The 72,089-nt window shown below is 38.7% G+C and overlaps 1 protein-coding gene and 1 long non-coding RNA gene across 4 annotated transcripts; one reads left to right on the top strand and one right to left on the bottom strand.

The window, feature by feature from the left end:
• Nucleotides 1-26,940: 26,940 nt before the first annotated feature.
• On the bottom strand, nucleotides 26,941-42,690 carry LOC111764988 (uncharacterized). 3 transcript variants are annotated; one of them, XR_009185411.2, is made up of 4 exons: nucleotides 42,434-42,690; nucleotides 42,107-42,324; nucleotides 41,552-41,606; nucleotides 39,267-40,043 (listed from the first exon to the last, which is right to left on the bottom strand). It is a non-coding gene; the product is annotated as an uncharacterized lncRNA (long non-coding RNA). The 3 variants fall into 3 exon arrangements; XR_002797459.3 differs by lacking the exons at nucleotides 39,267-40,043; nucleotides 42,107-42,324 and adding an exon at nucleotides 26,941-27,332; XR_002797460.3 differs by lacking the exon at nucleotides 42,107-42,324.
• LOC101421982 (all-trans-retinol dehydrogenase [NAD(+)] ADH1B) lies at nucleotides 41,019-55,012 on the top strand. The gene is made up of 10 exons (XM_004461972.5): nucleotides 41,019-41,153; nucleotides 41,573-41,646; nucleotides 43,660-43,761; nucleotides 44,368-44,506; nucleotides 46,256-46,343; nucleotides 46,444-46,663; nucleotides 47,027-47,287; nucleotides 52,341-52,476; nucleotides 53,096-53,234; nucleotides 54,847-55,012. The coding sequence occupies exons 2-10, from the start codon at nucleotides 41,629-41,631 to the stop codon at nucleotides 54,869-54,871; spliced, it is 1,128 nt and encodes a 375-aa protein (XP_004462029.1). The 5' UTR covers nucleotides 41,019-41,153; nucleotides 41,573-41,628; the 3' UTR covers nucleotides 54,872-55,012.
• The last annotated feature ends 17,077 nt before the right edge of the window (nucleotides 55,013-72,089 follow it).

Here is a 72,089-nt window from a genome sequence, read left to right as displayed (position 1 = left end):
ATCTACTTTGGCTGTATCTGGGATCCTGCTGAGACATGCATAAGCGTGACCCCTTTGATGACCTCCTGATTCATTTTGAAGTGTCTTATCCATATAAACTCATTTGTCTTTACCATTTCCCCCTTTTATTCAAGATCTTTTTCTAGTTGCATCACCGGCTGGTGATTGGTAGTAATCCCTTGGTGCCAGGAAGGCTCATCCCCAGGAGTCATGTACCACACTGAGGGGAAGGCATTGCATTTTCATGCTGAGTTTGGCATAGAGTGGCCACATTTGAGCAACATGGAGGCTCTTAGAAGGTAACTCTGAGGCATCCTGCAGCTCTAGGCCAGGTTGAGATTTCAAGCATACAGGCTCATAAGCATAGTCATCAATGTCAAGGGCTCATTTTTGAACCATTCTTCTTCACTGGTCTTTGCCCTTGCACTTGGGGAATTTTTGCTGTTTTATTATGGAATGTGAAAGAACTCCCCTGGGTAAGACCTCAACACTCCCTCAGTTGTCATACCTACTATGACAATACCCTTCAAATACTGAAACATTTTTATAACCCTATATACATGCCCTGGAGAACTCCCTCCCAATCATGTGTCCCCTATGTGCCCCTCTCCTGCCATAGTTGAGCCCTCTATGATGCAAAACTTCTTAAAAAATGAAGCCGAATATATTACCAAATTCAATTAGTAGGAAGATGAAACAGTAATGATAGATTTAAAGATTAGGAATAGAATACATACTGATTTGGAAAAACTAAAATAAAGTAAAAAATAAATTGGGGTATTAAAAAATGAAAAATATCATAAAACTTTGTTTTTGATGTTTTGCCTTTCAGCACTGTGATAGGTATTACCCTGTATGTACAGTGGCAATGCAACCTCTTTCGTTCCTTCTTCAGTGTCTACATCCTTTTTTTAAATTTTTAATTTTGTCTTCAAAAAGTTTTAGATCACAGTAAACTCACATATACAATATAGGAGACTTCCATATATCCAACATCAAACCCTTTCCCCCCGTCCCCAGCAATGATCATTTTACATGTTCATGTTATATTTGCTACAGCTGATATACTAATATTGAAACATAGCTACTAACCATGGTTCCATTTTTGGTTTACATTATGGTTTATATTTTAGACTCTACACATTTCTAAATTTTGGTTACAATTATGGTTTACACTGTGGTTTACATTTTGAACTATACATTTTTATAAATTTTTGGTGAAATTTAACATATCCTATATCAATTGCTGCATGATCTGATGGAACACTTCCATTGTCCCCCAGTTACCCTTCTTCCATCTATTCTATTCCTCTATCCTCCTCCCTTCAGGGTCTACAGTGACACCCAAGCTTCACTGCTTAAAGGACCAGATTCATAGATACTTGCAACAATGCTGAGGGCTTGACACCCTAGACTGTCTTTCCCCATTGGGAGCCAACAATGTTCCTGAGAGACACACATCTCTCTGTATGAGGGAATCAGACCTCCCCAGGATGGGGGTACACCTTCCCACTTATTGTATGTGTCTCCACCCAATGATACAACACAATATGGCAAGATGAATACTCACACACTCCCTAGAAATCTGCCCCAGGTGCACCCTGTGCCAGTAACCCATCCTTATTACATATTCTAAAGAGTCGTCTTAACATTATAGTTTCAACGATATACCTGAAAATCTCCCATTTGCACCTGCTACCCCTAACCTTCCCCCTAATTCCATGGACCATCTGACCCATCCTCCCAACCCTAGTCCCCCTCAAGCCTGCAAAGCCCCACCCAATAGTATTCCTATGCCCCCATCTTATCCCTTCACTGCATAACTACTTACTTCCACTTTATCATAGATTTTGCACATGTAGGTATCAGCTCACACCTTCCTCTCCCACCCAATTTCCTGTAAGACTGTGATCCAGTCTTTAGCTCTCTAACACAGCTAGATTTGCATATTTCATATCAGAGAGGTCATGAAGTATTTGTCCTTCAATGCCTGGCTTGCTTTGCTCAACGTAAGGCCCTCAAGATTCATTGATGTTATCCCATGTGTTAGTACTGTATTCCGTTGTACAGCTGAGTAGTATTTCATTGTATGTATATACAACATTTTGTTTATCCATTCATCTGTTGATAGGCTTTTGTGTTGATTCCAACTTTTGACAACAGTGAATAATGCCGCTTTGAGCATTGGTGGGCATATATTGGTTTGTATCCTTGTTTTCAGTTCTTCAGGGTACATACTCAGTAGTGGAATTGCTGGGTCATATGGTAAATCCATGGTTAGTTTTTTGAGAAACCACCAAATTGTCCTCCCGAATGGCTGGAACCTTTTGCATTCTGACCAGCAGTGGATGAGGGTTCCCATTCCTCCACATCTTCTCCAACAGTTGTAGTTTTCTGTTTTTTTAATAGCAGGCAGTATAATGGGAGTAAGATGGTATCTCATTGTAGTTTTGATTTGCATTTCCCTAATAGCTCGTGATTGTGAGTCTCTTGTCACATGCTTTTTTGGCGATTTGTATTTCTTCTTTAGAGAAGTGTCTGTTCAAATCTCTTGCCCATTTTTTAATGGGTTGTTTTTTTTATTTTCGAGATAGGTTTTCTTTATATATGCAGGATATTAGTCTCCTCTCAGATATATGGTTACCAAATATTTTCTCCTATTGTGTAGGCTCTCTTTTCACTTTCTTGACAAACTCTTTTGATGCGCTAAAGGCTTTAATTTTGAGGCAGTCCCATTGATTTGCTTTTTTGCTGCTTGAGTTTCAGTGTGAAGTTCCTGAAGCCATTTTCTATTACAAGGTCCTGTAGATGCTTTCCTACATTGTTTTCCAAGGTCTTTATGATCTTGGCTCTTGAGTTGATTTTTGTATAAGGAGTGATAAGGTAATCCTCTTTCATTCTTTTGCATATGGATATCCAGTTCTCCAAACACCATTTGTTGAAGAGGTCTTTCTCTCCCAGTTGAGTGGGCTTGATGGCCTTGTTGAATATCAGATGACTGTACATGTGAGGATCTATATCAGAACTCTTAGTTCAGTTCCATTGGCCAGTATGTCTATCCTGTATCAATACCATGCTGTTTTGACCACTGTAGCTTTGTAGTATGATTTAAAGTCAGGTAGTGTTATTCCTCTAATTTCATTTTTCTTTTTCAGTATGTCTTTGGCTATTCAGTGACTCTTCCCTTTCCAAATAAATTCATAGTTTTCATAGTTAATTAAAAAAATGCTGTGTTGATTTTTATTGGGATTTCATTAAATCTGTAGATCAGTTTGTGTAGGATAGACATCTTAATGGTATTTAGTCTTCTTATCCATGAACAGGGAATATTCTTCCATTTATTTATGTCTTCTTTGATTTTTTTTAACAGTGTTGTGTAGTTTTCTGTGTATAAGACTTTTATGTTTTTAGTTAAATTTATTCCTAGGTATTTAATTTTTTAAATTTACTATTGTAAATGGTATTTGTTCCTTGATTTCCTCCTCTGGTTGCTTATTATTGGTGTACAGAAATGTTACTGATTTTTTTCACATTGATCTTATAACCTGTGACTTTACTGGACTCATTTATAAGTTCTAGAAGCTTTGTTGTAGATTTCTCAGGGCTTTCTATGTATAGGATCATGACATCTGCAAAGAGTGAAATTTTGACTTCTTACTTTTCAATTTGGATGCCTTTTATATCTGTTTTTTGCTTCAGTGCTGAGCAAGTACTTCTAATACAATGTTAAATAGGAGGGGTGATAGTGGGCATCATATACTTGTTCCTAATTTTAGAGGGACAGATTTTAGGTTTTCACCATTTTAAATGATGTTAGCTGTGGTTTTTTCGTATATACCCTTAATCATGTTCAGAAAATTTCCTTCAATTCCTATCTTTTGCAATGTTTTTATCAAGAAAGGGTGCTGTATTTTGTCAAATGTTTTTCCTGTATCTATAGATATGATAATGTGATTTTTTTCCTTTGATCTGTTTATGTTTTGTATTACATTGATTGATTTTCTTAAGTTGAACCACCCTTGCATACCAGGGGTGAAACCCACTTGGGCATGGTGTATAATTCATTTGATGTGTTTTGAATATGGTTAGCAAGCATTTTCTTTAGGATTTTAGCATCTAGGTTCATTAGAGAGATTGGTGATTTTCTTTATGTGGTGTCTTTGTTTGGCTTTGGTATTAGGGCAATGTTGGCATCATGGAATGAGTTAGGCAATGTTCCTTCTATTTCAGTTTTTTGAAGGAATTTAATCAAGATTGGTGTTAGTTCTTTCTGGAATGTTTGGTAGAATTGACCTGTGAAGCCATCTGGCCCAGGGCTCTTCTTAGTTGGGAGGTTTTTAATGACTGATTCTATCTCTTTACTTGTGTTTGGTTTATTGGGATCATCAATTTCTTCTTTCATCAACGCAGGCTGCTTATGTGTTTCTAGGAATTTGTCCTTTTCCTTTAAATTGTCCTTTTTGTTGGCATATGTTTTTCAAAGTATCCTCTTATGATATAGTCTTTATTTCTTTGGGGTCAGTGGTGATATTCCCTTTCTTGTTTCTTATTTTGTGTATTTGCAAATTCTCTTTTTTTTTCTTTGTTAGTCTAGCTAAGGCTTTGTCAATTTTTTTGATCTTCTCAAAGAACCAGCTCTTTGTTTTGTTTATTTTTTCTAGGGCTTTCTTCTTTTCTATTTCATTTAGTTCTGCTCTGGTCTTTGTTATTTCTTTCTTTCTTCTTCTTTTGAAGTTAGTTAGTTTGTTTTTTTACTAATTCCTCCAAGTGTGCAGTTAGGTCTTAGATTTTAGCTCTTTCTTCTTTTCTGTTGTATGAATTTATGTCTATGAATTTTCCTCTCAGTACAGCTTTTGCTGCATCCCATAAGTTTTCTTGTTGTTCATTAGTCGGCCAAAGGGGTGCTGATGCAAAGTCCCAGAAATTGATTGGTTTTTATAAAGAATATTTATTTGGGATAGGAGCTTTTGATACCAGGCCATAAAGCATAAGTTACTTCCCTCACCCAAGGCTATTTTCATGTGTTGGGGCAAGATGGCTGCTGGTGTCCACAAGGCTCACTCTGGGCTCAGCTCCTCTGTTTTCTCTGCAAGGTCAGCTGTAGACTGTGAAGCTCTCTAGATTTTGCCTCTCTCCACAGGGTTGGCTGTAGACTATCAGATGAATGGCACTGTCTCCCTCCCTTAGGTTTCTGTCATGTCTAAGGAGTCATCTCTATTCCTCTGTGTTCTTTTCCTGGCTCAGGTCCTCTCTTCCTGGGACTTGTTTCTCTTACCTCTGTGTACTGACTTCCTGGGGCTCCAGCTCATGCATTATGGCTTTGGTTTTCCTTCAGGTGGCACCTAAACTACACCTGGACCCAAATTTAAAATCAATTTAATTAATTCAGAACTGATGGATTGATATGGAGAAAGGGAGTCATTTATGTTGCAGTGTCTGGTTAGAGAGCAGAATAATTCTGATGGGCAAAGACAGTAGTTGACAGTCAAGTCAAGACTGGCCAAATTTCCTAATGACCTTTACAGCCTGGATGCTGAAAAAGGCATAGAGAAGAGAAATAAAATACTTCCATACTTAGCCTTGACCTCATTATGTCCCAAGTCTAAACTATGTATTATGAATGAAAGAATGTGTTGCTAATATAGAAGGAAAATCTATTCTGACTGTGTCCTTCTGAATTTTCTGTAGATATCAAATTTTGTAGTAATTGTTGGTTTTTGTTGGGTCAAAATGTGGCAGGTATGGCTAGCCACCTATCAATTTAACCCAGTATTTGGAAACAAAGATGCAATAAATTAAAGAACTAAGAAACCTGTGATCAGATTTCTATATTAGTGATATATACTGGAAAATGCAGAGTTTTCATTCCAGACCTTTCACTAACTGTGTGTTCCCTGAGAATATTTCTATAATATTAGAGCATCTTTCATTTTGGCATAGAATGAAGAATTTGGATTAAACTATCACATCCAATTGTACAATGTTTGTAACAAACCTCTGAGCACCATAGGATCATTTATATTTATCCTACTGAATTTTAGAGTCAGAAAGGACTTATAGAACAGAGATTCTGAAATTCCAAAAGGCAGAGTGCTTAGAATTCATATTTCACAAGCTATGTTGGCATCAAATTCAGAATAAATAGTTATGTAATTCTGATATTGCAGAATAAACATATGGAAACAGGTAACTAAAGTTTAAATAAATTTATGGTAGAAAGAAAATATTACATGTTTTTGATTAATTATTTTCCTAATATTACCTTCATGTTCTATACAACAAGCCTACACACATATTCTTTTCAATTATCTATTTGTTTTGGAAGAATTTTACAAAATGACCTTATTAGTAAATTTTAATGAACATATTTAATACTTTTGAAGAAATTGTTTTATAGGAATTTGACAACATACTCTCATTTAAAATTTTTCTGATTATTCTAACAGTATAAAAACTTGAGTATTAAAAAAACCCACAATAAATAAATTCTATTTAAATGAATAAGGTGTCTATGTGGTCCTATGCTGCATGGTTTTCCATTGTTATCTATTTATTTATTTTTAAGTTTTTAATCTGGTAGGAAACTCCTTCCTTCCTTCCTTCCTTCCTTCCTTCCTTCCTTCCTTCCTTCCTTCCTTCCTTCCTTCCTTCTTTCCTTCCTTCCTTCCTTCCTTCCTTCCTTCCTTCCTTCCTTCCTTCCTTCCTTCCTTCCTTCCTTTCTTCCTTCTTTCCCTCCCTTCTTTCTTTCCTTTCTTCTTCCCTCCCTTCCTCCTTCTTCCCTTCCTCTCTTCCTTCCTTTCTTTCTCTTTTCCTTTCATCCCTTCTTTCTTACTTTCTGCCAGAGACTTTGAAAAAATGTTGAAATGTGCAGTGTAATTCTACTTTGAACATGAGCACGTGGAATGAGAATCTTTCTTCTTTTCTTTGGGCTGCAGTGGAGATATGGTGAACATACAGGGGAAGTCAAAGGTTGTGTGATTTAATTCATGTGTGTTCATGTCTGTGAGGCCTAGTTTCCTAAGGGCCAGGAGATTTCATTTATTTTCCACATAGAAATCCTGGAAATATGTGATCACTGAAAATCCTTCACTGAGGACATGATGGAGTTCAGATAGCATGAGGTCTTCCAAAAGTGACAATGCAGTCCAGGAGGAGGATAATCCAATATTTCCATTCAACAACCATTCCCTTCAGCTTTGCCAAAAAAAGGAGTTTAGAAAAACATAGGTATTTTCCAACCCTATAGAAAAGTTCCAATGCAGGTCTTCTGGATTGGAATTCTTACTGCTTAAGGGCACTGTGTCCTCCAAGACCCTCTCAATTGACCTGAAACTTACATATGACTGGTCCAGAGAAATATGAATTAAGAGTGTTTTTATTCAATTCCTGATATTTAAAAATGGGATTTTGAAGTAAGACAATAAGCTTAAATGTCATGCTTTGTAGGGGAAAGAATTTTCTAAACTTATTTATCTTCCATTGTTTAAGCCTGGATAGGACTTAAACTTCTCACACAATGATCAGTCCATTACTCCTTCAGTTCATGACAGCAGGGCTTTTACAACATGACAACAGGAAGGGGATGTGATGCAGAGGAAAGCAGCCCCTATGGTACTACAGAATTGTGAGGAGGAAAAAGAAGAGGGAGAATTAGAAGGAAAATCAGTTGAACTTAGTGTCCTTAGTGTTAGGAAAGAGAGGAGATACTGTGAGAAGAAGGGTGACGTAGGGTCTTCTATGATTCTCTGCAAAAAACCCAACCGGAGGTTGCCTTTCCCAACCTGGATCACAGCAAAACAGAGTTTAATTTAGCAACAAAGAGTGACACAGATCAGCCTTAAAGTTTACTTTTCAGGATGGTCTTCAGTTCCATGGCAAGTGAAATACCAAAACCTAGGCCATTGCTTTAGTATTAAGTTTACAGTTTCTCTCAAATTCATAGTTCTAGTAAGGATAAACCTGAGAAAAAGTTGTGAAGTAGATAAAATCAGTTTTCATTTTTCCCAGGACTCAATATTCTACTAAGTTACCTGTTTAATTCTGTTTTATAACCATAAAAATTACCTTACTCTCAGGAAAAAGTCATATTAATTATGATTCTCAAGGTGAATTTTTTAATGCTTTATATATCTCTGACTGTGTAATGAAAAGTTTGGTTCATTTAAAGATGTTTTGGATACAACTAAATATAGTTGCCATGTTAACCTTCTATTTTTCTTGCAGAAAAGATGTAGGAATTAAAGTTAAAGATCTACCACATGCATACTGTAAGAACTTGAGCAGGTCACTTAACTTCACTGACACTTGTTTCTTCAATTTTGAAATAATGAAGAATTATTGTTCAGCCAACCCCACTAGTCCCTTGAAGACTAAATGAGAGTCTCTTTATGAGTATAGATATAATTATTATGTCAAAGATAACAAAAGAGATATTTAAGGATTAAGTATTCCCCTGAGATAGCATTGTAGGCAGAGCTCTTTGATGCTCTGATTTTAATGCTACTATGTGCAATCTTGAGAAAGTGAGAGGTGTAGTAAGTGTCATGTAGATATCCTGGAGTGGTAAAAGGCTCAGTGACTCCCTCCATCTTCAAATCCCCTCCAGAAATGAAGATATGGAGAGATCTGGACACAGGTGGAATAGTCATGGTTCATAGAGCAATATACAGTCCTCTGTTGTGTTGAGAGATACCTTCAAGCCCAGCACTGGCACTTAAATTTTATTGACAGTGATGGGGCAGGAGGTGGGTTAAATTCAAAGACTGCAGATAGGTCTACAAAAGTGCACAAGGTCAGGTTGCCCTACTGCAGCCAGAATTAAACATTTGATTCAAATCAGGATCTTCCATTTTTACTACTCTTGCCCAAATTGTCATCCTGTGAATTTACACACCATATATTCATGGTAGTATGGGTCCTGAATTTTTTCTTAGCATGTCAGTTATTCCTCCAACAAATAATGAATAATATTTATGTGATGTTAAGTTCATGGGCCACATAACTCCTGTGCTACAGTTTGAATGGTTACAGTTGGGTGACATCTTGCTTTGCTGAGGACAATTATTGCTGTCCCAGAGTAATTATTAATAGCTCACCTGTCACTCTCTATAGGGATCCAGTCCAGATGATTAATTACATAGTCTCACTAGTTATAGCTACATGTGAATAAGAACTGGGATACATTCTTGGAATGAAGTATGTATCCTTCGTTTTCAAGAGTTTTTGACAGTTGGAACTTTATGTTAAATGTTTAACCAACAACTCTGAATATGTTGACCACTTTTAGCAATGTTGTATCAATCAAAAGAGTAATTTTTAATGACCTAACCTTTGTTACTTTATTAATTACACAAGATAGTCTAGAAAAAGAGCTAATATCAGAGAAATGGAAAAGATTTCATAGATCATAAGAAAATTAGTCTCAAGCTGAATTAAAGTGAACACACCCTGTTGTAGAATTTGAGAGAGGTTCAATTATTTTCATAGAGAAAGTCCAGGACTCAGGAATGATTTTGAGAAGGAAAAATGGTTTATTGACCACTAAGCAGACTCAGGAGCTTTCTGTTTCAAACCCAAGCCCTGAACAAGATTTTCAAGTTCCTTTCATATGGGGTGGGGAGTCGAATGGTGCTTATATCAAAGAAAACTACTTTCTTTGTTAGTTAAGTCTTTTCCTGAGTACCAGGTAGGTTCTGAATTAACATATCCACCCATACCTCAGGTGAGCTTGAATTAGCATCTTGTCCACATTCTGTCTGGATGCAACCTTGAATACACATTCAGTCTTATACCCTTTCTGAACATTCAAAGCCCATATCACTTAACTGGATTTCTAAAGACTAGGCACACTTGGATACAGAATGAGATGATTTTGAATTTATGCACAGGCTATATTATATTTTCCATTCGAGGCCAAGTCCAAGTTCCCTTAAGTTTCAGCATCACCACCATCAGAGTTTCCCTGGGCTGACTGGTATGCATATAGAGTTGCATGGTTAAATTGCCTCCTGGGACTGGAGTCATTGCCATGGTCACCAAGCTCTGCAGCCTCTTACCTTTCCACACCCACCAGTCAGGACAGACAGCTTAAGTTAAGTTTATCTCTGAAGAGACAAAGAGCCTCCCACCCATTGCCCACATCAACCCATATTTAATAATTGAATAAATATTTAATTTTACTAGGAAATGATTAATGCAAATCCTGTTTTAATTGTATCCTGAATGTTTTTAAAGTGTGATTGTATTGAAGTACTTCAAGCTTTATTTGTACATAATTTCCCCTTAAATAATCTGTATGTGGGCCATTGAATAAGAAAAGATAAAATCATTGATATGAAAATCAGTAAAAAATATAATTGAATGCTATAGCTTTAATCAAACTAGTGTTTGATGAGATTAATGGTCATATATGTGGGCTTGGACTTACTGCTTTTGATCTCAGGATCCAGAAGACAGTCTGCTGCTAATACAAACCTCAAATTAAAACCAGAATTTGTTTATCATCCCAAAAGGCTTGCTAAGTAGAAATAAAAAATCCTGGTTTCCAGAACTGCATAGAGTCCAGGCAATCTTTTTGAGGTAATTACTAAGTCACCAAAATCTAAGAAGTTTTCTTATTAATAAAAAAAAATATGAGAAAATGCACAGTAATACTTATGTTGTTGTAGAATTTGAGAGAGGTTTAATTATTTGAGTATAGAGAGGCCAGGACTCAAGAATGATTTTGAGAAGGAAAAATGGTTTATTGACGACTGGACTCGGGAGCTTTCTGTTTCAATCCTGAGCCCTGAACAAGATTTTTGAGTCCCTTTTATACAGAGAGGAAAGGCCAAATGGTCCTTTTGTTTCAGTTCTCAATAGGCTTGAATTAGCATATATATCTTCCACATCTTAGGTAAGCTTTTAGCATGGACCTCAGGCATTCTAGATAAACTTTTAGAATATTTGGTTTGCATTTCCCCTGAATACTTAAAGTTTATAGGCCTTGCATTGTTAAACTGTTTCCTGGGACTGGAGTCCTTGCCATGGTCACCAAGGGCAGGACTGCATCCTTTTATCATCCCACACCCATAAGTCACAGATAGTTTAGGTTATCTCTGAAGAGACAAAGAGCCTCCCACCCATAGCCCACATCAATGTAAGCATTGCGCTTATTGTCTACAACTCACCTAGAAATCCAAGAATTGAAATAACCTCAATAATGTCCAAGGATCTCTACAGTCTCAAAAAAACTTTTTATATTAGTTTACTCTAATGTCAAAACTAAATATCATCCTGTGATGCCTTGTCTAGGATCTGAGTTGCAAGAAGAGGAAATGCAGGATTTTAGAAAATGTATTATTCAGGGTTCTCCAAAGAGAACTGACAGCATATAAATAAATATGTGTATGTATAAGAGTATGTGCATATTTGTGTATACACACACATACATAAATATGGACATATATGTAAATATTATGAGATTTATTATAGGAATTGGGACATACAATCATGGGGATTGGTGAGTCTAAATTTTGTACAGCAGGCTACAAGTTGGAAACTTGATGAAGGTGATGTTGAATTCCCCAGGAAAAGTCACAAGTTGGAAACTCTGGTGAGGGTGACAAATTTCCAGGGAAGCCGGCTGGCTGAAGCAGATGCAGAAATTCTTGCTGACTGCCAAAATCCTCAGTTCTTGTTTTAAAGCTTCCAGATCATTGGATGATGAGTATTCTCTTACTGCTGAAGCCAATCTTCTTTGTTGATTGTAGATGTAATTAGACATAGATATATCAACTGACTAATGATTTAAATCCATACAATATCTGCATAGTAACAACCAGGCCAGCCTTAGTTTCATCAAATAGGTGGGCACCAGGTTGCATAATGGACATTTTCTATGTTATTTTGATATGGGCTATGGGTGGGAGGCTTTTTGTCTCCTCAGAGATAAACTTAACTTAAGCTGTCTGTCCTGACTGGTGGGTGTGGAAAGGTAAGAGGCTGCAGTCCTGCTCTTGGTGACCATGGCAATGACTCCAGTCCCAGGAGGCAATTTAGCCATGCAGCTCTATATACATACCAGTCAGCCCAGGGAAACTCTGATGGTGGTGATGCTGAAACTTAAGGGAACTTGGACTTGACCTCGAATGGGAAATATAATATAGCCTGTGCATAAATTCAAAATCATCTCATTCTGTATCCAAGTGTGCCTAGTCTTTAGAAATCCAGTTAAGTGATATGGGCTTTGAATGTTCAGAAAGGGTATAAGACTGAATGTGTATTCAAGGTTGCATCCAGACAGAATGTGGGCAAGATGCTAATTCAAGCTCACCTGAGGTATGGGTGGATATGTTAATTCAGAACCTACCTGGTTCTCAGGCAAAGACCTAACTAACAAAGTAGTTTTCTTTGATAAAATCACCATTTGACTCTCCACCCTGTATAAAAGGAAATTGAAAGTCTTGTTCTGGGCTCGGAATTGAAACAGAAAGCTCTCAAGTCCAGCTGGCTGTCAATAAACCATTTTTCCTACTCAAAATCATTCCTGAGTCCTGGCCTTTCTCTATGCAAATAATTGAACCCCTCTCAAATTCTACAACATGGCCTTTCTATATGCAAATAATTGAACCTCTCTTAACTTCTATAACAATGCAACCATGCTATGCACAAGTCCAAATTCCACAAGGCAGGCTGTAAGCCAGGCACTCCGAGGTAGAAATGGAATTCTCTCCCTGAAAGTTGTAATCACTTCTCCTTTTAAGACCTTCAACTAAATGGATGAGGCGTCACTCATAGTTAGCAGCAATCTCCTCATTTGATCATAGATGTAACCAGCCATCTATGCAATCAACTCACTGATCATTAAACTCCATGAAATGCCCTTGTATTACAATTAGCCTAGTGCTTGCCTGACCAAACAACCAGCAAACATTGCCTGCCTGAGTTGACACATTAACCTAACCATCATGTATAATACATGAATCCAAAGTGAAAGGGGATAGAGAAGGCATAAATCTGTTTCATCTGTTCCCATGATTTATTTTCATTAAAGAGGAGAGAAATACATTTAAGTTTAGCCCAATATCTTACAATATTTTACACCTTTGAAGTATGAAATTGTTGTAGAAGTTGAGAGAGATTCTATTATTTGCAAATAGAAAGGCCAGGACTCAGGAATGATTTTGAGAAGGAAAAATGATTTATTGATGGTCGGCCGGACTGAGGAGCTTTCTGTTTCAATCCCAAGCCAGGAACAAGACTTTCAAGTTCCTTTTATACAGGGTGGGGAGTCAGATGGTGCTTTTATCAAGGAAACTACTTTCTTTGTTAGTTTTGTGTTTGCCTGAGTACCAGGTAGGTTTTGAGTTAACATATCACCCACACCTCAGGTGAGCTTGAATTAGCATCTTGCCCACATTCTGTCTGCATGCAACTTTGAATACACATTCAGTCTTACATCCTTTCTGAACATTCAAACCCCTATCACTTGGATTTCTAGAGACTAGGCACACTTGGATACAGAATTAGATGATTTTGAATTTATGCACAGGCTATATTACATTTCTTATTTGAGGCCAAGTCCATGTTTCTTAAGCTTCGGCATCACCACCATCAGAATTTCCCTGGACTGACTGGTATGTATATAAAGTTTGCATTGCTAAATAGCCTCCCAGGACTTTGGGAATGCTTGCCATGGTCACCAGGAGCAGGCCTGCAGCCTTTCACTGTCCCACACCCACAAGTCAGGACACAAAAGGATGAACAGCCTCCCACCCACAACCCACATCAGCATGAGACAATTTTATAAAATCTCATGTTATTTACAGTTATCTCCTGTCGTTTCTTTTTCCCTAGAGAACTCTGGTTAATACATTATATAATTCAATAATGAAGCTATATTTATGGGGTGACTATTACTTTCTAGGACCTGTGATGGATGCTTGAGATACACAGTGAAAAGACTTGGTCTCTGAGCCATGAATGTCCACAACTTAATAGGAATAGAGACATGCAAATAAGAAATGGAAACGCAGTATGGACAGTGCAGGAGTACTTAAACCTGCCTATGAGAGTCAGAGGAAGCTTCCTGATGAGGTAGACATTTAAACTGAGATTTGAAGGAAGATGAATGATTTTCCAGAAGCAAAATCTAATGAGGGCATTGCAGTCATTAGAAACATTAGTAAAAAGGATATTGTTTAGCGGAATTTACAAATAGTATAGTGTTACTTGCATATGCACTTCATGAGGGTGATGGCTGGGGTCCCCAAACAATAAACATTGAATCAACTTGCAAATATTACCTCATTGGAAATGAAAGAAATATTAAAGAATTTTGAAAATAATGTGATGTTGCCAGATTTTCCCATGAGAAAAATTAATCTGGCCACATTGCAGAGGATGGATTAGAAATGGGAGTGAAGAGGATCTTTCCATGGTACAGGCAAGAAAGGTTAGAACTTAAAGCAATTGAGGAATGGAGATGAATGGACAGGTGAGACATCCTTAAGAGAAATAAGGAACTTGGTGACACAGTTGAAAGGATGTGGGGGTGATGTGGGCTATGGGTGGGAAGTTCTTTGTCTCTTCAGAGATAACCTAAGCTGTTTGACTTGTGGGTGTGGAACGGTAAGAGGCTGCAGTCCTTCCTTTAGTGACAATGGCAAGGACTCCAGTCCCAGGAAACAGTTTAACAATGCAAAGTCTATAAACTTTAAGTATTTAGGGGAAATGCAAACTAAATATGCTAAAAGCTTACCTAGAATGTCTGGAGTCCATGCTAAAAGCTTACCTAAGATGTGGAAGGTACATATGCTAATTCAAGCCTATTGAGAACTGAAACAAAGGGACCATTTGGCCTTTCCTCTCTGTATAAAAGAAATTTGAAAATCTTGTTCGGGTGCTCGGGATTCAAACAGAAAGCTCCCGAGTCTGGCCAGCCATCAATAAACCATTTTTCCTTCTCAAAATCATTCCTGAGTCCTGGCCTCTCTATACGCAAATAATTGAACCTCTCTCAAATTCTACAACAGGGGCAAGGCAAAGGGAGGACTCCAGACAGAGACTCCAGTTTCTAGCAGGAGCAATGGTCTGAATCTTGGAATTATTTACATATACATGATGTGACTATAGCATCAGATTTGTGCTGAAGAAGTGAAGTCTGGTATTGGGCTTGAGAAGACTGAAATGTCTTTGAAATACTCAGAAGTACTCTATTAAGAAATCTGTAACTAAGAGAGTTCTGAATACATTTTGATATATCAGCATAAAGGCCATTCATATTTTCATCCCCATTCTTTGGGTACTGTTAAATCCATTTTATAGTTCAGAACAAGTTAAATCCTACATTCCCAATGTAGAGCCCAAATAAACTACATTACCCAGCCCCCTTTGCACAGAGTGCAGACTTGTAGTTTAGGTTCTATTTGTCTGATGCATCCTCATGAGACTGATTCTTACTGACATTTACTGGGGAAAAGCAGAGTATGGCTCATTCATTTCCTAATGCAGATCTCAGCAAAAGCAGTCTTGCTTTGGAATCAATAGCTGTGGTGTTTTGGCAGTCTCCTGATCATGACATGGATAACTGTTCTCTTGGCAGACAAGATTCTAAAAGTTGTTCCTGTAAGCTCGGTCTATAATCTGTTTACCACTCATCTCAATGACTCTGTGAACTCTCTGGATCCCTCAACAAATGCCTTACCAACTAAACCATCTAGAGTGGAATCTGTTTTCTATGAACCTTGACCAAAACAAGGTGGTATCTGAATTCAAGGACAAAGACAAGATTGATCTGAGGAGTCATCCTATCAGTGGAGTTCTGAGGATGGGTTCTAGAGGAAAGAAGGTTGAAGTGTCATATTCTCTTAGTGGACTGCATTTTTTCACTAAATATTGTGGCATATGATGCTTAAATATCAACCATTCTAGCAAAGTGTTGAACCCATAACAGGTCTGAACTATGAAAGTGTGAAAAAATACCATTTTTTCCCCAAAGCTTCAGAACTTCTTGCTTTCAAGGAGTTGTAGAGGTAACCGATGTATTTACATACTTATGGCAGTGTTGGTATAATTTAATTTACATGCTATCATGAGCACACACGCAGACCCAGAGAGAGATAGAAAGAGAGAAATCTAAGCTGCTGTATGTCAAATGTTTAGCCAGTGATAACTATATCAAAATTAGAGGTAATCAGAGGTAGTTAACTTAAAAATTTCTACATTGAGCCAGGGAGGTTTGAAGAAAGGGTGACATATAGATAAAAGAGAAAGAAAGGAGAGATGAAGAGAGGCGATAAGAAAGGCAAAAGGTAGGGCAAAAGGCAAAGCAAAGGCAAAGCAAAGTCAAGGGAAGTTCCTCAGCCTGCAGCGCCCTCTTCCTCATTGGAAGAGAATCTTTACAAAACAGTCCTTTGTATATTGGGCTCTTCTTATAATCATCATTATTAAAGTCACTGTCACTCACATGGGATATCTGAGTGATATAAAAAAGGAATTTTAGTAAATAAGCCACTAAGAATATACATTTGAAATGAACAAAATCTCAAATGTATTTTCAATGCTATTCACCAGTATATTTACTTCCCTAGTGTTTAGCTACATTTCATTTGGTAGGGGGTTACTACTCAATTCCTAGGATAAGAGCAAAGAAACTGAATGGTTTTGGTGTCATTATGGATAACTTTCTGCTGCACAAAACTCTCAATTGTAGCCCATGTTAATATGCTACACATTTAAAATATAAGTCCAGAGTAGCAGATCAGAGAAGACATGGGTGAGGCAGGACAGCCACTGAGAAGGAAGAGTGATATGTGGCTTTTGGCTTTGAGATGAAGCAGATATAAGTAGGTTACATGGCGATTCCAGCTATTACATTATAATGCAGCCCACTGGCTGTTTGAAGCCCCAAGAGAGTTTTCCTTGTGGCATCATAGATTTTACAGATTTTATGAAAAACAGGAATGTAATGAAATGCCTCAGTTCCCAAACCAGGATTCTTTTAAACTCTGATTTATACAACACATGAATATGATGAAAGTACTAGGATTTCAAGGAATGTAGGTTAGAAAACATGTGTGTTCAAAGAACATTGTGCCACTACCAGCTCACTCTTCTTAATAATGCTATTTATATGTTGCTCTCAGTTAATATGCAAAATTAGGAGTATCATATAAAGACATTTTCCCATACACTGTTAGGCACTGAAACAGGATTCCTCAGAAAAGGACCCATGACTAAAAACAAAAACAAACAACTAAAACAAAAGCTCAAGTCCTATGAAGCCAGCTCATGTCTGTTTGGCTTGGCTCTTTTCAAAATTGAAAACCCAAAATAACCTTTTTCCCAACTTCAGAGTTCATTGCCCCTAGACTGATTTTTTCCCTGCTGACATGGCAAGCCATCAAGACTATTGGTGATAAACGATCCATTCAGTTTCTACATAGGAAAAATATGTAGATATTGGGATATTGGTGTCACTTCCCCAGCATCTGAGTGTTCAGTTTTCATTTTGCTCATGCCTGGTTCTACCTAGTGCTGCTGCCTGAGCATTCCAAGAACAATGGCATGATTGATAAGGGATTCGGTTCTCTCCCAAGAAGGTGATGTTATTCTCTGACACTGAGATTTTTAAAAAGATACCTAAATGTATATTCAATTGAAAATTGCAACTATAATATAATAATATATTATCTTAAGAAGGCAGTATAGTTTTTCTAATTATGATCAAGATATTTTAGAAATCCCAACTGAAAAATACACTAAGAGCCTGAGGTATTTTATCTTTTTCCGTCTTAATAACAATAACGATTAGGAGCCTGGACCCTAGACCTGGGTATGAATTCCAACTCCAATATTCATTTAATGTATGCTTGAGTTAAGCTTGCAAAATTCTCTAAATCTAGTTTCATCATCTGAAAAGTAGGGAAAATATAGGCATCTGCTACTTATGGTTCTTGTAAGGATTAAGTAAGATAATTGATGTAAAATCCACATTCTCCACCCACCAACAGGATTTGTCTTGGTGCAAATATTGATCATTCATTAATCCAACAGTCATCCCCAATATTTTTCTCCCAAATAAAAAACCTGGAATAACTAAATATTTTATTTTTTTCCAGCTTCCTCCAAGCCAAGAATAACCATGTAACACAATTCTGGGCAATAAGAGGTGAATAGAATTAGCAGAATTATAGCAATGAAGTTTTGATTTTGTGTGTGTGTGTTAAAGTAATAGATGTGACTAACACAGCCCCACTTTCGTCTCTTCCCACTGCTCCTTGTCTTGAACACAATTGCAATTCCTGGAACTGGGGCAGGCATTCTGATGTTGTAGAAGTCAAGAGAGGTTCAATTATTTGTGTATAGAAAGGCCATGACTCGGGAATGATTATGAGAAGGAAAAAATGATTTATTGACAGCCGACTGGACTTGGGAGCTTTCTGTTTCAAACCTGACCCCTGAACAAGATTTTTGAGTTCCTTTTATACAGAAGAAAGGCCAAATCATTCTTTGTTTCAGTGCTCAATAGGTTTGAATTAGCATATATCTTCCACATCCTAGGGAAGCTTTTAGCATGGACTTCATACATTCTAGATAAGCTTTTAGCACATTTGGTTTGCATTTTCCCTGAATATTTAAAGTTTCTAGAGTTTGGATTGCTAAACTGTTTCTCTGGGACTGGAGTTGTTGCCATGGTCACCAAGGACAGGGCTGCAGCCTCTCACTGTCCCATACCCACAGGTCAGGATACAGTTTGGGTTATCTACGAAGAGACGAACAGCCTCCCACACATAGCCCACATCATTGATACTGATGGCAAGCATTTAGGTGAGCCTAAAAGAATTTCTTTAAAAAAATTTGTTTTAAAATTAAAGTTAATAGATCACAAAGAATGTTACATTAAAAAACATAAAAAAGAAGAAACAGAAGAGGTTCCCATATAACCCACTCCCCACCCCCACCCCATCATTTTGTAAACTGTATTTTTTTGAAGATATATACATCACACACAAAAATGTTACACTAAAAAATATAAGAGGTTCCTGTATACCCCCCATCCCCCCACCCCACTCCTCCCACACCAACAACCTCCCTCATCATTGCGGCACACTCATCTCACTCGGTGAACACATTTTGGGGCACTGCTGCACTACACAGATAATAGTTTACCCATAGTTTACACTCTCCCCCAGTACATTCAGTGGGTTATGGCAGGATATATAAGGTCCAGCATCTGACCTGGCAATATCATTAAGGACAACTCAAAATCCCAAAACGCCCCCACATCGCATCTCTTCTACCCTCTCCCTGCCCTCAGCAACTACTATGGCCACTTTCTCTACCTCAATGCTAAAATTTCTTCTATTACTCATCACAATAGTTTTATAGTTGAATATCAGTAAGTCCACTCTAATCCATATTTTCCTCCATTCTGTAGACCCTGGGATGGCGATGTTCCCTCCACCTCTAGATCAAGAGGGGGCTTAGATTCTACATGGATGATGGATGCAATTCCTCTGCTTACAGTTGTAGGCACTCTTGATTCCCTGGCGTGCTGGTTGACCATCTTCACCTCCCTGTTAGCTGACCTGGGTAAGACCAATGAACCAGAGAGTAGGAGTCACCACTCTGCTGAAACTCAGGGCCCACCTGGCACATGGGCAATCCAGAGATTCAAGTCTCCTAAGTATGGACCATCCCTAGCACCAACCACAGGTTCAGCAGAAGTGACAGAAGAGGCATGTGTAGAAAGGTCATATCTGAGTCCAGATCCATCATACTCAGGAGCACAAATTGCACAGTAGGGCCCTCTGACATAGCACAGAGCTCCAAATCCATCTGTCGTGACCATATACCCTGTGGATCTCCATAGCCTTCAGGAGAACCAGTAGCTAGGGTTGTATCTATTTTGGCTTTTTCTGAGGTCCTGCTGAGGTGTGCATAAACACAACCCTTCTGATGACCTCCTGACTCTTTTTGGAAGACTCTTAGCCATATCAACTTATTTGTCTTTGCCATTTCCCCTTTAATTCAAGGTCAAAGAGCAGTTTTTAACACTTGATCAAACATGTAGGCTGCTAGTCTATGTTGGCCCTTTTATTTGAGATCTTTTTCTAGTTGCTTCTCCAGTTAGTGATTGGTAGTAATCTCTTGGCACTAGGGACGCTCATCCCCAGGAGTCATGTCCCACATTGGGGGAAGGTAATGCATTTATATACTGAGTTTGGCTTACAGAGTGGCCACATTTGAGCAACACGGAGGCTCTCAGGAGGTAACTCTTAGGCACCCTACAGCTCTAGACCTAGTTCATATTTCAGGCACACAGGCTCCTAAGCATAGTCATCAGTATCAAGGGCTCATTATTGGACCATCCTTCCTTGTTGATGTTTGTTGTTGCACTTGGTGGATTATAGTTGTTCCATTGGGGAAAGTGACAGAGCTCCCCTGGGTGGGAACTCAGCACTCCCTCAGTTGATGTTTGTAACTGTAACTACTATAAAAATAAAAATATATCCTAATATATTTATATTCCCTATATATATGCCCTGGAGAACTCCCTCCCACATAGATACCAGTTGTTGGAGATTGAATTATGTCCTCCATAAAGACATGTTTAAGTCCTAATCCCAGTCTTGTGGGTGTCAACACTTTTGTAAATATGATCATGGAAGATATTATTATTAGCAAGGTAAAAACTCATTTGTGTATAGGATCTTTGGATATCCTATTAGATGAAGCCAAATTGAGTCAGAGTAGGCATTAATGGAGTAGGTATAAGACTGGAGTCCTCAAAAGCAGAGGAAATTCAGATGTAGTCAGTCAGCAGATCCCAGAATTCAGTAGAAACCAGAAGTAGGAGAAACCAGAAAGATCACCATATGATGGAGGCCTGTTGTCATCTGTGTGCTACTGACTCCAGGAGAAAGCATGGTCCCAGCAACATCTCAATATTGCACTTATAGCCTGCCGAATTGTAAGCCATTAAATTCCTACTGCTTAAGCCAATGAGTTATGGTATTTGTCATAGCAGCCTTGAAAAATTAAGACATGAGTCTTGACATTATCCTCTCTTTTTTCCTTCATCAACCTAGCTAAAGGTTTCTCAATTTTACTGCTTTTTTCAATGAACATAACTGTTGGCTTTCTTAGTTCTCTCTATTGTTTCCTTGTTTTCTATTTCCTTTATCTCTGCTTGAATTTTTGTTATTTCCTTCCTTTTGCTTGTTTTCATTTAGTTTGCCTATCTTTTCCTAGTTCTTCCAGTGAAGTGAGGTTTCTAATGTGAAGTCAACTTTTTTAATGTAAACATTTAGAGTTATAAATTTCCCTTTCAGTACTCATTGTCTACGTGCTGTAAGTTGTATTTTCCACTTTATTCACTTCAAGATGTTTCCTAATTTCAGTTGTTATTACTTCTCTAATCCATTAGTTGGATCCATTTTCCCTTTTGTTATTGATTTCAAGGTTCATTCAATTGTGCTCAAGAACATACATTGCATGATTTCAATATTTTTGAACTTAATGAGACTTGTTTTGTGATCTACCCTGTGTCTACCCTGGAGAATGATCCAGTTGAAAACAGAAGAATGTTTATTCTTTTTATGTTAAGAAATTGTTCTCTATACATCTAATAGTCCTAGTTGGTGTAAGTATCATTTAAGTCTTGTACTTCTTTTTTGATTCTCTGACTAGATGTTCTATCCATTTTAGAAAGTGGTATATTAATGCCTCCTACTATTGATGTATAACCATCAATTTCAACTTTCCAATTGACAATATCTGCTTTATATATTTTGGGGATCTGCTGTTAGTTGTGGATATATATATATATATATATATATATAATTGTTACATCTTCTTGTTTAATTCTCCTCTTTATCAGTGTATGATGACTATCTTCATTCTTTGTTACTGTTTTTTACTTAATTTCTATTTGAGTCTGACAATAATAAAGCTACCCTGCCTCTCATTTGATTACTACTTCCATGACATATTTTTTCATCCTTTCATTTTCACCTGCTGTGTATATTTGAATGTAAGGTAAGTATCTTGGAGATAGCATATAGTTGTTGTTGTTTTTTTAAATCCATTTTGTCAATGTCTGTCTTTTGACTGGAGTGTTTAACACATTTACATTTAAAATCTCTATTGATAAAGCAGGATTTTCTTCTGCTATTTTTTCAATTTTGCCTTGGTATATATTTTAACTTTTTTGTTCCTCAATTCTTCCATTAATGCCTACTTATATGTTTATTAAATTTTTTTTGTTATACCATATTGAGTGCATTCTTGTTTCTATCTATGTATTCAGCTCTTTTTCCTCTTGGTTACCATGACGCTAAAATTTAACATCCTAAATCAGCCAAAGGGGTCCTGATGCAAAATACCAGAAATTGGTTGGTTTTTATAAAGGGTGTTTATTTGGGGTAGGAGTTTACAGATACCAGACCATAAAACATAAGTTACTTCCCTCACTAAAGTCTATTTGAAGCAAGATGACTGCCGACATTTGCAAGGGTTCAGGCTTCCTGGGTTCCTATGTTCCTGGGGCTTGCTTTTTTCTGGGTTCAAGGTTCCTTTCTTCCTGGGGCTGGCCTCTCTTTCTTCTTTGTGCCGACCTCCCAGGGCTCCAGCCTAAATCCTCAGCATTAAACTCCAACATCAAAACTCCAACATCAGAAACCCTCAGCTCTGTTCTTTGCCATGTCTTTTATCTGTGAGTCCCCACCCACCAAGGGATGGGGACTTAACACCCTAATCATTACTCAGTCATGCCCAGGTACAGATCGGGTTACAAACATAATCCAATATTTATTTTTAGAATTCATAACCATATCAAACTGCTACACTAAATATAAACAATCATATTTAGTTTGATACTACCTTAACTTCAATGGCATACATATTTATTTTTCTAATACTCCTCTGTTCCTCCTTATTTTGTACATGTTACCATTTACATCTTTATCCATTGTATGTCCCAAACCATAGATTTATCATTATTTTCTATACTTTTGCATTATGGCCCCTGTAAGAAGTAAGTAGTGAATTTATATACCATCAAAACACTACAATAATACTGGCATTTTAAATTACCCATAAGGTTACCTTTATTGCAAGTCTTAATCTCTTTATGCTGCTTTGAACCACTGTCTAGTGTCCTTTTCTTTCCATCTGAAGAACTCCCTTTGGCATATCTAAGAGTCCTCCACCACAGTCTTTGCCCAGGGTGGGTTGAAACAATGGATGACCTCTGAGAAAGGTTCCCAGTCATCCAAAGTCACTAATCAAGATCTGTGATCAGTGATCAGCAATACACACCTCTTGTTTTGGGGATGATTTTTATGTCCTCTTCTGTCACCAGTGATCTAGCCAGGGATCTGCTGCTAGAAATCCTTTTGGATGGGCATCAGTAAATGCCACGTGGAGAGAGTGGTTTTGATGTGGGCTATGGGTGGGAGGCTCTTTGTCTCTTCAGAGATAACCTAAACTATCTGTGACTTGTGGGTGTGGGATGATAAAAGGCTGCAGTCCCATGGCAAGGACTCCAGTCCCAGGAAACAGTTTAACAATGCAAGGTCTATAAACTTTAAGTATTCAGGGGAAATGCAAACCAAATATGCTAAAAGCTTACCTAGAATACCTAAGGTCCATGCTAAAAGTTTACCTAAGATGTGGAAGACATATATGCTAATTCAAGCCTATTGAGAACTGAAACAAAAGGACCATTTGGCCTTTCCTCTCTGTATAAAAGGGACTCAAAAATCTTGTTCTGGGCTCAGGATTGAGACAGAAAGCTCTCGAATCCGGCCAGCCATCAATAAACCATTTTTCCTTCTCAAAATCATTCCTGAGTCCTGGCCTCTCTATATGCAAATAATTGAACCTCTCTCAAATTCTACAACAGTTTACTGTAACTTACTGTAATTTATCAGCCTCTTTTACTCTTCCTTGGATACTATGGAAGGTTCCTGTGGCCTCCCAAGTTTCAAAATAGTTGTTTCAGACAGTTCCTGCCTTTTTGATGGCTGTTTCGGTGGAAGGATGATTCCTGAAGATCCCTAATCTGCCATTTTCCCACAATCCTCTCAGCTTGGTTTTTAACAAACTACAGTTCTCAGTCCCTCTATTTCTTTTCCTGCTACTTCAGTCAAATGTTCTGGTGGCCACCACAGATGCTCCCAATGGCAACTTTAATCTTTTGTGAAGGAAACTTTTACAGGTTTTTTATTTTCTAAGAAATTAAGAACTGTGCTGATGAGAAATAGCCTGACTGTGGTCAGAATTGCCACAATTTTTTCTTCAATGGAATGTGAGGAATTACATCTACCTTCATTGTGACTGTGAACTTTAAATGAAATAACATATGTAAATGCATCTCACAGTGCTTGAACAGCAGTGTCGCTCAATAAATGGGAGTGTAAAAGTTGCTGTAATTAGTTTAAAATTTATTTAGAGTGAGAATAATGCATGCTTTTTAATGACTAATATAGTAAATTTTAACAAGTTGTTAATTCATTTTTCTAGCTTTATATTTGAAATGGTCTTTACCTCACTGCTAAATTATTATTCCAGAGATTTATTTAAGTCCTGTAAACTTATAAATATAAATATTTGAAATAGAAGTGAATAACTATGGTATATAGCCAATATATATGATTCAATTTATATTACACCTTGTTTCTGTTCTATTGTTCAGAATAGATTGTTTGCTACTTTGAACTGATTTTCTGTTTCTTTTTGTGGCAGGACCACCATGTCCTCAAAGGTCTTTAAAGACTTCTAGAGACTAAATTCTCTGTTTTCCTCCATCTTTTTTTCCTTAGGATCAGGCAGAGATAATAGAGTGGTGCTATTCTTTAGAAGTGATGCCACCCCATGATTATAAAACCACAAATTGGCAATGGAAAATCTTTCTCAACTTTTTCCTGGGTAGGTATAGAGCAGTCTGGCATGACTCTCTACACCTACATAATTAAAGTTTGAAACAAACAGCAGTGTTTTTTCCTTGATGATTCTAAAATATGTGCCCTTTATGTTAACATATTCACCTTTACAGTTTCCATTTAATTGAATATTTTAATATACTGTGCATTATTCAGACCCCACATATTGAAAGATATCTTATGATTCATTAAACATTAAGCTACTATTCTCTGTCTCAAACTCATGACAATCTACTTTCCAAAATTATCTTTACTGAGTTTCTATCTCAGATATCTTCTCCTCTACAAATCCTACTCGGAGTCATTCAACAAGAACACTGTCCCTCAGATATGGCACAGCCAAAATAGGTTGGCTTGGTTGCCTGTGTGTGTCTACCCCTCATAAATTGTGAGCTTCCTTCGAATAATGAAATGTGCACCCAATATTAGCTAAGGATTTTCCTGTGTGCCAGGCTCCATATGTGCTTTTCATGGATTATCTCATTTAAAGAACAAAGAGCCCTTTGAGGTGGGTACTGTTACTCATCCTTACCTAACAGATAAGGAAATTAAGGCAAAGAACAGTTAAAGAACATGCCCAAGTTCCCACAGCTGCTAAGAGACAGTGTCTGCCTGGATCCACAGCCCCAGACTGCTCTAGATCTGGGTAGAGTCTGCCTCTCGCTCATCTTCACATCCCCACAGTACCTGGATTACTGCCTGGCAAAGGGAGGTGCACAGTGAAGGCTGATTGGTCCTGAATGGAACGGAAATACTAGGGAGAGTGTGCAGGTTTGGGTGTCTGACTTCTCTGCATTGAAGAGGGTGTTCTGAATCAAAAGCTTTCTTGGTAATTAAGAATGTCACTATTATTGTAGTATATTATTTGAGATGTAATTCCACTTATTCCTACAGTTACTAAAATTCAAATGCATAAAAAGTAATGAAAAATTTATTGTTTTGGACGTATAATGTACAAAAATAGAAGCAGTAGCCAGTAAAATCAAAAGGCAGGGGAACAAAGAACTGTAGGAAATGTATATGTGTCTGCTATTGAAGTTAAGTTGGATTAAAAAACATTATTAATATTATATACTTACGATGTTAAATTTTAACCCCATTTTAAACACATGGAAAATAGATGAAATATATATCCATATAGAAAAAGAGAAGTCTTTCAATATTTAAAAAAAAATTTTTAAATTAGCCTCTAACAGACGAATTGATGGCCAAAAATGGTGTGACACTTACAAAGTCTATATAGCAAAATGGCAGAAGTTCTGCATTATCAGTTTTGATTCCAGTCAAAAGGCAGAGATTGGTAGAATGGATAAAATAGCTTGCCACAACTATATGCTATCTGTGAGAGTCTCACCTTAAATTCAAAGAAGAATGTAGGTTGAAAATTAAAAGATGGGAAAATATATATCCCATGAAGTAGTAACCTAAAGAGAGCTGGGGTAGCTATACTAATATCAAATAAAATAGACTTTAAGTCAAAAACAGTCATTAGGTACAAAGATGGTCATTGTATACTGACAAATTGGGCAATTTGACAAGAATCTGTAGAAATTATAACCTATTTGCACTAAATAGCAGAGCCCCAAATTAACTGAAGAAAATAATGATAGATTTAAAGGGAGAAATGGATGTTTCTACATTAATAGCTGGAGATCTTAATACATCGCTTGCAATAATGGATAGATCATCTAATCAGATAATCAATAAAGAAATACAAGACTTGGTCAGTATTCTAAACCAACTACACCTAACAGACATCCATAGAACATTTCACTCATCAACAGAATACGCCTTATTCTTGAGTACACATGATTCATTCTCCAGGATAGAACATATATTAGGTCAAAAAACAAGTCACAATAAATTTCAAAATATTTAAATCATACAATATATTTTCTCTGACCACAGCAGAAGGAACCTAGAAATAAATATCAAAGGGAAAAATTAAAAAAATATGTGGATATTAACATGATGCTCTTAACCAATGCGCTAAAAAGGAAACCACACAAAATCAAACAACATACATATTTTTTAATCTTTAGAATTAATATAGTACCAATTTTGTTTTTGTGTCAAAACCATAACAATGTTGTTAACAATAGGCCATAAATTACATTAGTTATATTTTCCCATGTATCACCACTTTCTTTGGTTTTGGAAAGTATGAATACAATTAAGCATTTTTTCTCTTCCTTTTTTCATTAATAAGGAGAATTTGACTATGTCATTTAACTAATCTTTGTTCATCTGTGTAGCTTTCTGAACCCTAGAGAAACAACTGAGTTAGGTGTTGGAATTAGATGAGATAAAATTGCCTGTAAAATAACATTTTTGGAGTAATGTTTCCATAGCTTTTTGAGCTACCTTCTTCTGTTCTTCTATTTTTGTGAATCTGAAAAGTAGCTGTTAATAAAAAAGAAGAAATCACAAGTGAAATTAAATAATACCTTTAAGCATATGTATATACAACATACCAAACTTATGGGATTCAGTACATACAGGGCTGCAAGGAAAATATATAGCTCTAAATGCTTACAATAAAGAAGAAGAAATATTTAAATCAGACACATACTCTCCAAACTGGAAGAATTAGGAAACAACAGCTAAGAAAACTTAAACAGAGTAGAAAGAAGGAAATAACAGAGATTAAAGGAAGATAAATGAAATAGAGGGAAAAAAGCAATAGAATGAACAAAAGCAAAATTTGGTTATATGAAAAAAATCAATGAAATTATTTTGACAAGGTTTAGCTGAGATGACAAAGAAAAAAGAGAAAGATACGAATAGCTAAAAACTGAAATGAAAAGTGAAATGTAACTACCAATTGCACTGAAATAAAAAAGATTATATAAAGATACTATGGGGAAGCAGATGTGGCTCAAAGCATGGAGCTTCTGGGATTTGATGCCCAGGGCCTCCTGGCCCATGTGGCAACCTGGCCCACGTGGAATGCTGTTGCATGCAAGGAGTGTCACCCTGCACAGGGGTTCCCCCCACACAAGGTGTGGCCCCCACACAAAGAACTACAGCCCTGCAGAGGAGGGCAGACCACCCAGGAGAGGTGCAGCCCACAAGGACAGCTGATGCAGCAAAATGACACAATAAAAGAGCGACACAGAGAAAAGCCAATATGAGACACAATGAACTAGGGAGCTGAGGAGGAGCAAGACAATGGTCATCTTTCTCCCACTCTGGAAAGTCCTAAGATGGGTTCCAGGAACTGTCTAATGAGAATGCAACAGATATAGAAGAACACACAGCAAATGGACACAGAGAGGAGACAATGGGGGAAGAGGGAGAAATTTTAAAAGAAGATACTATGAAAAACTGTATGCCAATAAATTAGATAACCTAGGTGAAATGGACAAATTCTTAGAAATACAGAAAATGCCTACATTGAATCAAGAAGAAATAGAAGATCTCAACAAACCAATTACTTTGAAACAGAATGAATTTGTTATCATAATTCTCCTGAGAAAGGAAAGCCTAGGAGCAGATGACTTGATAGCACAATTTTACCAAAGATTCCAAGAGGACTTATTTCCAATTCTCCTCAAATTCTTCCAAAATTGAAGAAGAGGGCATTCTCCAGAATTCATTCTAGGAGACCAACATCACCCTCACACCACAGGATACCACAGGAAAACAAAATTAGAGACCAATATATCTTATAAATAGAGATGCAAAAATTTTCAACAAAATAATAACAAATTGAGTCCATAGCATATTAAAATAGTTATACACCATGCTCAAGTGGGATTTATGTCTGGTATGCAAGGTTAATTCAACATGTGAAAATCAATTAAGGTAATACACTGCATTAACGGAATGAAGGAGAAAAACACACATGATCTTCTCAATTGATGTAGAAGATGCATTTGAACAAATCCAACACCCCTCCTTGATAGTAGCAATGAGAACACTAGGAATAGGAAGTAACTTCCTCAACATGATAAAGGACATATATGAAAAACCTACAGCTAACACCCTACCTAATGGTGAAAGACTGAAATCTTTCCTTCTAAGATCAGGAACAAGACAAAAATGTGTACTGTCACCACTGTTATGCAACATTGTACTGGAAATTCCTGTCAGAGTAATTAGGCAAGAAATTTTTTAAAAAAGGAATCCAAATTGGGAAATAAGAGTTAAAAATTTCCCTTTTTTTATAGGTAACATGATTCTATACGTAAAATGTCATGAAAATCCACAACAAAACACCTAGAGCTAATAAATGAATTCAGCAAAGTGGTGGGGTACAAAATCAACTCCCCCAAACCAGCAGTATTTTTATATACAAGTAATGAACTTTTGGAGGAAAAAATTAAGAAAAAAATTTCGGTCCCAATAGCTACTAAAATAAATATCTAGGAATAAATCTAACCAAGGATGTCAAGGAACTTTGCCCAGAAAAGCCTCAAAGCATTGCTAAAAATAATCAAAGAAGTCCTACAGAAATGGAAGAATATACCATGTTCACTGATTGTAATACTTAATATTGTTATGATAGCAATCCTACCTAAAGAGATTTATAGGTTCAATGCAAACTGAATCACAATTGCAACACTCACTTGAGAAAGAATAGTTTCCTCAATTGCAAAGAAAAGAACCCCTATGTCACCCAGTATAGGAATATCAACTCAAAATCAATCATGACCTAAATACAAGGATTAGAAGTATCAAACTCCTAGAAAAAATGAAGGAAAGCATCTTCTGGACTTTGTTTTACGCAAGAGTTTCTTAGACTTTAAACCTAAGGCACAAACAATCACCAAAAATAGATAAATGGGGCCTCAACAAAATTAAAACTTTTGCACCTAAAAGGATTTTACAAGGAATATAAAATGGCAACCAACACAATGGGAGAAAATATTTGGAAAGTACAGATCTAATAAAGGTTTAATATCCAGAATATACAAACAAAAACTTCAATTTGACAACAAAAAAGACAAACATCCCAATTTTAAAATGGGTGAAAACCTGAATAGATATCTCTCAAAATAATTGAATGGTCAGAAAGCACATGAAAAGATACTGAAGATCATTGCCCATCAGGGAAATGAAAATCAGAACCACAGCAAAATACCATTTCACACTTCTAACAATGGCTTTTTAAAAATGAAGAATAACAAGTATAGGAGAAGATCCAGAGAAATAGGAACACTCATTCATTACTAGTGGCAATGTAAAATGATGTAGGCACTTTGCAAAAGCACTTTGCAGTTTTTCAGAAGGCTAACTTTGCAATTACCATATGATCTGGTAATCCCACTGAATCCCAGAGAATTGAAATCAAGGCTAAAACAGATATTTGTGCACCAATGTTCAAAGTGGCATTATTCACAATTGTCAAAAGATGGAAGCAACCCAAGTGTTCACCAACTGATGAATGGATAAATAAAAAATGGTATATACAAATAATGGAATATTATTCACCCATAAAAGGAATGAAGTCCTGATACATGTGACAGCATGGATGAAACTTAAAGACACCTTGCAGAGTGAAATAAGCTAGACACAAAAGGACAAATATTGTGTGATATCACTGATTTGAAACAATTAGAATAAGCAAACTCATAGAGTCAGAATTGAGATTATAGGTTACAAGGGGAAGGGGTTTAGACAGGGAAAAGAGCATTAAAACTTAAAATTTATAGGATTCCTATTTGAAATGCTGATAACTACACAAATAGTGAAGCCTAAGTTATATTATGAGCTATAGTTAATTGTACAATTATAAAATTGTGCTGTCATCAATTGATCATTTGTAATAAGTTTTCCACACCAATGTATTCATAATAGTGTACTGTATGGGAATCCTGTATTTTATGCATAATTCTTCTATAAACCCACAATTTTTCTAATATGGGAAAAATATCCAAAAATATATTTTGAATAGAAATTATCTCTTGAGAGTTTAAATTGGCCATACAGGAATGAAACCTAATAGAACCCAAAATATACTGAAAATTTTACCTCCTACGATACCTTTTCTTCAGAAGCTAATTGCTGATGCCTTCTCCACAAATCTAAAATATTAGTTCATTGAAAAGAAAACATGGGGAGGGGTGGAGCCAAGATGGTGGCAGAGTATAAAGAATAAAACTAAACTTTGAGTCTGGCCAGGTCAGAATGAGTCTGGTAACTGCTATTTTGACTCCGCTCCAGGCATGAGGGGAAGTGGGCCTGATTGAAAATCACAGTGCTGGTACAGACCGGCTTCTTACCACCCAGATTGGATTGCAGCTTTAGCCTAAACCCCAGCTCCAAGTCTGGTAGGGAGGAAACTGGGGGACCTGCACCAAATCTCTGGGAAATTGCAAGCTATGCTGCAGAGGACAGTGCCCATCCTACTGTCATGGCACAAGCTGACATGGCTAGAATTAGAAGTTCCATTTCTCATAACTGGTGGTGGAAGAGAAAGTTGTCCACTGACCTCAGCTACTGATTAGTGGACTCAGGTGCTAAAGTACAATCCAAGAAACAGCAAGGGTTTGAGCATTTCCAAGTTAGAAAGAGTCTGGTGGCCACCATTTTTACAATACCCTCAGTAAGAGGGGAAGCCTGGCTGACTGAAAATCCAAATGAAGTTAGGAACTGGCTTCTATTCACTGAGATTGGACTGCAGCCCTAGCTTAGGCTCCAGCTCCACCTCCAGCAGAGTGGAAGTTGGTGGGATCTGCACCGGCCTCTCCAGGCAATGGCAGTTGCTCTCCACCAGCATTGACTGAATGTCACCTGGGGCTGTGTGCCTGCACACTAGTATGATTATGAGGTGAGGTGTATCCTTGGGCTCCCTGGGCAATAGCAGTTACTTTTGGCCTACAGGGACTGAACTGTTGGGCATTGGCAGCTCCATTCAAACCCACTAAAGGGCAGAAGAGACAGTACTCTCAGTCTTTCATGGCAACGGCATGCCTGTTCGGCCCACAAGGATTATATTGTTGGGCACTCTAGGGGGTCCATTCCCACCCCTGGCAGGAGAGGGTCTGGTGTTATGTCAGTTTACCTAGAAAACTATAGTCATTTTGGACCCACAAGGCATAGATTGCTGCTCACAACTATAGTTCCATTCCTGCCCAAGGTAGGTTTATAAATGGGATAGTGGCCAAAAGGGTAGTGTGGAGCAGTAAATGTCATTTGAAAGAAAGCTAAAGAATAATCTAGAGGGGAAGTGGACTTGGCCCAGTGGATAGGGTGTCCGTCTACCAAATGGGAGGCCCAAGATTCAAACCCCAGGGCTCCCTGACCTGTGTGAAGCTGGCCCATGCACAGTGGTGATGTGCGCAAGGAGTGCTGTGCCACGCAGAAGGTGTCCCTGCGTAGGGGAGCCCCATACACAAGGAATGCGCCCCATAAGGAGAACCACCCAGTGTGAAAGAAAGTGCAGCCTGCCCAAGAATGGAGCTGCACACAAGGAGAGTTGAGGCAGCAAGATGATGCAACAAAAAGAAACACAGATTCCTGTGCCACTGACAACAACAGAAGTGGACCAAAAGAACACGGCAGCAAATGGACACAGATAAATGACAACTGGGGCCAGAGGGGGGTGGGAAGGAGAGAGAAATAAAAAAAAAATTCTTAATAAAAAAGAAAAGAATAATCTAGGGACTGAATAACACAGTGAACCAAGAGGTGGATGAGAATTGTGGTTTTGGGTACAAATGAAGGAGTGTCCTTCTGTGAGCTATAGCAGATGTACATCACTATTGTAGGGTGGTGGCAATGTGGAGAAGTATGGGAAAACTACAATTGGTGTGACCTATAGACTGTGATTAACAGCAATACTATAATATTTTTGCATCAATGATAAAGATATACTGTATTGATAATGGAAGCGTATGGAGAAAGTTGGCCAACAGTATGTTATGGACCATGGTTGGTTGTAATTTGAGGAGAGGAAGCAGGCTGAGGTATGGTTAACCTCTGTGGCCAGCCCGGGGCAGCTGTAAGGTGCCACAGCTGCCCCGGAGGGGTGGCGGGAATGGGTGACTATGCCCTCTGCCTGGTACGGGTGACTCCGCCCTCACATTGCCCCCAGCTACGCCCCCTCGCCGGCCCACCTCTGCCCCGTCTCCACCCACTAGTCTGCAGCGCTGCATCTCCTGGCCATATAAGGGTATTCTGCCCGTGCTCACCAATCCGCTCTCACCCCATGCTAGCCCCACCCCCGTTCCCTCGGGCTTATATTGTCAAGCACTTCCTCATTAAATCAGACCTGCGCCATCAGCCTCGTCTCCGTGTGGGTTCTTCCCCTCGTCGTTACTTGCCTGCGGCCCCTCTGTGGAATCCTCACCCAGCGAGCCGCAACCTCAACTGGCGCCCAACGTGGGGCAAGGGCAAGCTGAGAATCTCCGCCCAGGTAAGTAACCCCGTGGCCCGGCATGGGAGCTTCACTCACTCGCTGCCAAGCCCCGCAGGTTCGGGCGCTTGCTGCGGTCCTTGAGTGCCACAGCTGCAAGGTTTCAGTTCAACAGCTACAGCACTACTGGAACCTCTTAGTCCCTTTCAACCCCTGGCTGTCTACAGCCAACCTTTGGGATCCCAACACATACCGGTTGCTTATTGACCGTGTGTCGGCCGCCACGGAGCACGAGCACAAGTGCTTCCCACCTGGCCTCATCCCTACGCTCATTACCATCCGCTCCTGCCTTCAAGGCAGCGCGTCCCCCGCAGTCTTTTCCTGCGAGGAGGGCCGAGGGGAGTCAGGCGACGACTCCAAGTCTCTTGTTGCCCGGCTCAATAGCGCCCTCGATGCCGTGACTCTGCCGGAGCCTGAGGACAGCCACCAAGATGGCGAACTTCCGCCTTCTTTTCCGCTCAAAGCACAAAATGGCGAACTTTCGCCTTCTTCTCCGAGTGACGCAAAAAATGGCGACCAGTGGCCTCCATTTCTGCCTGAAACCCAAAATGGCGCGCAGCCCACCGCCGCGTAAAAAACTTACCCGGATGCCCCTCCTGCCTATACGGAGGACAGCCCGGAGTGCAAGGGAGGCGCCTCCGCGCCACCCAGGCTGCCGCCACCCGTGCTGCCCTCAACCAACCCATTTTCGCAGCCTCCAACAGCGCCGCCTTACCAAGGCTCGCCACTAATGGTGATGAGCGCTACGCTTGCCCCGCCTAGGTCTGCCTCTTTCCACTTTGGGGACCCCAGGGGCGGAGCAGGCACTGCGGCAGTTTACTTCCAGACTCTCTGTGAAACCCGAGCCTATAACAACAGGCAACGGGACCAATCACCCCAGGAGGCCCACGCTACCGCGGGGCCCCAGGTTTACCCCCTAAACCTAATGTGCACTCCGCAAAGGCCCCTGCCCTGGTACCCCCATGACCATGCTGAACTTAAACGGCTCAGAGAAGCAGTCAGGGAGGACGGGCTAGGTAGCCCTTACATGCAGCAATTGTTAGACAACATTTCAATTAACCTAAACATTCCCCAGGATTGGTTTAATTTGGCTCGAGCAATCTTAACCCTGGGACAATTTGTGAACTGGAGAGCACACTATCAGGACCAGGCCGAGCTTCAGGGTGAAACCAACAGGCAAAATGGCGTTCTGCTACACGCGGATTGTTTCCTAGGCACGGGAGCATATGCCAATCCGGCCGTATACGGCCAGGCCCCAGCAGTGCACTGGGATCAAGTGCGCGCTGTCGCCCTTAAGGCCTTCCGCCAATAAAAACAGAAATTTACTAAGCTAATTCAAAGAAAGGATGAGGACTTCACCACATTTGTCTCCAATAAAACAGGTCTTCACTAACCCAGACTCCGTACAGGCAGGCGAGCTTTCAGCAGTCATCGCCTGCCTCCATGCCTTCGCAGACCAACCCGTAAATATTTTCATGGACAGCCTATACACAATGCAGGTCTGCAAAACTATCGCCCATGCCACCTTCTTTCCGGAGGACACACCCCTCGATGCAGTGCTCTCCGCTCTGAAGCAGCTGCTGGAGGGCAGATATAAGCCATGGTACATTGCGCACATCAGAAGCCACACATCCCTACTGGGACCCCTGGCTGCAGGCAACGAGCTGGCGGACCGCGCAGTCTCTGTCCATGCCCTTATCGCGGCGGGAGACCACATAAATCAAGCAAAATTCCTGCACGCCAGGTTCCATTTCTCGGCAGCCTCACTAAAGCACCTGCTGCCAGACTTGCCTATAGAAACTTGCAAGCACCTGGTGCGTGCATGCAAAACATGCGCGCCTTTCCTTCCACTTGGGCCATTGCAGCCCCAGGGGGTCAACCCCAGAGGCCTAAAGCCCAACTCCAGATGGCAAATGGACGTTACGCACGTCCCCTCTTTCAGGAGGCTTAAGTATGCCCACGTCATTATAGACACATACTCCAATCTCACCTATGTGGCCGCCCTCCCAGGGGAGTCCGCCAAATACTCCATCAAGGCCCTGAGACAGGCCATTCTGTTCATGGGCGTCCCCTGGGACCTAAAAACTGACAACAGGCCCGCCTACCACAGCAATAGCTTTTACTTATTTCTTCAGACGTACAACATCACACACCACTTTAGCATCCCATACAACCCTCAAGGAAAAGCCATCATTGAAAACACACACCATCGCCTGAAAACTCTAATACAAAAGGAGAGGGAAACCCATCCCCACCACACTCCAGATGAGATCATCACAGCATGTCTCATCTACCTTAACCTCCTCACATTTGACGGCAAGGGCCTCTCGGCCATCCACAAACACTGGGGACCATCCTATTTGCCCACACCCATGCCGATGGTCCACTGGAAGGATCCAGAAACAAATGTCTGGAGAGGGCCCAGCCCCCTCCTCACCCAAGGGAGAGGTTTTGCTTGTGTCTTTCCAGAAGATGCCTCCCAGCCAATCTGGATCCTGGGCTGAAACGTCAAACCAGCCACCTCCACAGCGGCCAACCACGAGGAAAGAACGCCGCCGCATGAGAGCCCTGTGTCACCAACTGAAACAGGCATCGATGGAGGAGAAGGATGGTCTAGATATGATCATCAAACTCTACCACCAAGCCAAGGTGCAGCAACGCATCGCTGAAAAACCCCAAGGCGTAATACCCCTGCTTATAATCATGCTCTCGCTTGCCACCACAGGTCAAGGCATGGAGCTCTGGGCCGCCGTCCAACGGCCCCCTGGATTCCTCTTTCTCACACCATCCAGCCCTCTCTTCTCCCGCATCCTTCACTCCTCCTGCAACCTCAGCCTCCCGTGTGATCCTTGCATTCTACCCCGGCAAGCCCCACTTAACGTCTCTGTTGAGCCTCCCCCTGATGCGCTCCTTTTCACCACCCGCAACTGCCTGGTAACCTACCCCTACATGTTCTGAAACCCCCGTTCCCGAGCTACCACCCACTCCCTCCAAACCCATATAACCACCCTGCAAAACATTGCCGTCCCTATAGTTTCTGGCAACCTCCTTACCCAGCTAGCCCAAACGTTTGCGAGTCTATTCCAACTTGCTAACGTGCTGTTCTACGGCATGGTACTATTAGGCACTCTCCTCATAGCTATTGCTATTAAGCGCACGCTCTCGGCCCTCTCCCACCTGCGTAATCAAAACCGGCTTATCACCGCCGCAGCGTTGTCCTTAAATAAGAAAGAAGGGGGAGATGAGGAGAGGAAGCAGGCCGAGGTATGGTTAACCTCTGTGGCCAGCCCGGGGCAGCTGTAAGGTGCCACAGCTGCCCCGGAGGGGTGGCGGGAATGGGTGACTATGCCCTCTGCCTGGTACGGGTGACTCCGCCCTCACATTGCCCCCAGCTACGCCCCCTCGCCGGCCCACCTCTGCCCCGTCTCCACCCACTAGTCTGCAGCGCTGCATCTCCTGGCCATATAAGGGTATTCTGCCCGTGCTCACCAATCCGCTCTCACCCCATGCTAGCCCCACCCCCGTTCCCTCGGGCTTATATTGTCAAGCACTTCCTCATTAAATCAGACCTGCGCCATCAGCCTCGTCTCCGTGTGGGTTCTTCCCCTCGTCGTTACTTGCCTGCGGCCCCTCTGCGGAATCCTCACCCAGCGAGCCGCAACCTCAGTAATTGTCTGATGATATTTTATAATCTATAACAAATGTTTCACCACGGTATGGTGTGTTGGTGAAGGGGTGTTGTATGGGAATTCTACACATGTATAAGATTGTTTTGTAACTTCAAAACCTCTGTAATAAAAATATATTTTTAAAAAATAGGGTGGTTTGGGGGAAAATATGCCAAATGTAAGATAGGGATTATAATTAGTAGTAATATTTGGACAATGCTCTTGCATAGTTTGTAACAAATGTTTCACAACAATGCAAGGTGTTGGTGGAGGGAATGATGTGTGAGACCCCTGTACGATGTTATGTATGTTTATTTTGTAAATTCACAATCTTTACTATATCTTTACTGTTTATGCATATTTATGTATGAATGGTATACTTTAATAAAAATATTTTAAAAATAAAATAAAAAGAAATACATGGGACAGAAGAAGCTGTTGTTCTCACCCTGGAAAGTTTGAAGGAGTTCCTCAGAATGGAAATCTCTAGTGTGGCAGGTATACTCAGCAGCACATACACAGCCCTTACTGAAAAAGTCAAAGAGTAAGATGATTTGTGGCTGGGTATAAAATGTCCAGGGACTGTATCAATATTTGATAGAATATGAGCTGTTTCTCAAGCAACTTAGATAGAAAGAAGGTTTGTATGTTTTGAAAAACTGTGCTATAAGACCCAAAAAGTAGTTTTAATAATGATCAAGATGGATGAAAAATACTTGTCTGTAATATAGGGATAATAGTAACAACTACCTCATAAATTTATAGAGAAGTGTAAATGAGCTGATGTGTGTCAAGCAATTTGAACAATATTACTTAGTAATAGTAATAGTCAGAAGAAAATGAGCTATTATGGTACTGACAGCCGCTGCTGCTTAGTGGTAGGTACATAGACTATGGAGTTAGGTTTCCCAGAATTTTGACTCTACCACTTGCTATATTACTTTGGGAAATTTAAGGAAACTTTCTAAGCCTTAGTGTTACCATCTCTAAAATGGTCATAGTGATCTCTATCTCATATGTTAATTCTAAGAAATTAATTAGATGAGACAATGTTGGATACCATTTCTTGCCTCCCTACTAACATACTGAGAGAGTGTGTGGTAATTAGTCACAATAGCAATAGAAAAGGAATGAAGCAAACATCGACTCTTAAGTCATGTCAGTCTCTCTAAATACAGCCTGAAATGGTTCTCCAATTTTAAGACCCATATGATTAGGGATGCCTGAAAAATTCAGGTTATTTTTAATATTTGTAATGCTTAGTATATTCATATCTACAAAAACCTTTTGTCATGAGAAGTGACAAATTCACAGGTTCCAATGATAAATACACAGACACATTTGGGGACATTATTCTACCTATCACTTGGTGATTCCTTGACCAGGCTGAGCCAATCAGATTTTCTTTCCTGAGAATCTAAATTCAGTAGATGATAGAGGATTGAATTAAAATGTGATATAAAACTGGTGGTAGATTATAGAGACAGTGATACTGTGTGACCTTGAGAGATTTACCATATGGTTAATCTACATGATATTCCATGGTCCTCCTGATAATGGAATGCTGATACCCTTTCCTGGGCCCTTTGCTTTCCACATCTGCCCATCTTAATCTTCAGTAGAAAAAGCAAAAGAGAAAGGTAAGAACAGAACAATTGCCATATGACATCAAAGAAGGTCACCTGTCACACAGAAGATTGTCCCAATGTAGCTGAGGAACTTCATGAAGCCATATGATGTGTGAGTGAGAGAATCTCATGAATGGTATATTCCAGTTCTATGAAGGGTTGAAAATATGGTAGTAATATTTATAAATACCACAAATCCTAGCTTTCCAGGTATCGTAGAGGGTATAACAGAAAACATAACAAGCAGGAGATTAAAAGAAAATGATATGACCAAGGGTATTTGTCAATGCTATTGAATCCAGCCATACCTCTCATACACAACATTTGCTTCCACACAAGTCCTTAAAATATCCTACTTTCTTTCAATGTATCTTGACAAAATATAAATTGTTCCTTTGATTCAGTCAACCAACATCTAAGCACATGCTGTGGGCCAGGCATGGAGTCACATATTGAGAAGGCTCCAAGGAAAAGACCAGCTTGGGTCTTCCTCTCCTGATTTCCACTTTGTAAACCTCTACAGAGAGATGGGTCACTTTGCCTCTCACAGGAGAATTTTGTCTTGTCTAGCTGACCTCTGCTTACCCACTATTAATTTCTAAGCCCTAATAGGAAGGTACTAGATCTCATTCATTATATTATTCCTAAGGTATTCCTGCCCTAAGGCAAATGAGCACAGCAATTCAATAATTAGAAAATACCTGTTGTATACATGGCATTGTACGAGGTGTAATTGAAACTATCAATGAAATTTTAAAAGATGCTGACCAGAAATTTCCAGTAGAGTTTGAGAGATTGATCTCCACACTAAACACAAAGGGCAACATAACAGAATGGGTCCTAGTGCCAGAGGAGGGGTGCTAGTGCTAAAGGGATGCAGGGAAGGGAGGGTGACTGTGAGATAAATTGATCATATCTCCACAAGCAGGGCCTTGACCTGGGTTTCAGGGTTGGAGTTGATGGAGCTCACAGGTGGACAGAGAGAGAAAGAACATGGTGAGCAAGGTCCTTTTTTTTTTTTTTAAGATTTATTTTTTATTTATTTCTCTTCCCTTCCCCCACATTGGCTGCTCTCTGTGTCCATTTGCTATGTGTTCTTCTGTGACCGCTTCTATCCTTATCAGCCGCACTGGGAATCTATGTTTCTTTTTGTTGTGTCATCTTGTTGTGTCAGCTCTTCATGTGTGCGGCACCATTCTTGGGCAGGCTGTACTTTCTTTCGCACTGCGTGGATCTCCTTATGGGGCACACTTCTTGCGCATGGGGCTCCCCTATGTGGGGGACACCCCTGCGTGGCACGGCATTCCTTGCATGCATTAGTGCTGTGCTTGGGCCAGCTCCACACGGATCAAGGAGGCCTGGGGTTTGAACTGCAGACCTCCCATGTGGTATGCGGATGCCCTATCCATTGGGCCAAGTCTGCTTCCCGTGAGCAAGGTCTTGAGTGAGGAAGGGGCTTCATTTTGGGGAGAAATGGAAATGCAGATGTTTAAATAACATTGGCACTAAAAATGAGCAAGGTGGATGAGAAATTTAGAGTAAGATGTTGAAGGAACTTGAATGCCAGACATAAGATTTGAGATTTTCTACTTTCCTGAAAACCTTCCTAACTAGAAGCACTCTGAAATCATAGGTCCTCCTTGCTTTTTTGATGGGGAAATGCTTTCCAATTTGGTGTGACTTGCAAGAACTGTATCATAAAACACTGCTCACCCTGCATGAACCAATCTTTAAATTAACCTCAGGTCAATACTAGAAAGATATGTCATTTGTTTTATAATATCCATGTGACAGACTATCAAATATAATAAATATGTGCACTATGTTTTACAGGACTTCCAAGAGCAGATGAAAGAAAAATCATACTCCTATGCCCTGGACATTCTACACATACTTGTTACAAGGAATCAAAGACATGAGAAATGCCAAAGTGAGGATTTTTCTCTATTTGCCAAGATAATTTTATAATCTAAATGCTTGTGCCTCTAAAAAACATTTTTAAACTCAGATTTTATAATTCTGGGCACAATAACCCATCTCTTTCTCTGCTCCCAAATTGCTATCTTATACCTAACATACAGTCCTAGACAGATTGACATGAAAGATACTTGGTTGCCTGTGTATCCCTATTGCCTTTGGATTGTGATCTTTCTTTCATGAATAATAATTATTACATTTATTTAGGGTTTTCCTATCTGCTTAGTTAGATAAAAAAGTGCTTTATGGATTTTCTCATTTATTCACCAGTACTATGAAGTGGGTGTTATTATTAATTCTCAGCTTAGACAGATGGAAATTAAGACACAAACCAGGTAAAGAATGTGTCCTTGTTCACATACCACAAAGAAATATGGTCCGCATGGACCCAAAGGTCATGAATGTAGCCTTTGCTCCAGATGCCTCTTGGACTGGGTAAAGTCCATCAATTATCTTTGCCATCCTCACAGTCCTTGGATCACTGTCTGAGAGAAGGACCTGCTCACTCAGTGCTCACTGGAATTGAGAAGAGCAGAGTAAAACTCCTCTACTCTGAAGAAGAGACTGCTGAATCACGCACCTTCCTCAGGTTGGTAGCTCTCTCTGCCCTGCCTCATCTGTCCTGTTCCATTACTCTCCCTATCTAACTGCAACAAATGCATTGGAAGTTGGAGTTTAGTGCAGACAAGGAGAAACTAGAACTCTGAACTATGCTTGTGGGATTGGGGAAGTAGAAACATGAAGTAGAGTAAAGAAAGAGTGTGATTTGAATTTATGTGTGTGGAAATATTTAACCTAATGAAATCAATGTGCAGTATATGAATATAGCATATTGCAAATAAAATTTAGTTTTTATTAATGATACAGAGTGCTTTCATAAATAATTCAACCTGGTCTGTGACTTAACTGGTGGGTGGGGCTTAAAGACCTCAGATCATGTGTAGAACCAGGTGTTAACAAATGCATACCAAGTATTTAAGACTGTACCTGCTTTGTATTCTGAAACAGGAAAGAAGTCCACAAGATTTCATCAGTTTCCTGTCTGTTGAGAAAATAGAAACAACATGAGTACAGCAGGAAAAGTAAGCAAAAACCACTTTATTTTGGAAATATTTTCTCCTTCATATATTAAGTAAAATTTAATGTTATTATATAATAAACAGATTTTAAGTGAGTGATTTATATTCATATTTAAATTCAAAACAACATATAGTGAAATATAAAATTATGAGACAATATGCAAAGCATCCTAAACTGTAATGGACATAGACTATTCCCATTTATCTTACTAGAATATACATCATATGCACCTATTTAGATTTCTCTCCTTCCTTTAAGTAAATGTGCACTTGTCAGAATGATAGTTTATATAAGTATATCATGATATTTTGTAAACCTAAATTAGAAATGCCTTTAGTCAAGAAATTATCTTCATATTCAAAAACCATAATTTAAATCAGTTATATGATAATAAAAAGGTAATGATGGATGCATCTTAATTCTTGGGACAGCCAGATCTGTGACTGTAGCAAAAGTACTCACTCAATTTAAGTCTCAATATTTTCATCTGTAAAGGTCAGAATTTAAAGGTTCCACCCTGGTAGCATCTCTGTAAGGGTTAAAGATCAAGCACGGAAAGTCTCTGAACAGGCCACAATGAGTTTGACATCTCAGAGGCACCAACACTCAAGGACCTACTGCCCTCAGTGCACATATTCCAAGTTCTCATATTTATTTGGGCACTGGCCAAAGCAAAAAACCTGAAAATTGGAAGTATTTGAAAATAAATTTCAAAGGAACAAATATTAATCATATTGTTGATTTCATATTCGTAGGCATGTCAATACTTTATTTAAAAAGTACTCTTACCTGTACAGACTTTGCCTAATTGAAACAATGTTGAACTCGGTTACCTGCTGGGATAAGGGAGATGGAGTAAAGCACGACACTCCGGAGACCGGTTCAAGACACAAATCTACTCTATTGCGCAAGATCAGCGGCTTATATACAATAAATAGCGAGGTGTTGGTTAGCTATTGGCGCTAGCTAGCACAGTGTAGCTTATGTGTAATTTTTAAATTGGACTGTATGCTAACAGACGGAGGCAGGAAGGTGGCGCTTGATCACTTCCGCTCTCTGCCGGTGCGCCATCTTTAGGGTGTGCCCTAAAGTGTGCATGCCTGAGAGTTTGCTCATCTGGCAGCGCGCAGCCCGGCAAGGCTGAAGGTTTCAGTAGCTTTACCCACAAAACAGGTTTTAAGAGCTTTCCCAAACATTGAAAATATGTGTTTATTTCTTCTTTGGAAGAATATCTATGGTTAAGCTCTCTGAGCTAGAAATTCCCACACAAGTATAGTTCTCCTGATTTTAAACTATATATGTAGTCATATGAGAGTATGTATTTGTATTTTATACCTTCTAGCTTAAATCTGTGCACTTTTGGTTTAAACGTATTCTGGAAGGTTGTGCTACAGAATATTTTTTGCTCAGAAAATAAAGCAGATTTACTTAAGCTATGCTCCAAATAAGTAATGCAAAGAAGAGCACACATAAAGTCTAGGAAAGAAACCATCAAAGAAAGACGCAGGCAGGGGAACAGTGAGACAAAACTTTCCCTAGGCAGAAGACAAATATTTCCTGTTATCACAAATTCAGATTGCTTTGGAATAAGCATAAATTTGATAAAGAGGGAAGTAGGTTTTATGTAAATAGATAAATATCTGCAATACCAATGAAATAACAGTGAAGCATAATTTCATGTACAAGCCAACAATCGTGGGACAACAACTCATTGCAAGACAGCATTATAATATATCTATAGAGAGAGAGAGAAAAATGAAATGCAAAAATGACCTTGATAAATACATTCAGCAGTATCTCAGTGTTGATTATGGTTCATTCTGCTTCAATTATCATTGCTTTACCTGGTTTGAACAATGATTTTTATTATTTCCCTAGCCGGAACTTGTTCATTTCTATATGACAGAGGTCTGTATTACACAGGGGGCAAAATGTTGCAGTACAAAGACAGAAAGAAAAAAATCCCTGACTTCAAGATTGGGAAAACAAGTATAATCTTGTGTTTGATTTTCCAGGTGATAAAATGCAAAGCAGCTGTACTTTGGGAGCTAAACAAACCTTTTTCCATTGAGGAGGTGGAGGTTGCGCCCCCCAAGGCCTATGAAGTTCGTATTAAGGTGAAACTTCCTTTTCTAACTCTATTGAATTTGTAAGTTTTAAAAATTGAAGTATGTTAAAAGTGGGAAGAACCAAAAATCTATTGAGAGGAGACTTTAAAAAAAAAATCATGGTAATCATTGTTATGGAATTATATTGGTTGTCAAGAAAAGATATAAATAGCATACGTTATTAAATTTTTAGTGATCAAAGTAATCCTAGTAAAAATATAGAGTATAATCTTGAGAAATATAAAACTATTTGTACAGAAATACAGTGCAAAAGGATATGTATCAAGATTTGAAAATCGATGAGCAGTTGATGTTAGAATATAAAGGTCTATTTTTTTGTTGTTAGCAATTTCTACTTCTACAGAGAGGATGATTATTGTATACACAGAAACAATTTTCTGCAGATTATAGCAGCTTCTCTAATGCTAGAAAGGAAAGTACAGGGTGATTCTATACTGATAAATCTCAGGAGTAATTTAAATTTTTTATTTGGTAAGAATAGGAATTGCCAAAATTCTGGTAAAATACAAGCCTGACTCAGGGAACTGGATGCATTAAGACTTTCTGGGGGCCATATATTTTTCTGAATGAAATTATTTCCCCTTTCTCTGGCAGATGGTGGCCACAGGGATCTGTCACTCAGATGACCATGTGGTTACTGGGACACTTGTCAAACCACTTCCTATGATCTTAGGTCACGAGGGAGCTGGTATCGTGGAAAGCATTGGTGAAGGGGTGACTACAGTCAAACCAGGTACAGGATTCACACTCAGGGATTGTGTCTCAGTTCAGGTCCTCCAAGGACCTGGGTAAGGAAATCTATCCTGAGTGAGGAAACTGAGGCAGGGAGAAATGAAAGACCTGCCCGAGGTCCCAGAAGCAGCAAATGGTTGAGCTGGGATTGGACATGGCTTGTTTTCTCTTCTTGCCTCAGGTCCTTCCTGTGTCCAGGTACACAGGCCTGACCTCCTGATTCTCTCCTTAAACGTGGCTTGTGGAGTTCCCACTAAATGTCAGGCCCCATGTTAGATTCTGGGGATACTGGGACAAAGGAGAAAGAGTAACTGCCTTCTGGGGTTCATACTCTAACAACTGCCATCTTAGTATTCTTGAGCACTGTCTACCTTCAGGGGCCAAAACAGAACCACAAGTGAGACAACAAAAATCTATATGAGACAAGAGAACAAAAAGATGTCAATATTTTGGTTAGTGTATGGTAATTGTGATTTACTGAGTTCACAGGATGGGGCTGTGAGGCTCTGGTGGAATCATCATGGTATCTTTTGTGTCCAGCACTGGAGCCTGTCCACTGACTCCTCTTCCTACATGGCCTCCCTTCTTGAACATGGAACAAATGACAGACCAGAGTGAGGAGACCTGGCAGAAAGAATCCTCCAGAAGAGTGTCTCTTTTATTACCTTTAGCCATAGCTAAAAATGTCTGATTTTCAAGTTATCGACTAAATATTTTATTTTTAGCATTTCTTTATCCTAATTTTATTATATATTAATAAAGATGGGTATTTTAGAGATAAGGGGTGAATACAAGAGGAAATGTCCATGTTATCATTTCTACCTAAAGATTATCTATTAAATGTAATGAGTCAATCATTAATTTGCTCATATTGAACAGGTGGCATGGATAATTAAAAACAAAAATGGTGTTTAAAAAGTCTCTTTAGCTAATAGATACAATTTCTCCCTTTCCTAAATACTTACCAAATATTTACTTGACCAGTTAAGCATAACTGAACAGTAAAAAATAAGTTGTCTGGTCTGAGTTTGAAATTTTAGGATTTACCTTTTACAAAAATGTATATAATAAAATAATACCCTTACCTTACACCCTACCTTCCCATAAAAGGGGTAAAAGAGATAATTCACAAATTAAGTTCATGGCCTACATCCATTTAAGTGAGGATATCTTATTCTACACAAAATTACCTGCTTTAGGAAAGATTGAGGTAAGTAGTCAGAGTAAAATTTCTCCAATAATTTTGTGTCCCATTATTTTTAGTATTCCTTTTAAAGTACCAAATAAAAAATAAACATTTACTTCATAAAAAGATAAGCAAGTGAATTTATAAATCATGATGCTCAAAACTCAGCATTACTGTAAACCAAGCTATTTCAAAATATCAGATCACACTATGATGGTCATTATGCTTCTAAAATTTATATTAAAGCTTACAGTGAGAAAACTTAAGATTTAATTAACTAAGATTTAAATGAGATGGAGGGTATAAAGCACTAGTAGAGATCTAGACATAATAATAGATAATTATCCATACAGTAGAAATACTACAAATTCATGTTGTTTTCCATATTTGCATTTTAAAAAATCTTTGGCCCATAAAAAACCAAATGGACAGGCAGTGACATAGAAGTGAATGCATTCGATTTCTCGGGGGATCTTTCTAAGACATATGCCTCTATTCTTAAAAGTTCTTGGTTTATTAATTCTTGTGTATAAATTGAAAAAGGATTTGCTTTATCTCTTCCAGGTGATAAAGTTATTCCACTGTCGATTCCGCAGTGTGGAAAATGTGTTGTTTGTGAAAACCCAGAAGGCAATTTCTGTGTGAAAATAAAGTAGGTTTCTGATACTTTGCATGTAGAACCATGAGTTTGTACATTAGGTAAGCTCCTGTCTCATGCCCTTTTGCCTCTGTCTGTGTGTTACACTGACCAGAATGTCCAGTCCTCGGGGGACCATGCAGGATGGCACCACCAGGTTCACCTGCAGAGGGAAGCCCATCCACCACTTCATCAACACCAGCACCTTCTCTGAGTACACAGTGGTGGATGAGATCTCGGTGGTCAAGATTGATGCAGCTGCCCCTCTGGAGAAAGTCTGCCTCATTGGCTGTGCATTTATTACTGGCTATGGGTCTGCAGTCAACGTTGCCAAAGTAGGCATGACCACAGGAGTAACTCCAGACACACTTGGTCTGTCAGAAACATTTTTCCCCAGGAATCATGATTCATTACTCTAAATTAAGAGATAGCATTCCCCCCAAGCTACTATAAGAGCGTTGGAATATTCTATAGAATTTGGGATGTAATTATGGGTAGAATCTGGTTTCCAAAAGACTTGAAAGCATGTTCTAAAGAAATTAACCAGCTTTTCTGATATGAGCAAGCTGTTGATACTTAAGCAGTTTGGACCTGGGAGTCCAAGTAATTCTTGAAAATGGCAAACAGTTGGTACTTTATCCAGCTTAAACTTTTTCTAATCATTACTTAATACATTCTTGTCTTTTCTGAAATTACAGGTCACCCCGGGCTCCACTTGTGCCGTGTTTGGCCTTGGAGGAGTCGGTTTGTCTACGGTCATCGGCTGTAAGGCAGCTGGAGCGGCCAGGATCATTGGGGTGGATATCAACAAAGGCAAATTTGCAACAGCCAAAGAGCTGGGGGCCACTGAGTGCATCAACCCTCAGGACTTCAAGAAACCTATCCATGAGGTGCTGAAGGAAATGACCGGGGGTGGCGTGGACTTTTCATTTGAAGCTATTGGTCGGTTTGACACTGAGGTATGTACCTTGACATACCTTGATTCATGCTCTGCTAATCAAGGATATGTTTTTAAGCAACAGAATATAAAAATTTTGTGTAAGTATGACTTTGTAAAATGATGAATTGTGATATTCTATCTCCTTATTCTTACCTATGATTCATTTGGTCATTATTATAAAGAATCTTCCATTCCATCTCCTTACCAAACAATCTCAAGTCATACTTTCCCTTTAGAGTTTACCTAATATTAAGCCATTATTAATTTATTTTTTATTAAATTATAGCAAAAATTGAAATTTGAAGGAAATATCAACAATACAAATTCTATTCTCAAACTGAGAAAATTTGATTTTTCCCACATTCTTTTTAAAAATTTTTTCTTTATTTTTAAAGATGTTTTAGAATGCATAAAAGTTACACTAAAAATATAGGGAATTTCCATATACCTCTGTCCTCCCTCTCTCACACTTTCCCCCATTCACGTCTTTCATTAATATAGTACATTTGTTACGATTGATGAACTCATGTTGAAGCATTTCTATTCACCATGGTCCATAGTTTACATTAGGGTTTACACTGCACTGCACAATTTTATAGGTTTTGACAGGATGTGTAATGGCCTATATGTGTCATTGCAATATCATGGAAAAAAATTCCAATGTCCTCAAAATGCCCCATGTTACACCTATTCTTCCCTCTCCCTCTCCTCAAAACCTCTGGTGACCACTGTCTTTATATCACCGTTATAAGTTCTTCCATTACTAGAATAATAATAAGTCTACTTTGGTCCATAGTTGCATTCCCCCTTGTGTTTGTTTATTCTTCAGTCTTGAAGATTTTGTGATAGTGATATCCACTCTGCTTCCAATTGAGAAGGGGCTTATATCACATGGAACAGATAGATGGAACTGTCTTGCTTGCAGTTGTGGATATTGTTTTTTGGGATGGGTATTGTCAATCATCATCCTTTTATTAGTTGTCCTGGGTGAGTCTGATGAACTGGAGAATAGGTGTTGGTTGCAACCCTGCTGAGATTCAGGGCTCAACCGACATATGAATAGATGAAGATTTAAGTCTCTGGGACATATATTTAACAGGTATAGTACTAATTATAGGTTCAAATAAAGGGGAAGAAGAATCATGTATAAGGAAATTATGTATGAGTCCAACTCTGATACATTGGGGAGATAGGTTATCATATATACCAAGGCAAAGCCCACTAACAGTGTATCAATTTGGTGGGATTGTCTGCCCTGCCTATAGTGTCCAGACATCTCTATAGCTCTCAGAAGCACCTCTGCCTGAGGCATTGTTTACTACGACAGTCAGTGATATCCTCCTGAAACGTCGGTCAGCCTACCCTCGCAACCCACTTGGAAATATCTTAGCCATAAAAACTCATTTGTGTTTATTATTTCTCCCTTTTGGTTCAGGTCTTTTTCCAGGTGCATCACTAATTGGCACTTGATAATAGTCCCTTGGTGCCAAGAAGCCCATCCCAGGGAGTCATTTCCCATGCTGAGGGAAAGCAGGGAGCTTGTATGTTGAGTTTGGCTTAGAGAGAGGTCACATTTCAGTAGCAAGGAGGTTTTCTGGTGGTAATTTTTAGGCAATATGTATTACTAGGTTAAGTTTCAATTTTACCAGAACAAGGTTCATAAGTACAGCATTAATATCAAGGGCCTGGTGTACTGGTCTGTCCTCTTTTGCTAGGCACTGCCTATGTACTCCAGAGATTCTTGCCACTCTATTAGCAGGGGTCCCCAGGAAGTGAATTTAATATTTTGTCAGTTATTGTGTGGGTCTCCACCCACTGAGATAATATCCCATGACCATAGGAACACATTCATATTCCATAGAGGCATACATTCTTAACAACAATGTTTTAATATTTTTATGTGTAATGAATTCAGATTCCTTTTCACATGTCATACTTTGACCAAAAGGGATAATGATCAATATTACACCAAAATATCATTGTGTTATCAATAATATGCCCTAAAGAAAGTTACTGTATTAATTCTTCATGAGATATTCCACAGCAGACATCACTGTTCCTGGCACTTACTAGGCACCAAATATCTACATGGGGTTGAAACCTGTAAAGGATTGAAAGGTTATACTATCAGGAAAATTTAACACATACATATTTCATATCATTACATTCATGTAAAATAGTATTAAAAGACCATACATATCTCATAGCATTTCAAGCATAATATTTAATAATATTCCATACCATTGTATGCATGTAAAATCCTTAGCACAGTGCCATCTGGCAGTGATAAGTACTCAATTAATTTTAGGTGCTGTTATAATAAAACACTATTTCCAATCTTGAAATAGTGTTACATCACTATTTACATCATCTTTGGAGTGTCCATGATATTACTTTTGAATAAATACAAATATCATCGGTGGTGATGTCTAACGTTTTTCCAACTATGTTCCACCAAACCATTCTCTAGAACCTACTGACAAAGTCCCCAGATCAATCAGTCTCCATTGGTGAGATTCCACAGTGAGCTCAAGCAGCATTTGTGCTGTGGAGAAGTCCCCTGTGAATAATGCTTTTTGCTGCCTTGGTCTGGGACAATATTCCACAGACAACTGAACTTCCAAGAGAATCCAAACTTTTGAAAGATGGCAGTTTTCCCCTTAGGTTCTTTTTATTTTATTTTTCTCCTGTATTTTAACATGGACTAGATTGCTTATTTATTGCATTATACCAACTGTCTCATAACCACAATTTCTATAGGTATATGATCTTCTAAACCATACTCCAAATCCAGAGGACTGATAAATATATATTCCTGTGGAATCCTACACTGTCTTCTTTCTACAGAATGTATTAAAACATGACTGGAGGACAAGGTCTTCTAGATTGTCTTTTGAGATTCTAGAATAATAGGTGAATTTTAAAGTAAAACCGATATATATTTTTAGAAGATAAAAGTAAAATTTACAACATGTACAACTTAGAAATGGATAATAAAGTAGGTATACATTAAAATGGAAAACATCAATTTGATAAGACAAATTTTGATGATGTAATTGACATTACATCATGTTCCCCATCAAAATACCTGGTCTAAGTATGAGGTTAAAAGTATCTCTAAATAAATACATGATTTATACATAAAAGTATCTCTAAATAAATATATGATAAAAATGACCCTTTTTGAGAAACTGACTTCATTGATTTTTTTTGTTTTTGTTTTTTTGTTTTTTTTGCATATATATATATTTATTGAAGTATATCATTCACACATGATTCATTGATATTTATAAAGTTGTTTGCCTCCTTATTACATATAAAAAAATTATGTACACACAAATACATTCATCCATTCCCTCATTAAAAATATGTTCGGCCCATTCCCTAAATCCACAGCACTAATGTACGCAGAAAGGAGAAGGAAGAAGCAAAAGACAAAATCTACCCTCCACATACTCACAATCTAAGATGCTATCACATGAACTCTAACTGTATTCATGAGTGTGAATGATCAAGAGAACCTATTTTGTGCATGGTAATGTTTGGATATACTCATAGTGGCAACAATTAAAAACCACAGTAGGGGGGGTACTGGGTTCCTGGCCAGTGGTGCTCTGTCGTGGTCCCTAGGGGAGCAGCGACAGTCTCCCAGGTACAGTGGTGGGGACCGGGAGGGAGTGAGGGTTCAACAGTGAGCCCCTGATACTAATGACTATGCTTGTGAGCTGATAAACCCAAAATAATAACAAGGCCTAGAGCAACTTTGTGCCTGGGAATTTCCTTCTGTCAGCCTTCATGTTACTCAAATGTGGCCAGTCTCGAAGCCAAACTCAGCATGTAAATGCAATGCCTTCCCCCCAGCGTGGGACATGACACCCGGGGATGAGCCTCCCTGGCAACGAGGGACCACTATCAACTACCAACTGATGATGCAACTGGAAAATGACCTTATACGGAAGGTTCAATGCGGATCAGCAGAATATCCATGTCTACATAAAATACCATGACTTTAAAATGCTGTTTGACCTAAAGTAAGGGGGAAATGGAAAGGAGAAATGAGTTTATATGGCTACGAGTTTCTAAAAAAGAGTCTGGAGGCTGGCAGAAGGATTGCCCTCATGCACAACTGAGCAGAGTCAGAGAGACAGATAAAGCAGATACAACCCCCAGATATTGGTTCCTCTGAGGGCTAAAGAGACCCATGGGAGTTATGGTCATGGCCGATGGGGTTAACTACCAGGGCAGATGGCCCCTCTTTGGAAATGGTGTTTATGTGTGATGAATCTGGACTCAGATGGGATCTCCCTTCATAAGACTTTCATGCTAATGTGCTGGAGGTGCAGTTAATGTTGGGGTTTAAGATATATTTAGGGGATTTGAATCTCTGGACTGACAATGTGATAGCCAGATCCTGAGCCTCAACAGACTCCAGCACCTACAATCTGATTTATTGGACTTACCACACTCAGCTAAGATGGAGGTGAAGAAGGACAACCACCACACCATGGAGCCTAGAGTGATTACAACTGAAAATGGGAGGATTGCATCCAGCATCCAGGTGGAATCTGAGCCTCCTCTTGACATAAAGGTGCAATGGACACAACCAATCCAGTGTCCACATAGAAGAGGTGGCATTGGATTGGGAAAAGTGGACATAATGGACAAAGGGTATGGGGAAAGGCAGGAAGAGATGAGAGGTGGAGGCGTCTTCGGGACATGGAGCTGCCCTGGATGGTGCTTCAGAGGTAATCACCGGACATTGTAAATCCTCACAGGGCCTACATGATGGAATAGAGGAGAGTATGGGCCATGATGTGAACCAATGTATATGAGGTGCAGAGGTGCCCAAAGATGTACTTACCAAATCCAATGGATGTGTCATGATGATGGGAACGAGTGTTGTTGGGGGGGGGGGGAGAGGGGGGGTGGGGGGGTGGGGTTGAATGGGACCTCACATATATATTTTTAATGTAATATTATTACAAAGTCAATAAAAAATAAAAAAATTAAAAAAAAAAAAAAAAAAAAAAGAGAACCTATTTTTACAATGCTAAATATTTCTTTCATCCCAGCTCGAGGCTCTATTATGCTGTCATGAGGCATTTGGCGTAAGTGTCATTATCGGGGTGACTCCAGCTTCCCAAAACCTCTCTGTGAACCCTATGTTGCTGCTGACTGGACGCGCTTGGAAAGGGGCACCTCTTGGTGGTATGTAGTTAAGTTTAAGAGGATGAATTCTTATTGAACATAGGACGTGTTCTGTTTAACATCTGACAAGACCAGGTTTTGAAGACCAATGTGGTCAAAGATAAGTTAAGAGTCCTCATGTAACTTTGGTCTCTAAATCAGCTAGACCTAGAAGTAATGCAGAATGAAGTTCCCGAGACATACTTTCTGGTGTACCAGTAAAGTTGCTAGGGCCTATATCAAAACCTCTTTTTATACATGTGACAGGATAAGGAACTGAAATATCCAGTAAGACCCAAGAAATCCATAGCAATAGTTCAAGTCCATACTCTTTCCCAAATTTAGACAACTGCTAAATTGGCTCCATGACTTGGGCATTAATCACCTGTACTATAATTTCTCTATGAGAGAGCTAATAATAGGGCCCTAGTTTACTGGGAAGTACACAGCAACACCAGAAAAGTAAAATTGCTGTAAAAGGATATTAAAGCACAGTATCACTTATTAGCCTCAATAATAGCAATCTGTGAAATGCAGCTTGTCTTACACAATTTGATTTAAATTATATTTGAAAAAGTTTCCTCTCCAGTTCTGGTACTTACCACATCTGAATCTACCAATGATGTCTTCCTCTTTTTAGGCTATAAGACTAAAGATTCTGTTCCCAAACTTGTGGCTGATTTTTTGGCGAGAAAGTTTCCACTGGATCCATTAATAACCCATGTTTTACCTTTTGAAAAAATAAATGAAGGATTTGACCTGCTTAACTCTGGAAAGAGGTAGATTTCTGTTTTTTCTCCTTTTTGCTGGGGAGGGAGGCCAATATAGAAAAATGTTTTCTTTTGCTCAGAGATTAAGACGTATCTATGAGAAGGTAGAAGGATGAGAAAAAGAGCTGGTGTTTGCTTTTCCCTTACCAATTCATTTACATGTAGAACATTTTATATCACAGTGTGAGAATTGAAGAATAGTTGCTTTGCATTGCCTATTTTGCTAAAGACAAATTCTGTAACTTTTTACAAACCTGACTGATTAGAGTCATGCAGCCTTTTGACTGGAGGGTGCTCACCCTCAGAAGGAAAGAGGATCAGACTCGCCCACGCATCCTCAGACCATGGAGCCCCTGCAGCCCCTGCCTGGCCCTTAGTGCAGGCTGACCTTCAATGCATGGAGATTTAGACTGTGATCAGGATGCCCAGAACTTTCATTATGGGAGGAGGTGAAGCTACATTGGGATTGTGTCTCTACAAATCTTAGTAGCTTTTTATAAAAATCCCTGATTATTGCTGTGATTTCTTTTTGCAATTTTCAAAGAACTTTTCACAAAAATGAAATAACTGTAAAGGGGCAGGGTCCAAAATGCTGTTTCTGAAAAATAGGAATGTAAGACAATAAAATTTTCAAGTTCTATCACTTACTTTTACCATCACCTAATAAGATGAATTTTGTCACCTGTGTTGATATGCAGCACAACTAGAAATAGGCAGATATTCAAACATCACTATTCATGCGTTTTCTGCAACTCCACTCTTCTCATGACGTTTTCAATTTAAATATTATCTTAGACAACCACATACATGTATTATTCTATACACTACATCTGGAAGTAAGTATTTGTATGTTTATATTTATAATCTTACAAGAATCTGGCATTCACCCAGTACCAACTACTATACAAAGTGTCTTATTTGCATTACCTCATATGATTCCCAATGAATACTCATGTCTAATCTTAATTTCACCATTAAAGAATAGAGAATATGAGAATCAGAGAGGACATGCAGTTATGAAACAGCAGAGCCAGAATTCAAATTTAGACCTGTTTCTTAGCAAAGCTGATGTACTTTCTGTTATACTGGTCTGACTCACAAGAACACATGCATATTTACACACACACATACATACATGCACAGATACACATACATATATATAAATAATATGGAGCTCAGCAGTCAATAAATTTTATTCATTGTCTCTTGGCATTTTTGTTTAGGTTGAGGTTTAAATGAGATAATGAATGACAAGCATCTACAAAGTGCATGGCAGATAGCAAGATATCTTGCAGATAGCAAGAAAATATTACATATTATTAACCATTGCCATTTTATTTTCTTTAACATGTCAGGCACTAGGCATTTCAAAAATAATATTTTGAAGATGCTGGTAGAAAATGAAGTCTAAAAGGAAGTTGTATTACAAGGTGATAATGAGCATATGTTCAAAGAAAACGTGAGCCAGGATGAGATTCCTCTTTACATGTTTGTACATAAATATATAGTGATGGGGAAAAAATGTCTGGAAACTCAGCCAGGTTTCCTCTGAAAGACCTCAACTCAAGAGTATCAAATATCGAGTGTTAAAACACTTAATATATTTTATTTTCTATTGCAGTATCCGTACTGTCCTGACATTTTGAAGCAGAAGCCTTGCCTTCGGCCACTTTCTGACTTCCCCAGGCCCTCATCATATAGAACACCACATAAACAACATCATTGACTCTGCACTTCAGATGTACTGTCAATAAATAAACATGGGCACATTCTAAAAGAAACAGAAGTTGCTGGGAAAACATTTTTTGGCTTTTTAAACTATAAATAATTTCCTAGAGCACTTTTGGGTTTACAGAAAAATTATACAGAAAGTGCTTTCCATATATTCACTCTCCACCACGTCTATGGGCAATTTCTCCTATTCATTATATCTGGCATTAGTGTGAAAACATTTATAAAAATTCATGACCCAATATTGATATATCATTATTATTATTCTTGTTATTATTATTATCAACTAAAGCCCATAGTTTACTTTAGGGTCACTCTTTGTGTTGCACAGTTCTATGGATTTTTACAAATGCATAATTTCATATTTCCATCATTGTAGTATTGTATAGAAAAATTTATCTGCCCTAAAAAAGTCCCGTGCTCTTGGAAAACACTTTTCGAGCAAATGTCTAAACTCCAAGTGAGAGACAGATAGAAGGGTGAACATCAGCTGGTAAAGGCAGAAGTAAATTTTTCATCTTCAGCATTCTATGAGTTTTCTTTCCCACAGAGCAAAGGTATTTTTTGTGACTTCATATCCTTTTTGTACCTTTGCTTCTCTTAGTCATTGATGCATGGTGAAGGAAACTCTCATTATTTTTGCCACCTTCACACATGTGATGGGCTCTTGCTCTTCTAGCTATCAACTTCTACCTCTATTTCCACTGCCTGTAATTTCCCTTCTTATGAAATGTTCAAAAGTTCTAGGGTGAAAACTACATCATGAGACCGTACAGATTCAGATTTATAAGTGGATGTCTACTTTACTAGGCTGCCAAAATGAAAAGAGTCAGTTTTTAATGATGGGAATTTATTAAGTTTCAAGCTTATAGTTTTGAGACTGAGAAAAATTTCCAAATCAAGTCATCATCCGGCAATCTTTCTCTCTGAAGACCAGCTACTGGTGATCCTGTACTCCTCTGTCACATTGCAAGGCACAAGGCAACATTTGCTGTTCTTCCCTTCTCTTCTGGTTTTCCTTGCTTTTAGCTTCTTGCTCCCTTGACTTTCTGTTTTTCTTCATCTGAATTTAACTCTCTTGAAAAGGACTCCAGTAGGAGGATTAAGACCCACCCTGAATGGTGGGTCACATCTTAAGTCAAGATCCTATTCACTATAAGATCCTACTTACAATGGGTCCACACCCACAGGAATGGATTGACTTTATTACACAGATTACATAAATGGTATAGAGAATATAGGGGATTCCCATATATCCTATTCTGCACACCTCCCACATTTTCCCACATTAGCAACATCTTTCAGTAGTGTGGTACATTCATTGCAATTGATGTTCACATTTTGGAGCATTGCCACTAAGCATGGATTATAGTTTATATTATAGTTTACAGTCTCTCCCACTCAATTCTGTAGGTTATAGCAAGATATATAATGGTCTGTATCTATCATTGTAATGTCATTCAGGATGATTCCCAAGTCCTGAAAATACCTCCATAGTACACCAGTATCTCTGAGCTTCCAATGGTTACTGCTTCCACATCAACAATATTTCTTTCTTTGCTAGAATCACAGTAAGTCTATAGTAGAATAATAGTAAGTATACTTTGTCCATAGTTCAATCCTCAGTTCTGAGATTTTGGAATGGTGATGCCCACTCCACCTTTAAAAGGTTGGGGGTGGGTGGGGGACATGACTGTTTTGAACCCAAACTGTTGCTGGATGGGATTCTCTTGCTTGTAGTTGAGACATTCTCTGTTGCTTGGTATGCTGGTTATCCATCATCTCCTCCTTGTTAGTTGTCCTGGGTGAGTCCAATGAACTGGACAGAAGGTGATGCAACTCCGTTGATATTCAGGGCTCAGCTGGCAGATGGACAACCCAAAGATTTAAGTCTGTTGGATGTACACTTATCAACTTCAGTTGCATTAACTTTATTTTATTTTATTTAGTTTTTCTTCTTTATTTTCTTTTAAATGTTACATTAAAAAAATATGAGGTCCTCATGAAGCCCCCATCCCCCTCACCCCACTCCTCCCACATCAACAACCTCTTCTGTCATCGTGGCACATTCACTGCACCTGGTGAATACATTTTGGAGCACTGCTGCTCCACATGGACAGTGGTCTACATTGTAGTCTGCACTCTTCCCCAGTCCACCCAGTGGGCCATGGCAGGACACACAATGTTGAGCATCTGTCCCTGTAACACCACCCAGGACAACTGCAAATCCTGAAAATACCCCCACATCATATCTCCTCTTCCCTCTCCCTTCCATCAGCACTACTGTGGCCACTTTCTCCACATGAATGCTACAATTTCTTCCCTTACTAATCACAATAGTTCCCCAGAACATCAGTAAGTCTGCTCTAATTCATACTCTATTCCTCCAACCTGTGGACCCTGGGATGTTTATGTCCATTCCTCCTCTACATCAAGAGGGGGCTTAGATTCCACATGGATGATGGATGCAATTCTCCTGCTTGCAGCTGTAGGCACTCTTGGCTCCCTGGTGTGGTGGTTGACCTTCTTCACCTCCATCTTAGCTGGCTGGGGTAAGTCCAATAAACCAGAGGGTAGGAGTTGCAAGTCTGCTGAGGCTTAGGGCCTGGTTGTCACATGGAAAGTCCAGAGATTCAGGTCTCCTGGATATACACCAACTCCAATGCCAACCACAGGTCCAGTAAAAGTAACAGAAGAGGCATGTGTAGAAAGGTCATATCTGAGTCCAACTCCATCACACTTAGGAACACAAACTCCAAAGTTGGGCCAACTGACATGACACTGAACTCCAGAGTCATCTGCCATGAACATAGAACCTGTGGGTCTCTGCAGCCCTCAGGAGAATCAGTACCTGAGTTTCTATCTACTTTGGCTGTCTCTGATACCCTGCTGAGGCGTGCATAAGCATTACCCCTCTGATGACCTCCCGACTCTTTTTTGAAGACTCAAAGCCATATAAACTCATTTGTCCTTTCCATTTCCCCTTTTATCCAAAGTTAAAAGCAGGTTTTAACACCTAATATTACGTATAGGCTGAGATATTCTGTTGGCCTGAGTTGACCCTTTTATTCAAGGTCTTTTTGTAGTTACATCATCAGCCAGTATTTGGTAGTAATCCCTAAGCACCAGGGAGGCTCATCCCTGGGAGTCATGTCCCATGCTGGGGGGAAAGTAATGTATTTATATGCTGAGTTTGGCTTAGAGAGTGGCCACATTTGAGCAACATGGAGGCTCTCAGGAGGTAATTCTTAGGCACCTTGCAGCTCTAGGCTTAGTTCATATTTCAGGCACACAGGCTCATAATTGTAGCCATTAGTATCAATCATAATTGTAGCCATTAGTATCAAGGGCTCATTGTTAGACCATCCGTCTTTATTGGTCTTTACGATTGCACTTGGGGGATTGTTGCTGCTCCTTTAGGGAATGTGATAGAGCTCCCCTGGGTAGGACTCAGTACTCCCTCAGTTGTTGTTTTTAACTGAAAGTATTATGACAATATCCAAACATTTTTATGTACTCTGTATACATGCCCTGGAAAATTCTCTCCCAACCATGTGCCCCCTATTAATAACACCCCACACCAGTGTTCCTCCCCTGACATAGTTGAACCTCTTTGTAGTCCAAAACTTCTTTAAAAATGAAACCAAATATATTCCCAGGTTCCACTAATAGTAAAATGGAATATTGTAATGGGTTTAAGGGTTAGATATAGAATGCATACTAATTTAGAAAAATTAAATAAAGTAAAAATAAAATGGGGTATCAAAAAATGAAAAAATGAAAAAGTTTTTTTTGAAGTTTTGCCTTTCATCACTGCTATAGGTGTTGCCCTGTATGTACAGTGGCAAGGCAGTTTCTTCCATTTCTTCCTCAGAATCTATATCCTTTTTTTTCTAATTATTAAGTTTGTCTTCACATAAGTTTTAGATCACAGTAATGCACATATACAGCATATGGTACTCCCACATATCCAACATCAAACCCTTTGTCCTTCCCAAACAAAGATCTTTGTACATGTTCATATTATATTTGCTGCAGCTGGTGAACAGATACTGAAACAATAGCTTTCAAACTTGGTTCCATTTGGGTTTACATTATGGTTTTTATTTTAGACTACACAATTTTCTAAATTTTTAGTTATCTTATGTTTTACATTATGGTTTACATTTTAGCTGATAGACTTTTATACATTTTTGGTGTAATTTAACATGTCCTATATCCATCATTGCATGACCTTGTGGAACACTTCCATTGCCCCACAGTTACATTGATTCCATCTATTCAAGACTTCTTTCCCCCTTCCCTCAGGGCCCACCGTGACAATCTTCATTACTTGAAGGACCATATTCAGAGATACTTGCAACAATGTTCAGGACTTGACATACTCGACTGTCCTAACCCACTGGGAGCCACCAATTCTTTCAAGAGATACAATTCCCTCTGTTTGATAACATCAGTCCTACCCAGGATGTATGTTTACCTTCATTCTCATTGTATGGTTCTCCATCCAATGATATAACACACTATGACAAAATGAGCACTCACACACTCCCTAGAAGCTTGCCCTGTCAGATGCCCCCCCCCCTTAAGCATCTTAAACAGGTAACCTTCCATATTATATTTTCTAAAGCGTTTTCTCTACATTATAATTTAAACCACATACCTGACAATTTCCTATGTTCATATGTTCCCCCCTCTTTCCCCCCAATTTCTTTGGCCATCCGACCCATTCTCCCATCCCTAGCCCACATCAAGCCCACAAAGCCCCACCCGAAGGTATCCCTATGCTCCCATATTATCCCTTCCCTTTACAAATACTTACCTCCAGCTTATCAAAGATTTCACCCATGTAGGTGTCGGCTCACAACCTTCCTCTACCCCCCAACTTCCTTTAAGTCTATCATCCAGTCTCTAATTCTCTGAGGCAGCTTGTTTTGCTTATTTCATATCAGAGAGGTCATGTAATATTTGTCCTTCACTGCCTGGATTGCTTCACGCAACATAAGCTTCTCAAGATTCATCCATGTTATCACATGTGTTTGTATTGTATTTATTCTTATGGCTGAGTAATATTCCATGGTATGTATATATCACATTTTATTTATCCATTCATCTGTTGATGGGCATTTGGGTTGATTCCAACTTTTGGCAATATTGAATAGTACTGCTATGAACATTGGTGTGCATATATCAGTTTGTGTCCTTGTTTTCAGTTCACTGGGTATATACCCAGCAGTGGAATTGCTGGTTACTATGGCAGATCTATAGCTAGGTTTTTGAGAAACTGCCAAACTGTCCTCCAGAATGGCTGGATCCTTATACATTCCCACCAGCAGTGGATGAGTGTTCCCATTCCTCCACATCCTCTCCAGCACTTGTAGCCTTCTTTTTTTTGATAGATGCCAGTCTTATGGGAGTAAGATGGTATCTCATTGTTGCTTTGATTTTCATTTCCCTATTTTTCCCTGTGTTTTTTTAGCCATTTGTCTATCTTCTTTGGATAAGTGTCTATTCAAATCTTTTTCCATTTTTTTAATGGGCTGTTTGTCTTTTTATTTTTGAGATATAGGAGTTCTTTATGTATGCAGGATATGTCTCCTATCAAATATATGGTTACCAAATATTTTCTCCCATTGTGTAGACTCTCTTTTCACTTTCATGACAAACTCCTTTGAGGTGCAGAGGGCTTTAAGTATGAGGAAGTCCCATTTATCTATTTGTTCTTCTGCTGTCTGTTTGTGCTTTTGGTGTGAAGTTCATGAAGCTGTTTCCTATTACTAGGTCATGTAGATGCTTCCCTACATTGTTTTCCAAGGTCTTTATGGTCTTGGCTCTTGTATTTAGGTCTTTGATCCCCCTTGAGTTGATTTTTGTATAAGGTGTGAGTTGGTAATCCTTCATTCTTTTACATATGGATATCCAGTTCTCAAGGCACCATTTGTTGAAGAGGTCATTCTCTCCCAGTTGTGAGGATTTGGTGACCTTGTCAAATACCATATGGCTGTATTTATATGAGGACCTATATCAGAACTCTCAATTTGGTTCCATTGGTCAGTGTGTCTATCCTTGTGACAATACCATATCATTTTCACTACTGTAGCTTTGTAGTATGTTTTGAAATCAGGTAGTGTGATTCCTCCAATTTCATTTTTCTTTTTCAATGTGTCTTTGGTTATTCAGGGCCTCTTTCCTTTTCAAATAAATTTCATAGTTAGTTTCTTTAGTTCACTAAAGAATGCTGTGTTGGTTTTTATTGGGTTTGCTTTAAATCTGTAGGTCAGTTTTGGTAGGATAGATATCTTAATAATATTTAGTCTTCCTATCTATGAACAGGGAATATCCTTCCATTTTTTTAGGTGTTCTTTGATTTCCTTGAACAGTATTATGTAGTTTTCTGTGTATATGTTTTTACATCTTTAGTTAAATTTATTCCTAGGTATTTGATTTTTTAATTTACTATTGTAAATGGTATTGGTTTCTTGAATTCCTCCTCAGATTGCTCATTACGGTATACAGAAATGCTACTGATTTTTGTGCATTGATGTTGTAATCTGTGACTTTACTGAACTCTTTTATAAGTTCTAGAATCTTTGTTGTAGACTTAGAGTTTTCTTTGTATAGGATCATATCATCTGGAAATAGTGAAAATTTGACTTCTTCCTTCCTAATTTGGTTGCCTTTTATGTCTTGTTCTTGCCTCAGTGCTCAAGCAAGTACTTCTAAGACTATGTTAAATAGAAGGGGTGATAGTGGGCATCCTTGTCTTGTTCCTGATCTCAGAGGGAAATATTTTAGGATTTCACCATTGTAAATGATGTTAGCTGTGGGTGTTTCATATATACTCTTTATCATGTTCAGAAAGTTTCCTTCTATTCCAATCTTTTACAGGGTCTTTATCAAGAAAGGGTGCTGTATTTTGTCAAATGCTTTTTCTGCATCTATAGATATGATTATGTGGTTTTTTTCCTTCGATCTGCTTATATGGTATATTACATTAATTGATTTTCTTATGTTGAACCATCCTTATACACCAGGAATGAATCCCACTTGGTCATGGTGTGTAATTCTTTAAATGTATTGCTGAATATGATTAGCGAGTATTTTGTTGAGGATTTTCATGTCTAGGTTCATTAGAGAGATTGATCAGTAATTTTCCTTTCTTGTGGTGTCTTTGTTTCACTTTGGTACTAGAGTAATGTTGGCATCATAGAATAAGTTAGGCAATGTACCTTCTGTTTTGAATTTTTGGAAGAGTTTAAGTGAGATTGGTGTTAGTGCTTTCTGGAATGTTTGGTAGAATTCACCTGTGAAGCCATCTGGCCCAGGGCTCTTCTTAGTTGGGAGGTTTTTAATAATGATTCTATCTCTTTATTTGTGATTGGTTTGTTGAGATCATCAATTTCTTCCTGTGTCAATGTAGGCTACTTATGTGTTTCTAGGAATTTGTCCATTTCCTCTAAATTGTCCTTCTTGTTGGAATATAGTTTTTCAAAGTATCCTCTTATGATAGTCTTTATTTGTGTAGGGACAGTGGTGATATCTCCTTTCTCATTTCTTATTTTGTGTATTTGCATCTTTTTTTCTTTCTTTTTTAGTCTAGTAAGGGCTTGTTAATTTTATTGATCTTCTCAAAGGACCAGCTCTTTCTTTGCTCATTTTTTCTAGTGCTTTCTTATTTTCTTTTCATTTAGTTCTGCTCTGATCTTTTGTGCTTTCTATCTTTCTTCTTCCTTTGGGTTTAATTTGTTTTTTTTTTTCTTTCCTAATTCCTCCAAGTGTGCAGTTAGGCCTTCAATTTTAGCTCTTCTTTTTTGATGTATGAATTTATGGCTATAAATTTCCCTCTCAGTACCACTTTTGCTGCATACCATAAGTTTGGATATGTTGTGTTATAATTTTCATTAGTTTCAAGGTAGTTATTAATTTCTTTTGAGATTTCCTTCTTGACCCACTGTTTTTCTAAGAGTGTGTTGTTTAACTTCCATCCTGTGGTGCCAAATCTGAGTCTCTGGCCCTTGCAGATTTCCAGCTTCATTCCACTGTGGTCATAGAAATTATTTTGTATGATTCCAATCTTTCTGAATTCATTGAGAGTTTTTCTGTGGCTTAACATGTAGTCTATCTTGGAGAATGATCCATGTGCACTTGAGAAGAATGTATATCTTGATGTATTTGGGTGTAATGGTATAATGTTCTGCATATGTCTATTATGTCCATGTTCTCTAATATTTTGTTCAAAGCTTTTGTTCCTTTATTGATTCTCTTTTGAGGTATTCTGTCCAAAGTTGATAGTGGTGTATTAAAGTCTCCCACTATAATTGTAGAGGCATCTATTCCTTCGCTTAGTTTTTCCAATGTTTTCCTCACATATTTTGAGGCACCCCTTGTTAGGAGCATAAATGTTTATGACTGTTCTTTCTTCTTGAAAGATTATCCTTTTCACTAATATGTAGTGTCCATCTTTGTCTCTCACAATTGTTTTGCATTTAAAGTCTATTTTGTCTGATATTAATGTAGCTACTCCTGCCCTTTTTTGGTTATTGTTTGCTTGTAAGATTGTTTTCCAACTTTTCACTTTCATCCTCCTTGAATCCCTGGGTCTAAGATGTGTTTCTTGGAGACAGCATATAGATGGGCCATATTTCCTTATCCAGTCTTCCAGTCTGAGTCTCTTGACAGGTGAGTTTAATCCATTTACATTCAGTGTTATTACTTTCAAGGAATTACTTACATTAGTCATATTTTCTTTGGATTTGTGATTGTCATATTTTGTTCGACTTTTTTTCTGTTTTTGTCTTTTTAATAGCTCTTACACTCTCCTCCAACTCTGTCTCTCTTGGTTTTTTCTTTCTTCCTGCAGAACTCCCTTTAGTATTTCTTGAAGGGTAGGATTCTTATTGGCATACTCTCTTAGTTCTGTTTATCTGTGAATATTTTGAACTCTTCATCATTTTTTGAATGCAAACTGCTGAATAGAGTACTCTTGGTTGGAAATTTTTTCTTTTAGTTCTTTGACTAAGTCATACCAGTGCCTTCTTGCCTCCATGGTTTCAGATGATAAATCAACAAGTAATCTTATTGAGCCTCCTTCGTATGTGATGATTCTTTTTTCTCTTGTTGCTTTTAGTATTTTCTCGTTGTCTTGCGCATTGGATAATATGACAAGTATATATCTTGGGCTAGGCCTGTTGGGATTTATACTGTTTGGGGTACACTGTACTTCCTGGACATGTACATCCATCTCCCTCAGTATGTTTGGGAAGTTTTCAACCATTATTTCCTCCAACACCCTTTCTGTCCCCTTTCCCTTCTCTTCTCCTCCTGGGATGCTTATCATCCATATGTTTGTGCATTTTGCATCGTCATTCAGGTCCCAAAGTCCCTGCTGGATTTTTTCTATCTTTTTATCCATCAATTATACTGTATGTTTGATTTCAGATGTAGTGTTTTGCCCATCACTAATTCTTTTCTCTGCCTCTTCGAGTCTGCTGTTATCTGCTGAGAATGTATTTTTGATTTCTTGAATTGTGTTGTTCATCACCATCATATCCGTTATCTATTTGCCTATGATTGCAATTTCTTCTGTGTTCTCTCTAAGTGTTTTCTTCCTATTCTTAATCTCTTCCTTCACTTCATCAAATTGGTCCCTAATGTATGTTTTGAAAGCTTTAATTATTTGTTTGATGTTCTTCTTCTCTCTGGTTTTTAGTTTGTTCATTGGATTAGGGCATGTTTTTCTGATTATTGGTTTGATTTGTAGATTTTTGTTGCTGTCTGGTCATCATTTTATCTTGATGGATTTAACCAGTTGTTTGGCTTCTTTGTCTAGTTTGGGATAATAATTAGTTGTTTTTGCATGTGTGTTAAGTCATCTCTTTGTCACTTTGTTCTTCTTATTCTATTTCCTTGTTGTTGGCTGAGTTCACTTGAAGGAAAATATTAGGGCCAGAGAAAGCAAAAAGAGTAAGAAAAGAAAATGAATAATAGTAGTATTAATAGTAAATATTAACAGAGGAAACATGTAAGATCTAGGGGAATGGATATTAGATTAATGTAAGCTATGTAGAGTTATAACATTAAGAAAAGTAGAGTACATATAATGAGACAGTAAACTGAATATGGGGAGGAATATAGTGTGAATTAAAAGGCCAGTGTGTTCAGGAAAGAGGGAAAGAGAAAAGAAAGGACAATAATATAAAGAGTGAATATAAGACAGAAAACAGAACAAAGGTATTAGAAATAAAAAGTCAGAAAAATAGGGGTCAAACAAAGAGAGGTGTAATGTAAGAGAGAACAATACATGATGGAGAATAAAAAGATGTAGAGGAAAGGGGATAGCGTTGGTAGCCAAAATCAATACACACAGAAAAAGGAAAAGGAGAATGAGGAAATACAGCAAATGTGAAGCTCTCCCTGCAGCACCTAATATAAAAACAATAAGAAAAGAAGACAAAGAAAGAAGGAAAGAAAAAATGGGGGACAAAAGGGAAGAGGAAGCAAGCAAGAAAAAGAAAAAGAGAAAAAAAGAAAAATGAAAGGAAAAGGGCCTTGGGGAATAAAGAGGAAGGAAAAAACAATAAGACAAACCAACAAAACACCGAACAAAGTTTCAAGCAAGGACTCTTCTTTGCACGTAAATAAAATGCTTAGGAATCTGATGTTCCCCCTTTCTCCCTTCCTCACTTCCCTCTTTCTCAGGGCAGCAGGAAAGCTGCCTGAGAGGTCCCGTAGGAGATTCAAGTGGGTCCTTGTTGAACCAGCTCCGCACAGAAAACAATGACTCTTAATTCCCAGAGAGAGAGCTCCCACATCTCACCAGGAACTCCAAGTATGCAATTGGAAGCTTGGAAAGCACCTCTTACAGTCCCTCTCCTTTAGGTGTGCTACTGGAGGGTTAGTTGATTTTCTGACTCCACCTTCTTCCAGACCAAGTTTCCTATCCCAGGGTATTTAGGTGAATTGGGCTTTCTGAGCAGATTTGCAACTCCTTTCTTCCCAGGCTTTCCCCAAGCCAGCTGGTATGCTCCTCCAAGCACCAAAAAAAAGAAGGGGCGGGGGGGGGGGACCAGAAAATTGAACCCACACTCACCCAGCCTATCTGCTGTCCCTCCCACTGAATCCCTCCCACCTACGGAGTTAGTCCAAAACCGGAGGGCTAGGGCAATCTCCGACCTCCGGGAGCGCTGGACTCAGGAAAGGGAAGTCTGGGACACTGCAGATGCAGGATATGTAGGTCTGTGGAATGTGGGCTATGGGGGCTTGGGTACACAGACCTGAGGACCACGCATCTGGGGATCACGGGCCAGGGACAGTGCCACACAACCGATAGTTCTCAGGGAACACTGTGGCCACCAGCCCTAGGGGAAAGGGCTGCATTAACTTTAAGAACATAGTTTTCTGGGGTCCACAAAATATCAAACCATCACAGTGGGGAAGATCCATGTCTTTAAAATCCAGGGAATTTCTTAGTAACTCAAGGGAAATACCACCCATTTCATAAAATAATAGGAATTTGTTTTTACTGATTATACTGTTCATTTGCAGTGAATATATTTCCCATTGAAAGAACAGGTTTCCTGTTACATGTTACAAAGTAAGGTCCAGGTATTAAAAGGAAAACTTAACTATTACTAGAATCATACTCAAAAATACCTGTAATTTTTGCTCATTAAAGTGCTTAAGTCTTACCAATTACAATTGACTAAGAATTGAGGTGCAAGGTAATTAAAATATTGGAGTGACTTGGAGTACAAGGATAGTACTGAAGCCATTGTGAACTCACCATGAAAAATGGATTATCAAGAAATGGCACACACATCCACAGCACAAAGTTATATACCCATATAGAGATATACATTTACCACACATTTACAATATTATTTTCAATCTGTTAACTACCATGTCTTACATCATTGAATAATGTGAACATATAAAACCTTTGGCACCTATTGCCATTGCTTTCCCACTAGCAGAAGAAAATTTGCATTTTGTATTTTATCTTTTATGTGGCATGAAAAAATTAATTATTATTGTCTATTTATTTCTAAATGTGCTAATTTTCCATATCTACTACCTATTTGATATTGAGGGGTAAATACCAGACTTATAGGAAAATGTCTAATACTTACTGTGTGATCTTCAGTAAGTCTCCCAAGTATTCTGAGCTTATTCAATCCTTTCTTTTACAAAGTTATTCTAACAATCCATTACATCTTTATGAAGGCTACAAAGTTGATACTGGGGGAATTGTAGTGTAAATGTGAAGCATCATGTATATTTGGGAATAGTTTAGTTATGTTGTCAAAGATGCTGAAGGAGATACTGAGGGTCATGACAGCCCTCAGAATATTCCTGAAATAAATCATGGGATATTGCATATTGCTGGGTTTTCTATGATTTTTATGTTGGTGATGATGATGTGAGATCCAGAGAAAGGAGAGGGTTTTCTAAGTGGATATAACAAGAAAGGGGGCATAAAACCTCTCTGCACAGCTGCTACATCCAGCTCCAAACTATGTTCCTTAAAAATTGCAAGGAGTAGATAAGACTGGGAGTAGTAAGAAACTGTCAGTATTCTCACAGACTAACTGGCAAAAGGCTCAATGGGATATGAAAGGTGAGAACATAGGTGACTTTGCACCCAAACGTGGCTTTCTTTTGTCATTAACATTGTTGTGGTAGGAGGTGTGTTAAAGTCAAAGTCAAATGGGAACCCCAGAGGGGCTCATGTCCAGATGGCTGTAATTGTGCATACAGTCAGGGTGTCATAGTGGCTCCAAGAAATTTTATTTTTATTTCATTCTGGAACCAAGAACTTTCATATTTACTGTTGAACCCAAAAATAAGTAACTCTGAATGTAGCTTACAGTCTTAGCCACTATTGGAACACTTAGCAGAGTGAAGAAGAATTTCAAAGTTTAGAAGATATATAATTTTGTATTCATAGCTTAAATGACAGCTCTAATACACTGACTAAATTCTTGAGCAATAATACTTGAACAAGTAATAAAATACAGGGAACACTGGATTATACTTTAGTGTTTTACAAATTACATAAACTGTTCTGGTTTGGAAAAAAGTCAACTTAGGAAAATCAGTAAAATATACTCATAAATTGAAGTAGAGTGAGGACAAATCTCTATTTGATAATTACATACCAAAATACCTGACATTTAGTTCACTAGCAAATGATTATTGCTCATATTATTTTTGTTCAATGTTCTCTGAAATTTTAAAGTAACAATGATATTGAACTTGGTTAAATTCTATTTGTTAGTCAAATACCTCCCAATATTTAGAAGTAAGCCATTGCATAAGAAGAGAAACAAAAATTTGTGGGACAGAAATAAAATGGAAATAGAAGAGGGCTCTACTGTTGGGGTCAAACACTCTTTTGGTGAGATTAATAGATATATGGACTTGGCTAGCTCAATTCATTCACTTGGGAAACAGGATGCATAAATAGATCCCAGTGCTATCACAAACACGGAAAATTCAGAGGTTGCTTACTAACTTGTACACAAAGATTACTGGAGAGAGAGAACTATCTAGTGGCTTTATCTAGGCATGACTTTTGAGGTATGTGGCCAGTCACAAAATAAATCAGTAGATTTATTATGAAAGAAGGCATGTCAGAAGATCCCAGCTAATTCTCATCTAATTATGTAGAATACCACTCATGAGAAGGCAGTAACTTATAATGTTTCCAATTATTTTAAGGACTATAATTAGCATTTCAAATCAGAAAAATGGTTTATTCTAAGTTAAACTAATAAATAATCCCTAGATAGACCATATTGCAGTGTTGCTAGGATAGAAAAGTGGGGAAGACCATTCAGGACTAAGTGCTTCTGAATTCAAGTTTTAGGGAAGTGGATATAAAGGGAAAGCTGGAGTGAAGTGAATTCCTATCTTAATAGAAGTAATATGATGACATTTTGTTTTATCTTTCAATAATCTTGAAACCATAATAAGTAGCAGAATGGGTTTAAAGTAGTTGTTAACCATTTATTTTCAGTTTACTTACTTTTCCTCCCTTGGGAATATTCCAAGACAAGGGAATGTGGGTTGATTGGGGTTTTACTTTTCCAAGCTGCCAAAACAAATACCATTAAATAGGTCAGATTAAACAATGGGAATTTGTTCACTCACAGTTTTGAGTGTCCAAATCAAAGCATCATCAAGGCTATGCTTTCTTTCTGAAGACTGGCTGCTGGTGATCCTTGGCTCCTCTGCCACATGGTAAGGCACAAAGTGGTGTCCGAAATTTTCCTACTGCCTCTTTGTGTTTCATGGATTTTAGCTTTTTGCTTCCATGACTTTTTCTCTCCTTTTCTGAATTTCATTCTCTTATAAAGCAAAATGATTAATACTCATCCTAATTGAGGTGGATCACACCTTAACTGAAGTAGTTGCATCTCAAGAACCTACTTACAGTGGGTTTATAACCACAAGAATGGATTAAACTCAAGAATAAGTTTTTCTGGAGTACATATAGGTTCAGATCAGATCATCACACTCCATCTTCTGGACCCCAGAATAACACGTTCTTTCTACATGAAAAATATATTCATTCTGTAACAATATCCTAAAAGAGTTAAGTCATTTCAGAAACACTGCTTAGAAAAAATCTCATTCTATTGCCTTGTTCTTGTCTAAGTTACCTTGAAGGAAAAAGATTAGGGCTAGGGAAAGCAAAAGAGGTAAGAAAAGAATAAGTATAATAGTAGTAGTGGTAATAAATGTTAGCAGAAGAACCATATAAGACCTAAGAGAATAAATATTCTACTCATGTAAATTGTGTCTAGTTATAGGGATAAGAAAGTGGAGAACCTACAGTGAAATGGGAAACTGAATATGGAAAAGAATATAGTATGAGTTAAAAGGCTAGCATGATCAGGAGAGAGGGAAAGAGAAAAGAAAGGACAAAGAGAAAAGATAAGGAGTTAATAAAAGATGAAAAACAGAATAGAAGTTTTAGAAAGAAAAAGTCAGAAAAATTGGGGGCTAAACAAAGAGAGGGAATGTAAGAGCAACAACAGAAATAACAATGTAGAAAGATATAGGAAGGAAAAGAGATAGTGTTGGTAGCCAAAATGAGTACACAGAAAAGAGGAGGTTGAGGATGAGGAAGCAGAGCAAACCATAAACAAGCCAGCAGCACCTAACTGAAAAAAGAAAAAGGAAAAAGAAAAGAAAAAAGAAGAAAGAAAGAAAGCAAAAAAAGGTTGAGGGCAGAAAGAGGAAGGAAAGACAAGATAACAAGAAAAAAGACAAGTCCTCAAGCAAGGAGTCAACCAAACAATACAAAAAAACAGACCTCCCTCTTAAGTTCTTATTTAGGGAAAATAAGAGACCTAAGGGAAGCTAATACAAGAATACTATTTATGTTTTCCTTTATCAAAGTTTTACAAGATTTTATCTAGTTTCTTGGGGATGCTGCAGAAATGAATTTCAAGAGCACACTGTGTGAATTAGGCCAGTAATTTATTCAGGTAGGGAGGGAAGGGAAATGGAGAAAATAACAGAAAATAACAGAGCACAGGTCCCAGGTAGAGAGGAAAGGGGTGAAAAGGGATAAAGAGGGCTGATTTACAAGCTACAATTCCCCATTATAGATTATAAATCCCCAAGTTTACTTGCATGGTCACATGGCAGAAGAAATATGGCGAGAGTGGCATACAGAGGAAAGGTACAAGTCCCGAGGCAAGAGAGCAGGGTGAGAGCACACTTAAGCCTGTGCCTGGCTTTATAAACTATTAATTATTCTACCCCTTTGCTAATGGCAGGGGAGGGGTTCCAGCTGTTTGCTGTTTTGACTGATTACCCCACCCATCAATCTCTTAGCGAGGACCCAATGATAAAGTCCTTAAGGAACATCCGGGGCTTTTCTTTGCATCCAGAAGTCTTTGTTCTGGATAGCAGAATCCTGGGGGGGGGGGGGGGGGTCTTTCAGCAGCCATCCTGGGGGTTACTGATGTCCATGTGGACTCACTGCCAGGTTCCAGATCCATCTGTGAATTCCCTATCTTACTAGCCTGCTTCAAAAGTATCAGCTAATACTTTGGCCTGTGGATCACTTCTCTAAGAGGAGCTGTGAACTGATCCAGAGATCTTGCACATGCAAGGCTGAAATTCCTCCACTGAAACAAATCTTTCTTCAGGGTCAATCTGCTTTTCAAAAAAGTCCCCTTCCAGGGGCAGGATAGTCTCTTTGCAATTGAATAAACTGATTGGGAATCTGCCCTTCCCCCTTTTCCCCTTTCTCACTTCCCTCTCTCTCAGGGCAGAAGGAAGCACATGTGAGAGCGCCACTCTGAAATCCATATAGGACTCTGGTGAACCAAATCTCCATGGAAAATAGTGCCTCTGAGTCCCTTTGGGAGAGAGCACCCACACCTTGCTGGGAACCTTAAATATGCTCTAGGAATCCTACCAAGCACTTCCTACTGTCCCTTATGTGTGCTGCACAGGATGTTAATTGCCTGACTCAATAAGTGCTTTCCATGGATTATCTCATTTATTCAGCCAGCAGCCCTTCCAAGTGGGTAATATTATTCATTTTGGTCTTATAGACAAGGAAATTAAGGCAAAGGACAGTTAAATAATAGGTCCAAGTTCAAGAGATAGTGTCTGCCTGGACCCAAAGGCCATGACAGAGCCACTGTCCCAGACTTCCTCTTGTTCCAGGTAGTCTTTTACTTCTTCATCTTCACATAGCATGGTACCTGGCTAGGAAGGTACACAGTCAAGGTTGACTGGTATCGAGTGGAGCAGAAATACCAGGGACAGTGAGCACCTTCTCTGTAACTGTTCAGATGTCTAAAGTCTCTGCTCTGAAGAAGAGAGCTTAACACTCTCTCTTACCTCATCTCTCCTGCTGCTTTACTTCTCCCATGCAACGGCAAAATCGGATTAGAAGTTAGAGCTTAGAATATATTAGTCAGCCAAATAGGTGCTGAAGCAAAGTACCAGAAATCTGTTGTTTTTTAAAAAGGGTATTTATATGGGGTAAAAGCTTACAGTTACAAGGCCCTGAAGAGTCCAACTCAAAGTTGGTTTGTCACCAAAGTGAGTTGCCATGTGTTGAAGCAAGAAGGTGGGCAATCTCTCCTGGACTCATCTTTCTGCTTC

The sequence above is a fragment of the Dasypus novemcinctus genome, chromosome 1 (assembly GCF_030445035.2).
Source record: "Dasypus novemcinctus isolate mDasNov1 chromosome 1, mDasNov1.1.hap2, whole genome shotgun sequence".
NCBI lineage: Eukaryota > Metazoa > Chordata > Mammalia > Cingulata > Dasypodidae > Dasypus > Dasypus novemcinctus.
The sequence above is the reverse complement of the archived record's forward strand: the minus strand, read 5'-3'. Positions and strand labels throughout refer to the sequence as shown.

Excerpts from the sequence above, each read along its gene's own strand:
- LOC101421982 (XM_004461972.5), top strand. Across the intron at positions 52,477-53,095 it reads GAAAGGGGCACCTCTTGGTG|GCTATAAGACTAAAGATTCT; the intron begins GTATGTAGTTAA and ends TCCTCTTTTTAG. Across the intron at positions 53,235-54,846 it reads CTGCTTAACTCTGGAAAGAG|TATCCGTACTGTCCTGACAT; the intron begins GTAGATTTCTGT and ends TTTCTATTGCAG.